At 36.0% G+C, this 62,318-nt stretch overlaps 2 protein-coding genes across 6 annotated transcripts; both read right to left on the bottom strand.

Moving 5' to 3' along the window:
* Positions 1–399: 399 nt before the first annotated feature.
* On the bottom strand, positions 400–31,708 carry LOC128983627 (N-acylneuraminate-9-phosphatase). 4 transcript variants are annotated; one of them, XM_054402988.1, is made up of 5 exons: positions 31,600–31,698; positions 16,346–16,400; positions 13,505–13,676; positions 1,356–1,591; positions 400–1,112 (listed from the first exon to the last, which is right to left on the bottom strand). In XM_054402988.1, the coding sequence occupies exons 3-5, from the start codon at positions 13,545–13,547 to the stop codon at positions 855–857; spliced, it is 537 nt and encodes a 178-aa protein (XP_054258963.1). In that variant the 5' UTR covers positions 13,548–13,676; positions 16,346–16,400; positions 31,600–31,698; the 3' UTR covers positions 400–854. The 4 variants fall into 4 exon arrangements, 2 of the variants coding, with proteins under 2 accessions (XP_054258963.1, XP_054258962.1); XM_054402987.1 differs by lacking the exon at positions 16,346–16,400 and having other exon boundaries at positions 31,600–31,708; XR_008489880.1 differs by lacking the exons at positions 400–1,112; positions 1,356–1,591; positions 31,600–31,698 and adding an exon at positions 25,539–28,438 and having other exon boundaries at positions 13,604–13,676.
* Positions 31,709–44,864: 13,156 nt separating this feature from the next.
* On the bottom strand, positions 44,865–50,568 carry LOC128983628 (U3 small nucleolar RNA-interacting protein 2). 2 transcript variants are annotated; one of them, XM_054402991.1, is made up of 2 exons: positions 49,850–50,568; positions 44,865–45,019 (listed from the first exon to the last, which is right to left on the bottom strand). In XM_054402991.1, exons 1-2 carry the CDS (start codon positions 50,415–50,417, stop codon positions 45,012–45,014), a joined length of 576 nt encoding a protein of 191 aa, XP_054258966.1. In that variant the 5' UTR covers positions 50,418–50,568; the 3' UTR covers positions 44,865–45,011. The 2 variants fall into 2 exon arrangements, with proteins under 2 accessions (XP_054258966.1, XP_054258965.1); XM_054402990.1 differs by having other exon boundaries at positions 48,990–50,564.
* Positions 50,569–62,318: the final 11,750 nt, after the last annotated feature.

Genomic DNA, 62,318 nt, shown 5'->3' on the forward strand with positions numbered 1-62,318 from the left:
ACCATATCTAGTAGCCTACAACTTATTTTATCGCAGGTAAAATGCATAATTGCACAAACCCAGACAGGAAAATTATAGGACTCCTACCCACAAAAGCCTTTTAAGCCAGAAGGAACCAGTACAGAGCCCTTATCAGATTACTTTAGTTTATACCTAGATCTTGTGTCTTGCATCCTCCTAACTAATCTCAAAACTTAGATGAGGAATCCAGGTATTCTTCATCTCACTTTGAACGATGTTGGCTTATAACATTTAATACTTAATACCAATATTACCAAGACCAACTCATCTTTACTAACTGGTAGGATCAAATTTGTAACAAAGAGTAACTCAACTTAGAATATTGTTGTATCTCATGAAACGGAGGATATTTCAACAGGCTAAATAAAAAAGCACAACCTTTTTCATATTAGATTTATTAAATAAATATATAAATACAATTTATATTTCACAATCTAAAAAATACAAACTGCTATATTGACAGAAAATACCTTATATACACAGTAAGGTAAAACAAAAATTAAATTACTTGCCCATAAAAAATAAAAATGTCTCAATACATCTAAATAAAACATGAGGAACTACCTTCAGTACAAGTATAGAATTGAAATATCCAACACTTTTAAAAGTCTAAATTATTGCAGAGCTGTACATTAATTTTAACAAGGAAACAACAAATCAAGTTTTTGTCGAAATATTGTATTACCGTTCAGGTATTACGTACTTTTCAGTAATAGATTGCATTTAAAAGATTTGGGAAAAACATTGCACAACCTCAAATTTTACATGAGTGCTCGAACAACAACTTTGTTCCTACTTCGATGGTAGTAAGAAAAGAAAACCAGTAGCATGGATCAGCTGCCATCACTGCTGTTGCTGTTGATATCATCAATGTCGGGGACTGTGGGTTTGCGCAGAGGGAAGATCCTCGGTAGGTCGAGGACTGAGGGTAAGGTGAAGTCCGGATGGTAATGGAACGGTCGGGGACTCTCAGGTCCTGAGATCCACACAGTAGCAGCTAGCTGAGCCTCCTTGCCTCCCAGCACATCAGTCTCTAGCTTGTCTCCCACCATGATACAGTTGTTGGGTCTCACTCCCAGGATCTCACAAGCCTGGACATATCAATATTTTGTAATTAATTCAATTTTACTTTTCTACTTGATATTAAGACACTTCATTTAAACAAATCCAATACTTAAATGAAGTAGCATGATTCATGATTTGCATCAGTTACCTACACCTACCAGACAGTTAAATAGACACAGTGTCGCATAAAATGAAAATAGAATTGTAACTATTTAGTAGAAAATGGTCTCATAGAAAATGTAGAATGTGAGATTACTGTTGTATTTTACCTGTAAAAATATATTTTTGTTGGGTTTCTCCCAGGGAAGGTCACCAGAGACGAGTAAGCAATCAAAGTAAGAACGGAGCTTAAGACAGTTTATCTTCTCCCACTGAGAACTTGATGTGCCGTTGGTGATCAACGCAAGAGTGTAGTTGCGTCTTAGCTTCTTCAGCAACGCTGTCACATCGGCAGAGAGAGCCAGACATTCATAACGAAGCTTGATCCATGTTAAATATACATCCTCTGAAAACCAATAATATTTCCTAGTAAAAAAACAGTACTATTTATGCTGTCTTATGTACTTATATTTAACGATATGGTGGTTGTTTCATGACAGATCCTGTTTCAATACATGACAATGGTTTAACTATGCAGTAGAAGTTCTCTTATAAAGTACACATAGTATAACCCCTCATATCCGGCCTCGGTTTATACAACCACTTCTTGAAAGCCAAAATTAAAAATTTAACCAATATATACCCCACATCTTAAAGACACGCAGTTGTATTTTAACGCAATTGCATTTTGCACGCTTGTTTACATTTTACTTTGTCCACTACTCAGTTGAGCTTATTTCCTTTGCAGTCAGTACAGTTCAAAACATTATGAATACTAGTAGCTTTGCCAATGGGGCAGGTACACTTAATATTGTGGGAATAAAGTGGGTCTCTAAATCTAAAATGTAATATAACAGTTACACACAGTTATGCAAACTATAGACAAATCTCAAATGTACCTAACTTATTGCTTATTTCAATGAAAATATATTGTGTTTTTCATGAAACTGTATTGCAGAATCATAACTGTATCGTAATGTAAATCTCTATGATGAGAATCAAAAGTTACCGGCAACTCAAGATTAAAATGTGAACAAGCAGAACTGTCACATGAATTTTGATTCCACAATTGCACACAGCTGATCAAACATATTAAATAATACTGCGTGAATTTTAGAACAGGAACGGTATGGATCATAAACATAAATAAATTATGTCACTCGCCCGAATGTACGCAATATTTAACATTACTTAAATGGAACTGTCAAACCCAATGTTAACACTGTTCTATGTTAATGTTATTAGCATAGAATTTGTTCAGTACCGTCGTTTGTTTATGTATATGATCCATAACAAGGATTATTTTCCAGATATTTGTTTGTGTGGAAACAGTAATATAATTACAATATTGTTAGGTTTGGGACTATTGTGATGGCTTTTTGTTTGCAGGACAAACTACTCAGTACTCAATATGTTGTTTGGTTATATGGTTATACTGACTTTTGAGACTGCAACAAGCAGAAGTACATGTTTAGCATCCTATTGTTATATCTCAAGCCTCTTGTGATCTGTGTTTCTTGTGTGCTTTGATGTTGGGAAAAAATAAAGTATTCTCATTTTACTAAACTTGATTATGACATATTTATTTTATACATTGCGGTTAATTTAGTGGTGTTCAGGCCCGTTTATGACCCTGTCAGCGCCCTAGGCACAACTGGTAGTGGCACCCCTTTGCAATATATATAACAGGGTGTCCACCGACCGAGAAATCCGGAAATTATGCATGAGATTTTTTAACAAAGAATTATGCGTGAACCTTTTTATTTCTACCTGGATATTTCAATTTACCGCAATCACACATGCCAACAGTGTCATATACGTGACCGTGGGAGACAATAATATGTAAATAAACGGCCACAGGGCATGATCATGATTTTGCCGAGATATCGCAAGACGATGATGATGATATCTCTCATGCAATATTCTGATCATGATATGTCAACATACGGCCGCGAGGGATGATCAGGATGTTTCTGCAATCAGGGAAGACGATAACTTTCCACACGACCGGGGTAAACAGTGAGAATTTTGTCGCGATCGGGGAAGGCAATGATGATCTTCACATATTGCGAAAGACGTTGATAATGCCCACACGACCACGGGAAAAGATCCGAATTTTGCCTCATTTGCAGAAGACGATGATGATCTCCACAAGACCACGGGTGATAATTACCATTTTGACACAATCGCCGGTTCACACGACCGCGAGGGATTATGAGTATTTTATCGCTATCGCGCAAGACGATTATAATATCCACACGACCGCGGCAAAAGATAAGAATTTTGCCTCATTTGCGGCAAACGATGACAATCTCCTCTCAACCGCGGGATATGATCATATATTGCCGGCGATCATGGAAAACGATAATGTCTACAAGACCGCGGGAAACAGTCAGAATTTAGCCGCAATCACGGGAAACGATTACTTGTCTACATGGCAGCGAGGGATTTTCAGAAGTTTACTGCGATCGCATGCAAATACAACCACCAATTTTTTATTTTCCAAATTTTTAGCGCCCCCCAAAAAAGCCAATTACTTTGCGTCCTAGGCACATGCCTCCCGTGCCTATTCGGTAAATTGGCACTGGTGGTGTTAAGGTACACAGATGCTTCAATTAAGCCTTCTTCCACACCAGCGCGGTGCGGAACCGCCCCGCACCAGACGGAACTGTTTAGACTATTGAATCATGGGATCGTTCCACATCAGTGCGGGCTCGCCTGGACAGAAATAAACATCTGTCCAGGTTGAAAAATCACCCGGACGACCCTAAACTTCCAATGTGGGACCACACCCGATGGCTAGTTTTTAGAAAATTGGCTCTTATGTACGCTTTACATTTGTGTGGGACGGGCTGGTTTCGCTCAGACATAACAGTAGTTTTGACAGTCTGTGTCTATCAGTGGTTGAGTGTGTTTCATTTTGTAGTACTCTTGTATTTTGTACTCTTCACTTTGGTATGTTGTTAATAGGCAAGTTTGTTGTTTTCGATATGGAGGAAAAAATGTATTTCAAACACTTGACTGGTTTGGTCAAGAATTATAATTTGGTTCGGTTTGAAGGCAAGTAATGTGAGTCAATACCCCCACCGCAGCAAACCAGCTTCCATTTGCATAATTAAATTTCTACAAAAAATTTCATTAAACATGCCTGATTTATTTAATATAAAAACATTTAGTTTAACGAGCACTTAAATTATCTCTGTATGGAACGTAAAGAAGTGTTGTTTTAGCTAAAACCTCATAGAGTACAAATATCTATATATTATTACGGATGTTTCATAAAACCCTTTTTCTCAGCTCGTGTGCATCGCAGGGAAAATCTATGCATACTAAGAAAGATATTTTCCTGTAGATGTGCAAAATCTCCCCTCCTATAAATTAAAATAGGATAAAAAATAAGCACAAAAAATTAATTTGAAATTAAAAAAATACCCCCGCTGCGGCAAACCTGCAGATTAAGCCAATTTTCATTTGCCTGATTGGATTTACACTAAAATGTTTCCATAAAAATATCACATTTATTCCCTATTTAAATATAATTAGTTTAACGAGTACTTAAATTTGCTGCAACGGGGAGGGTAAAAGTGGTTTTTTTTTATGTTAATAGTTTAATAATAAATAAATGCATGTGCCAAATTTGATCAAAATATGTTCATAAACAAGCAAACTGCAACAGTTTACTTATTCTCCATAAGAACAACATAGGAATTTTAAGTATACAATTTTTTGGAACTTTCTCCGTAACCGTTAGGCACATAACAACGTTTCAATATACTAAATTATTTGATTTTTTAAGCTCTAGTCTGATCATGCTGGTTCGCGAACTCGTTCGAATAAATGTAGGTTAACACGTTTATACCAAATTTAATCAAAATCGGTTCATTTTTGCTCCAGTTATCTTGCTAACGGACACACATATATATATGAATTCTGAATTCGAATGGATGGTGTTTTTGGCCTCTAGGGACCTCAAAACAAAAAAAATAATCGGTCCCAGGCCCAGGTCTTACCATGAGAGTACTACGGTAATAGCTTATTCCCTATATGGGAAATTCGCTAAATATTCCCTTTATGGAAAATTTGCTAAATATTCCCTATATGGGAAATTTGCTAAAATTACATGGGCCTTATGGGTTGCCATACTGGTGATGAAATTAGAACACAATATAAACAGAAAATCAAAACAAATGGAAGAAATTACAATCACATGTTTTGTTTACAGCATGGGATGAAAATAGAGAAGCCTGTACATTACATATTTTTCACCACACTATGATGTTTTCAGCTGTTTTGCATACGTTAATTGGTGGCTGAAAGTTACATTTTGCTGGCCATGCCAGCTGTCATCGTCAGGTTATCAGCTGCCCGCTTTCTTTCTTAAAACATGAATGCATAATTAATACACAATCAGTATCCATTAGCATTGCAATAGAATATTGTATTATTGTCACCGTTGCCTAGCAACTATTTATTTTATTTTGCTGATTCCTCAAATTATTTCTTCACATAGGCCCTAACCTTAAATTTGTAGTTGTGTTGACTATCAGTGTGCATTTTATTATTGTGGTGAATAGTGGTAATAGGATATAGTGTGGTGAAAAATAGCGTTCGTACCACGGACCGAAATGGTTTTGCAGCTCTCGATTGTCTCGATCCGGTAAAACCTCATGTTCGGCCCTAGGTACGAAATATACTATTTGTTTGAGTTTTCGACCACTGGATGATGACCACTAGTACGCATAAATATACATACTGTATATCAAAATTTAAACTAGCCTACAAAATTAATTTTTCCTACAGTCACCTGACAAAGTTGGCTTCTCTGTACTGTTTATAGTACAGAAAGCTGCTAATTGCTGCATATTTATACTTTGCCGTACGGTTTATACTTTGTCGTACGGTGTATACTTTGCCGCACATCAGGATTCCAACAAAACAACACAAAACAGCGTGGTTCTATTATGCATGTAATCCGTGTACGCTTGGAAATAGGTTGGCAACACTTAAAGATAATAATACTATGAGCAGCTAATTGACTATTATAACTACGATTTAACCTGTCATTTCGTGTTTATAGTTTCGGTATTTCTGAACTTTCTGGACTTTTCTTTTAAATGTTTTTAAAACATTCCTATGATCTTAATAAACAAGAAAATACCTTTAAAGCATTTTTTTAGGCACGGAAACCACTTCAAATTACAAAAACATACGGAACTATATTCTCAAAACGCGGAGGAGTACATTTCTTGCCGAGGAAAAATAGCGGAGTGATACGGACCGCGGGTACTACTTTCTCTAGGGCACCATTTGTGTTGCCAGCTGAACCTAAAAACGTGTTGTATAGTGTTTGAAAGACTAATTATTTATATGCTTTATAGTGACTACACATTACATACATTACATTATTTGTCATGAGAGCCGAAGCCCCCTGACTGCATACCCGGTACCTGTCGTGAGACTTACCCGGGCCCCATGATGTAGGCCGAAGCTTACGCATCAACCTTTTGCACATCATGGGCGGATGACTTAAGGTCATCAGGCTCACCGGCTGCCGAAGCAGACCCTTCGGAAAGAGGGTTGCCCCTCAATCCTAACCAGGGTTTCCGGCTACTTGTTTAAGCGTCACTCCACCTGGGTTCCACTAGGTCGGGACCTAGAGGTCCATGGTAGAGCGCCCCGACGCATTTAGTGCAAGTAACACTCGGGACCTATCTAATCCCTGACAGGCAAGCCCGCCATCAATAGCCAGAAGGAAGGGGACCGTCAGCACGCTGACGGGGGGAACCCCAACCTCCCATTTACACCACTACCCGATCGAGGCCTTACCCAGTTGCTGGGAAACCAGAGATAACCAGAGCGATAGATCCCCAGATACCCCTGGCGGGCTCGGACCCAGCACCCGATCTACTTCGTTTGCCCGTCAGACCCAACATCACTGCCAGGCCATCAGGGTTTCCCAAAAGGAGGCAGGTATAGAAGTGGGACCCACCCGGATGAACCTATCCACCAGAGGAGGCGACACCCTTGACTCAATTGAGGTTATAATAATAATAATAATCTTTATTGTCATTCAGCAACATAAAATTACAATAGACAACGTCAGAAGTCAGGACACAAATGTGACATCATGCTTAAATCTATACATCATCCTATGAAACATTGAACATTTTGTTGCATAAACTGTACATACAGGCCTAAATATTTAAATTTAAAATTCTAAGATTGAATGCTTTACACAAATTTATACAAAACTTAAGTAAATAATGCTTCAAAACTAAACAATTTGTAAATATTCAGGAAATTTATAAAAAGATTTTTGGTCATGCAGGCTGCCTCCTAGTGGCCAATAGTGTTAAGAGTTCAGAGTAATTATTTGTGTTAAAAAAATCGTCTATAGAAAAAAGTCTTTGCTAATTAGCCATCTTGATAATGTTGATTTGAAAAGGTTTATGTTATCAATTTTCAGGTTCCGGGAAGAACCCCCCACACTCAAGATAACCATACCGTCCGTGCTCAGAGACAGGGATTGGTTTGCATAAGTGCCTACAAACCGTTGCCCTCACACTGCGGAAAGTTACGTTGCCCTTGAGTGTCCCCGTGAGCTACGGGTACTTGCCCGTTTTCACCTCCAGGAAAGGTTACTTCCAAAGTCGAGGATTTGCCACACTGAATGCTGGTCGCACACAACAAGCAGGCCGAAGCCCAAAGAACCACAGACACAGGTAGGTTAGAGATTATGATGCACTTCCATCTCTCCTAGAGCTAAACACCCCTCCATCCTGGATAAAGGAATGTCACTGGGACCCAATGCCCAGTCGTCCATGTCTGAGGCCTACTTGAAAATGCCGATACCAACACCGAGCATTTACCTCCCCTTTGGGGGCTAGGTATTTCACCTCCCAGGACGAGGCTACTTCCAAAGTCGAGGATATGCCTCACAAAATGTCAGTCGAACACAACAGGTAGGACGAGCCCGAAGAACTCAGTCACAACCACAAGCTACAGGCAGGTGAAAGATCTATGAACTTAATCAACACTAGCAGAGCTGAACACCCCACCACCCTGAATGGAGGGAATGTCACTGGGTACTCTCACTTTGGGTACAACCCAAAGAGGCTGGCTTGTCCAGTCGTCCATAGCTTGTGGCCTACCTGAAGTGCCGGTTCCAACACCGGGCAATTACCTCCCCTCTGGGAGAGCTAGGGTCCGCGTGGTCGCCCAGGCCACGTACCCACGCAAGCGTGGGCCCCTTGCGGTAACTTTATAGTGACTGTAGGAAAAATATAATGTGTAACTTGAGTGAAAAAGGCCTTTGCTGCACTCGAGATCATTCCTAAACATAAACGTAAACATTGCTCTCGTGTGCAGCAAAGTGCAACTTTTACCACTAGTTACACAAATAACTATTTTCTCCTATGGAGCCATAAACAAATTGTTCCTAAAGTCGGGGTCACGTAAGTTTGCAGTTGAGGGAGGAGCCTATTTACCATTTGGTTTTGAATGAACCAATGATAACCGTGCGGTGTTGCCAAATCTAATAATACTAGCTGATTTGAAAATATTGTTTAGTACAGTAGACTCTCAGTAATCCGGCAGATATAGGACTGTGATATTGCCGGATTAGTGAAAATGCCGGATTACTGGAATATTATCAATAAAAACACTTAAAATGGAATTAAAACACGTTTCCGAAGATCGCGCGATCGGAAACCACTATTGCCGCCATCGGGCATGACTTTTCCATTATCGTGGGAGACGATGATAACGTCTATACGTCCGCGGGATATGTTCGTGATTTTGCCGCGATCGCGCAAGACTACGATGACGTTTCCGTGACCGCGGGAGTAGACAATAATGCTTACACGGCCACGGGAGATGATAAAATTTTTTTCCGCGACTGCGGAAGACAACGATAATGTCTACATGACCACGGGAGGTGTTCATGATTTTTCCGCGATCGCGCATGAAGGCGATGACGTTTCCGTGACCGCGGGAGGCGATGATAACGTATTTACGTCAGCGGGAGATGTTCATGATTTTGCCGCGATCACGCATGAAGGCGATGACGTTTCCGTGACCGCGGGAGGCGATGATAACGTATATACGTCCGCGGGATATGTTCATGATTTTACCGCGATCGTGCATGACGACGATGACGTTTTCATGATCGCAGGAGAGAATTTTGTTGTCTACACCGCCGCGGGAGATAATCAGAATTTTGCTCGCGATCGCGGAAGACCTCCCGTCAAAAGACGCCGGATCACTGGAGTGCCGGAGTGGTGCAGTGCCGGATTAGAGAGGGTCTACTGTATATTTTAATTAGTGTTAAGCGCACTAGCCTTGTCTTGTTAATGGCTGCCACCTACTGCAAACTTACGTGGTCCCGACTATAGTCCTTTATGTCATTGTGCAACCTATGATATAAACCTTTTTTCCTATAGGGAAGAATTAACTACAGTACGGTCCACGAGAGTCTGCAGTTGAGGGAGGAGCCTATTTACCATGTGACTTCGAAGGAGCCATTGAGAACTGTGCGTTGTTGCCAAATGTAATAATACCACAGGGTGTCCACATTATGGAAAGTCAGGGATAGTCATGGAAAAAATTTTGGTCATGGAAAGTCATGGAAATCCCCAATGATGGAAGGAGTTTAGGGGACCATTCAATGCTCTAGTCTGCCTTAACCCAGACTATTGTAGCATTTTTCAGAATTTTTCACAAATGTACGACAATTCAATTTATTACAGTTGTATTAATAGACATGGTTTAGCCCCTGAGCTGAATTGATGACTAATATAATATAAATACCTCGTCACAGCTCTGAAGTTTCTGTATATTACAGCTGTTTCGGCATCAAAATGCCATCCTCAGATACACATACATCCACCTGAATTGGCGTCGTTAAACTGTACACACACACACGAACACGATAAAAACACAATAACACGTAAAACAAGAGACAGGCCTGTCGCGTACATGATTGCTACGATTCTTGTACGATTCCAGCTTCCGTACTCGTAGCAATCATGTACGCGACAGGCCTGTCTCTTGTTTTACGTGTTATTGTGTTTTTATCGTGTTCGTGTGTGTGTGTACAGTTTAACGACGCCAATTCAGGTGGATGTATGTGTTTCTGAGGATGGCATTTTGATGCCGAAACAGCTGTAATATATAGAAACTTCAGAGCTGTGACGAGGTATTTATATTACAGTTGTATTATTTTATGAGTTTTGAGTCCGTATTAGTTCATTGTCTTACCTATTGTACTCTGTTGTTATCTGTTAATACATATTTCAGTATTTCCGGCAAAATAACTTGTCCAGGTGGTATTATTCGTGTGTGCATGTTATATTATAATTTTCGAGTAAAGTTTGTGAGTCATGGAAATCAATGGTAAATGGTCATGGATAGTCATTGAAAGTCATGAAAGTTAATGACAAATTTTCTGTGAACACCCTGTACCAGTTGATTTGAAAATATTGTTTAGTATATTTTAATTAGTGTCGAAAATTAGTGAACGTGTGATGTTGTAAAGTCTCATTAGTCTAGTCTTGCTATTGGCGGCCGCCAACTGCAGACTCTCGAGGCCCATAGTGTAAAACTGTGTAAGCATACCATAGTTCGTTATGCTGTAGTAAAGGAAGCAATATGGTGATTGGTGTATTTAGAATAAAAATCTGATACGTCATGGACATTCGACAAAGGTTTAAGATCTTCCATCCATTACCCTGCAGCTTAAAAAAATAGCTTTAAAAAATACAGTAGAACCTCAATCGGGGTCATGGGGAGGGGGGAGGGAGACCACGGATAAGTGAAACCACGGATAAGTGAAACCACGGATAATCCCAACATGACAAAAAAAGCATAAAACTGTATAAATGACCATCAATTTGATAATTTGCATATTACATAATCAAAATACAGTACAATTAGTAGGCCATTATGCAAGTTCATGATAATATGTTAAGTCATTAACCTTGGTTCAGTAATAAAAACTGTAGCGTATAATATCACAGGTTACTCAAACTTTTACTCAAACAAAAAAATTACTAGACACTACGGCATAAATCAGGTAAAGAACAGATTAGTAGGAATTCTTTAGTCGTAAAAAAAGATAAAGATAACAATGACATAAAAAAATGGTTTATTCTTTCTTTTAGCGAATTTCCCTATAGGGAAGTAGCTATTACCGTAGGTGGCACGGTAAGACCTAGACCCGGGACCGATTTACTTTTTCATTTTGATGTTCCCAGAGGCCAAAAACACCATTCGTTCAAATTTTTATATATGTATATATATATATACGTCCGTGAACGCGATAACTTGAGTAATTTTTGTCCGATTTTGATGAAATTTGGTTTAAAGGTGTAAAGCGGGATAAACTTGAATGAGTTCGCTAACCAGCATGATCGGACCATGGGAACGGGGCTTTACGGTGGGTTTTATGGGGTAAAAATTGGTTTTTCTCACTTTTGACCCTCAAAACACAAAATTTCCCAATTTCTCTTTAGACCTTTATAAAGAGCATAAAAAAACAATTAATTTAGTATATAAAAGTATTTTTGTTCGGTTAATAGTAGTGGAGAAAATTAAAAAAATTGTAAATTTAAAATTCCAATGTTATTCTTATTGAGATATTGTCAAATGTTGTAGTTTGCTTGTTTATGGATATATTTTGTATTTTTATCAAGTTATTTATTTTGTACTAAGCTATCAATATTTTACAAAAAAACACACTTTATTAGTTTCCTTGTAGCAGCAAACCTAGGTACTGGTTAAACCTAATGTTATTAAAATATATTTAATTGAAAATCAATTAAGACAAATGGAAATTCGCTTAGTCGGCAGGTTTGCTGCGGCGGGGGTATTTGTCCTTCTTTTCTTTCTTGGGTTTCTCTTCATACACACATTCAACAAGTTGTCATGGCTTACTAGAATCAAATCACCCAATCATGAACTGTTGTGACATAGCAAGCGCACAGCTGGGAGCAGAGGATTGTCAATGCAAGCGGATAGCTTGACCTTGAAGCTATCGATCTATTTCTTTGCCTTGCTTCCATTTTATTTTTGTCAAATGATCTGTGATGTTTCAAAAGTAATAATGTGGTAGTAATAAAGTAATAAATAATTGGCAGAATAGTTAAATATGCATTGCATTCCAACACATTAGTCTAAAGAAACATATTTTATAAAACTTTCTTGGACAATGAGAATATTTAACCTAATTTTAGGGGGATTAAAATCTATCATGACTTTACTGCTTTACAGTGCATATTTTTTGACTGCTACCCTTGTAGTGTAGGTTGGGCGTTTGTGTATTGTTAGTTGTAATGTGTTAGTTAAGATTTTTTCACCTGAGGACGGGATCAGATTCCAGATCTTGAAACGTTGTATATTGGTTTTTACCATCGTGATGGAAAATGTCTACAATAAACCTTTGAACAACATTAACTCACCATCACCAACAATGAACTTCAAACAAAGAATATATGTCTAACCTACATATAATATTTTCATGAGTGCATCGGCAACACTTTTACACCATCTTAGGTAGCCTAAATAAGTGTTCACAGTCTTGAGTTAACAAAAACGGACTGTTATCATTTATCATGTTAAGTTGTACAGTTGAATTTCATTTCTAAATTAAATGGATGATTAAACAACTATTTTAAGGCATTTTCAAGAAACCAACATTGTCTGTATAGCGGCTAGTCTTCAATATTTTAAATTATTGAAAGACTGATATTTTTCAGGGAAGTTTCACATTAAGACCTTTCATTCAAGTATGAAGTTGATAGGTGTGCTGCTTACAGGTTTCTCAAAAGTATGTGATCCTTATTAGCTTTTTATACAGATGAAGGATTCAGACTAGGTTACTGGTAATGAAGTATCTAAGTGATCAGAGACTATACTTAAACACCACGTTAATTATTAAATCCTTTTTATAATAGGTTGGTTTATCAATCCAAATTGTTATCCGGTCAGGTCAGGAGCTTGGTGCGTGGTGGTCGGATATGAGAGTTCTACTGTATACAAGTGACATCAAGCAGTCTAAGGTCAGTCAAATAAGCTAAGAAATTTTATTTTTACATAACAACTCTTAAAACGTTATCCTAGTCAAAGAGATTTTTTTCTGGAGGTTGAACCAAGCTTGAAGAACTGAGCTAAGTTCACAGAAAGACACTCTCATTGCATGTCTCTTTACAATCTAATAATTATTTATAATTTTTGTTGAATCATATCTGTTCAAGCAGTGATAGCAGAACCATTTTTGTGATCACATTTATGTTAGAAATACTACAACGGAAAGCAAACTTACCAGCTTTACAAGAATATTCATTCAGCGCTTGAGACCAAAGCATAACACGCCACTCAGCAATGTCATAGTCGGGATTGTGAGGACACAAGACAAAGCTTTGGAGAAACTTGGCTGTTGCCAATTCAGCTTCATTTTGTGGTAGATGATATTTCGATACCAACAACGAGCAAAGCTGTAAATAAAGTAATAATTCAGAAAAATGTATTTTAATGTCAAGTACTCAGAAATTCAAATCTACTCAAATTTCCATCCTGAAATAGTTTTAGATAAATATAGGCCTATGTCAGATGTAGCACATACATAATATACAATCTAACTAAATGTAAAGATAAGTAGCCTAATTTGAACTATCTGTATCTTCTTCCAATAAACTCAGTCATTGAACATTAAAAGCTTTGATAGAATTCATTTTTAGCCTATACTAATAACTAGTTGTGTCTCCAATGGACATAATCAGACTACAGTACAAGTTGTTCATTAACTCTTTTAACTCCAATGTTTGAATGTTTGAAATTGAATCTTATAAGAATACTTGCATCTATCAATACAAGCATAACTCATTAGATCATTAGAAACTGAAAACTGCATTGACATAATTATATATGCTAAACATTGTACAGGTCTAAAATCAAGATACTATGACATTTGATTTACTATAGTGGAATAGATTACAGAATAGGACCGGAACCAGTTCGGGTCGGGTGGGGTGAGGGCAAGCGGTATCCAATAAGCTTTCAGAAAACTGTCCACTGTTGCCAAGTTGTGCCACGCGCTTAGTCTTTGCCCGACAGCCGACCTGTGTGTTTCGAGCATATCCTCTTGTTTGGTCAAGAAATTGCCTTAAAGTGTGTTTATAATTCGAAACAGGCCAGTAACAAAGCTACAAAAGGCATCTCACTCCATTCTACACTCATCCTTCACTCATATTTGGGTTAAAATACGATCATAGGTGGTGTCCCAATCTCAAATGAATAATTAATATGGTAGATTGTATCCTCTTCATTTCCATGTTAATTTTGTTTCATGTATCAAACAATAAGCTGAGCAATATTTTAGAAGATTTTTAGAACTGCTATACAAATTGTTTGGTCATATAAATTTACTGTTAAATTTATTAATTTTATGTTTATATATTTTTCAAAAACTGCTTCTGGTAGCTGTTTGAGCCATTTTAAAGACAATTGTGTAGCAAATAATCAAACCATAATAATGTATGGGATGAATGTTGTGTTCCATACGATATAAAAATATAACAATACTAACCAATACCACCAAGAACAAATAAATTATTAATTTGTAGTGTTGAACTGAACTACCCTACAAGTGGGACGATAGAGGGTGCCGGGCTCTAGGTGAAAGTCAGCTCACCGGCCAAGAACGACATGGCAACGTCGCATCCCCTACCTCTTCAAAGGCCAGTCCTATTCTGTAATCTATTCCACTATAGCAAGGCTAGAACAGTTAACCCCCTAGGCCTAATCAATGGACATGCAGTTTTAAGGCTTGGTCCACCCAACTATAAGACTGCATCACAGATTGAGGGCTTGGAAGTCCATGTATCTGATGAGATATTTTGGGAAGTTTTTCCTATCCTTGCGGTGTGTACTAATCTATCTGAAAAGTGATTTGTTTTTTTTTTATGCATCACAATCAAACCTAAATAATCATAAAATTGTGGTTCAACCAAGAAAAAAAAACCCGAAATCATGGATAATCATTGATTTTCCAAGAAGGATTAAGTTTGTAAGATTAATATTTCTAGCTAAGTATAGTAAGCAAGCAGTCTATATAAGTAAGCAGTATACAAGTTTCCTGAAAATAAATAATTAGTTAGTAGGTTTATCAAAGTAAACTACAAAAATCATAACTTATAGGTCTTATAATATGGTAAGTTCAGGTGCATCTTTGCAGAAAAAATTAACACATTTTATTGTAAGCTGTGATGAAATTAACTGTTTATGTCGTCCAAACAATTACACAGTCCTAATCATATAATACACAACTTTTTGGGAGTGATAATTACATTAATTTAAAAGTTATGTTAAAATCCTTAGAAGTGGGTAAGACTGGGAGCGATGAGTTATAATGGAATTCATCATCATGCATGACCCAATCTCCAAACGACTTTGTGGAAACGAGTGAAGATATATTAAGAGCAAATCTGGCTTACTTCCCAATGGCTAAATATACCTTACTGTGGAAAGACCCAAACCAAATCAGTGTGTGGCAATATCTCGTCGGTCAGATTTAAGGTTCTATAACTGAGAAGATAACAACCCATGAACCAAGCATATGGGTTAACCAAACATGCTGCAGAGTATAAAGGGATAACTGTAATGTTAAACAAACACATCACCAAATATATGAATTTACAATAGAACCTTTTCCCAGTGGTCCTCAAACTTTTTGGCCTTACACGACATGCCATTTCACATCACCAACCAGTGTCAAAGCATTTAGGTAAAAGGTTTTTTTTATAGTGACCCCTTCCTTCGCAAGGATAGCAATATACAACTTAGGCTTTTTAACATTATATCATCAAATGAAATTACCACATTCACTACAAAGTCTCACAAGGCACCTCATACAGATGAGTGCAACGTGTTAAAAAATCACACTTAAAATAATTCAGAAATCACACTGTTAGATAATCAGTAGCAGTACAGAGTAAAATAGTTTGAGAACCACTGCCCTACGCTTTAGGTGTTGGCCTACTGTAATACAAATATCTAATCGCAACATGTCTCACAGGCGTTATTTTTTTAAGAATTTGTACAAAATTGGGAAAAAGTCATCACACAACTTTCCTAATTTAGCACTTTGCACTACTAACTACTTGACCTGGTAGGAGGCGATGATGCGAATGCATGTCTGGGCCAACCAGGGAGTAAGGTAGCTGAAAGACAAATACACAATTAAACATATCCTAAACACCAAACATGCTTAAAAACAAAATAAAATACAAATCAGAAATTACCATGTTAATAAGTCAATTAGTTAATCTGTGCATGAAAAAATAAATTACTATTGCCAAAATGTAAAACATGCATTAACAATACTTCATGTGGCTGTGACTTGCTGCGGTGGGGGTATTTAGGTACTTATAATTCAGTTTGTAACATTATTCTAAAAATAAAAGTTGTTAAAACATTAAACTTCATTATTTGACATGGTTCAAAAGTATTTCAAAAGTATGGCCTAGTACTGTTTTGAATGTAAAAGATGGGAAAAACCCATTTTTATCCCATAAAACCCTGTTCCTATCATATTGGTTTGAAAACTCTATAGAATAAACATTGGTTTACATTGTACAAATTTTCATCTACTCGAGTTATTGGGCTAACGGACACTTATCTCAACATCGTTGAAGGACTCGTCCTTGAAAACTAAATATGAACAGAGAAAAAAAACTAATGTTGAGTAATTTACGTAATTGAGTATTTCGAGTAATTTAGCGTACATTTTTTATTTGATCTTAAATATAAAAAACTTTATGTGATTCAAGGTGTGGACATGCCACTCCCTAGATGTATGACTAACCGTGCCCCTCGAGCAGAGCCGGTGATGTCACTGAAGTCCTCGAGCCGCTACTCACAACTAATGTAGCCTATCACACAATGCTATAGGATGTTGTGTTGCGGTGTTTGTACTACGCTGTAGTTAAATGTGTTGATTTTACCATAGGGTACTTAGTTTTTTTAAATGTGTATTTAAGTTTTTTGTATTGAAAGTTCTTCTTAATATCCTATAGGCTATTAAAACAAGGGATTCCTCCTCCCCCCCCCCCCCCACTGTATGATAAATTCATGATTCTTCATTTTAAGAAAATACAATAATTTTTGGAGGAGGGAATGTTGAAGGCATTTAATTTTTATTTTGGTTTCAGTTTTCTTGGTGTCATAACAGCTGCAAAGAAATTCAGCAATTGGATTTAAGGATGACATAGGCCAATGTAGTGGTAATGTATTTGCACTACCGGTATTTGTCTTTCAATTTAATCAATGGTAAGTCTATTCGTTCAGAATGAGTATGACTGATTCGTTACGTTATATAGGTACCGGTACTAATAATAAACATGTCTAGATTTACAATCACAACAGCTACTAATCATTAGCATTAAATCATTAGCGGTTAAATTTCTTTTTGGACTTATAGTTCAATTTGATTTTTTTTTTTTTTCTAAGCCGGCTAAAATTTGTTTCAGTGCAATATAGTCCTAATTTGGTTTTAACAGCTGGTTTTACATTCAGTAGCCTATATGTAATTCAGTAAAGATTACAATGGATTTGTAATTTATTTACTGTATGCTATTTTGTACCTTTAAATTGATATAGGCCTACATAGCTTTTCCCAATAGGGGAAATTCGCAAAATTAAAATAAATATCTAATTATATTATATAGCTGATTGTTTTTAGTTTTAATTGTAGGTAATGATGCACTACCGAACTAACTGTCAGAGTAGCAACTAGTATTAGATTAATCCTTAGTTTAAACTAGCTGTTATTCACGGGCTTCACCCCGTTTCACTTCATAAACATTAATCAAATCAAATCATTTATTATCATGGACATTTACATGCATTGAAATTGTCAGTGGAGCAGAACATAACATTTCAATGTTCATTGTATATAATAATAATAACAATAATAAAACTATTGATTCCAGGTTAAGCTAAATAGACCAGGCCTTGGTTGGGGTTGAGTATGCAAAATTATTCGGACGCACTTTCTCTTTTGATTGTTGTTAAGGACACTTTGGACAGTAAGAAAACGCATGTTGCCACGATCGGCGTTGGTCGAGTACCAATATGGCTGCCATCCAATATGGCGGACCACCTGACTTGACCTTGATCTAGAAAAATGCAAATAACTCCATCGTTTTTCAACCGATTTTGATAATTCTTTTATAGTTGAAAAGAAGAAGAAATTTGCTTTAAGAGTCTCCATTACACTTATAGTGATATCCCGTTTAAAAAAGTGATAAATTAGATTTTAGTATAGATTTTACTTTTAAAACGGATTAAATATACATTGAGGTGATTATATTTGAGTTTTTACTGACGAAATATGTCCGAACTCAACCTGTAGCTGCTTGGGTAACAAAAACGTCTATCAGATACTATCCTCAATGGTTTTACAAACTTAATGATTTGTTGTACTGAAAATTTTAAAAAACATTCCATTAGAACGTGTTGGAAAATGCTCATCTTGTCCGACCGGTGAAGATGGCTCCGAGTCATATAGCTGGGGCTTCACTGACACCAGTACATCCCATCCTTGTGAGATCCTTGTCAGTCCCAAAAGCCTCCACAGATATCCTAGGATGTAATTGTTTATCCAAGTGTATATCTACAATGTAAACGCGCAAGAAGAATCGAAAGACTTGCACCAAACTGTGCTACCGTTCTCGACAATGTTTGACCCTTTTAAATGGTTCATTCAATTTGTTCATATCTACTTTTAAATATTGCAATTAACAATTTATTTTCTCTTAGATGGCCTTTTTCTCATATTTCTTGTTCTCTTCCAAGGACAGAAGTTTTGGCAGCTGATTTTGAACCTAGGTCCTACACAATCGTATGAAGTATATAATGAGTGTTTCAATCCATTTGGCATCAGAAGAAAAGCCTTTATGGACGTTTAAATAATAATTTCAAACCAACAAACAAGGCAGATATACGGAAACAGAGTTTTTTGGCGGCCATATTGTGTGCCATCTTGGAAAATATTACCTCAAGGGTGGTTGTGATTACGTTTTGAGTATTGTGTTCGGCATTCCAATAAAACCCCTATGCAGACGGTTAAATTATTATTTTGGGCCAACTAATAATAGAGATATGCGAAAACAGAGTTTTAGGACGCCATCTTAGGTGTCATCTTGGAACATATTCCCCTAAAAGTTTATGTAAGTAAATTTGGAGTATTGCAATATGTTTGCAATCCGATAAAACCCCTATGCAGATGTTAAAACTATTATTTTAGGCCAACTAAGAAGAGAGTTTTAGGACGCCATCTTGGAACATATGCTCTTAAAAGTTGATGTAAGTAGATTTTGAGTATTGCAATGTGTTTGGCACCTGAGAAAACCTCTATTCAGATGTTTAAACCAATATTTTAGGCCAAATAACAAGAGTAATGGGGCAAACAGGGTCTGGCCGCCATCTTGGATACCGCATTTCCGGTTCCAATTTCGCTTTGGCAACACGCAGATTTGTACTCAGCAGGGTCGAATTACCCTAAAAAATCTGTTTACCCAATCGTTACATAAAGTTTTTCTTGCATTGCTCTTTTTTAAAAACGTACCTTCTCCAATTGTGTTTCGTTGTAAATTAATAACATTAATAATATATAGATTATTAAATTACAAATTATTAGATTTTGGTTATTAAATGATAAAGGATAATTATGTTTTTGTTACCCAAGCAGCTGCAGGTTGAGTTCGGACATATTTCGTCAGTAAAAACTCAAATATAATTACCTCAATGTATATTTTATCCGTTTTAAACGTAAAATCTTTATTAAAATCTAACTTATCACTTTTTTAAACGGGATATCGCTATAAGTGTAATGGAGACTCTTAAAGCAAATTTCTTCTTCTTTTCAGCTATAAAAGAATGATCAAAATCGGTCGAAAAACGATGGAGTTATTTGCATTTTTCTCGATCAAGGTCAAGTCAGGGGGTCCGCCATATTGGATGGCAGCCATATTGGTACTCGACCAACGCCGATTGTGGCAACATGCGTTTTCTTACTGTCCAAAGTGTCCTTAACAACAATCAAAAGAGAAAGTGCGTCCGAATAATATTGCATACTCAACCCCAACCCCGGCCTGGTCTAAAGCTGAAATAATCAAAACAGAATACAGTAATATAAACAAATAATCACACCTGATTTTTATAAGGTAAGTAATTGAAAGCACAACATACAAATAAGTACAGCTGAGGTATTTTAACATTAGGTATATGGAAAGTTCCCTTTGGAAAGCAATTATGACCTTAAAGGGCAATTTATGAAATAGGCCTAATGAATAGTTTTGCGCAAGGTTTCTCGCCATGACGAACATGTTAAGTTAATGGTTTATGGGGGTGGGACTTGTAGTTTTCTCAAAAGTTCGTGGGTACTTTGGGCTTTATAGATTACTGCCACGAATACTAGAAAAATACCTGTATGGATCATAAACATAAACAAATTACGTTGTTGGCCCGAATCCTGTACTAAAGCATTGAACATATGTTTTGGCAGTTCCATTTAAGCAATGTTAAATAATGTTTATTTTCAGGCCAAAAATATCATTTGTTTATGTTTATGATCCATACCGGTATTTTTCTAGTATTCGTGATTACTGCCTATGTCTGAAAATATTGTTGTGACACTAAAATAGACCTAGGCCTACTCTATTTCTGTGGATAGTTAAAACCACAAATGTATTTGAATGCAACTTAAATATTTAGGCTATGCATATCTTAGCAAATAAACATTTAGCATAGTTTACATCTTTAAAAAAAACAAAGTAGCCTATAACATGTTTAGTTTTATATCTAGATTTAACTTAATAAACTAGAGTTAATTTTGCTAATGCATGCACATTTATTAGATGAGACATAGCATTTTAAGTTTACCCGTTATTTTTAGACAAATAGTAAAATATTTTTGCCCATCAAAAAACCCATCACCAATGATTAACTTAAAAGTTATTTAAAATAAAACACATCCTAATACTAAAAGAAAAAGGTAATTAATTAAGTTATTTGATATATCTACAATGCGATATCGTGTAATTTTTAGATGTCTACTTACAGTATTTTTCACGCTGAATCCAAAAATGCAATAAGTTTTGTTGGGTTATTCACCTATTTGTGGTTTGGACGAGTCCAAGTTCTAGTGGCGACTAACACTGAAAGGGGTGGAAGGTTTGTGGAGTGGAAACAGCTGTCAGTTGTATACATTTGATACTAGACAGACAAAACCACACACACCGCTATGAGAGCAAAATCAGAGTTACAATATGCAATAACTCGATTTTTAAAAGAAAATGGACTTTGGTGCCGTTTAGAAAATACAATAAATCAACTACGATACATAAAATATTAATCATCTACATAAATTATAAAAAAAAAAGAATTTATTCACGTAAAGTATCTGTAATATAAGCTAGGCCACTGCCAACATGATCGTCCTCATTTCAATCCTCAACGTCTGTTAATGAACGTGCCATAGTCCATAATCCCATAGTACATAATCCCATTGTGCCTAAAAGTGAAAACATGCCACAGTGCATAATTTCATGTATCAGCAGCTAATAAATGATGTTACATAATATAATATAATCTAACCTAACCCAACCCAACCTTAATATTAATTTTTAAATCACATTTTATGTCAGAAAAGCTATGTGAGGAAGATAGGTCGGACTTTATCCGGATACGTGACTGTAGTAAGTCCTTTGAAGTGAGGTTAGATTAGGTAAGTTAAAGGTTAGGTTATAATGAATGACTCATTAATTTATGCAACTTCCAGGCTGTTTTTGCACAATTGAAATAGTGGGTGAAACACAATGAAATAGGCTAACAATATTTCAGGTTCATTATAACCTAACCTTTACCTTCCTAATCTAACCTCACTTCAAAACACATAATACAGTCACGAATCCGCATAAAACCCGACCTACCTTCCTCACATGCCTAAATAAGAACTGATTATTTGGTTTCAAAACGAATTGATTTCTTTCCGCATTAAGTCGAGTATAAACAGCTGTTTGCTCTCCTCACTCAGTCCACATACGGACCCGTCCAGACCACGCCATATCTCCATCAGTATAGCCATAGATAAAACATACTCCCTTAGTAGATTTCTCATCCTTATGGAACAGCTGAAGACAATTTTATTGTTAGTTCTGTACGGTTTATGTAGAGGTCGTGTTTTGTTTACAATTTGTTTCCCGTTGTTACAGCCATTTAAAACCTCGTTTAACCAAGTAATACGATCTAATCATAAACAATAACTTGTCCCCTAGTTATATAACCAAACAGTAAAGCACAAATCAAGAAATTAACCCTAAAATAATAGAAACAAAGTTTCGTCGACACTAGCGCCCAGTGTCACCGTACATGAACTAGACACAAAAAACGTGCTTCCAAATTTACAATGTATAGCTCAATGAAACTTAGATTCGTAATTTTAACCTTCGTTTTACGGCCACTTATGAATCTCTCTGACATAAACTGATTGCATTTTTGGATTCAGCGTGAAAAATACTGTACCGTAAGTAGACATCTAATACCCCCGCCGCAGCAAACCCTCAGACTAATTTCAACTTGTCTGATTACATATTTACTCAAATATTTCCATAAATAAGAAATATTTATTCCCAATTTAAATAACATTAGATTTAACGAGTGCTTAGGTTTGCTGCTACCGGGAAGGTAAACAGTGTTTTTTGACCAAACGTCAATAGTATAGGATGAAATAAATAAATTTGCCAAATTTGATCAAAATACATCCATAAACAAGTCAACTACAACAGTTTTCATTTTCTCCATAAGAATAACATGGGAATTTTAAATTTGCCCTTTTATGATTTTTTTACGTAACCCTTAGGCATACAACAATGCTTCAATATACTAAATTATTTCTTTTTTAAGCTCTACAAAATGGTTGAAAAATAAATTCCAAAATTTTATGTTTTTAGGGTCTAAAATGGGAAAAAACCCAATTTTTACCCCATAAACCCCCGTTCCCATGGTCCGATCATGCTGGTTCGCGAACTCGTTAGAATAAATGTAGGTTTACACGTTCATACCAAATTTCATGAAAATCGGATAATTTTTGTTCGAGTTATCATGCTAACGGACACACATATATATATATATTATATGTGTATATACGTTATGGACTCCGAAACCGCTTGACAGATTATAATGAAACTTTCAGGCATTATTAAGCATCTTTCAAGGATGGTTCGAGTGAAGTTTGGTGCAGATCTGTCAAAAGGGCTCTGCCCCAGAGGGTTTTAAGTGGCCCAATGTCAGACTTTTTGATCTACAATGTTTACAAATAAATATAGCCTAATTTAAAAGCAGATGTTTACTTTCACCAACTGTTTTGTAGGTTTGAATAATTACAACATTCTGTATTAGCATTAGTCATGATTTGAAATAGTGCCACAGTGTTTCTACAGAGTGCAGCACAGAAAACTATTTTACTTTTGAATAAGTCCAAATGTATTAACCCCAATCGCAGCACACCTGTGCACTTAACAACGTTTAATTTCTCCAATGTTAAATATTAAAACATAAAAACCTTTATCAAAGTACCTATTATAAACAATAAAAGGGATGACTTTTTAAAACTTATGACAACAGCTAATTTGCAACCAAAAGGTGAGTGAGCGTAGCAAACGAATATCAATCTGGAGGCGAGTTAGCGTAGCGAACGAGCTAACCTGAAAACAAGTGAGCGCAGCGAACGAGCTCCAACCTAAAGGTGAGTGAGCGTAGCGAACGAACTTCAACCGGGACGTGATTGAGCCATGCGAATACTTATGAAGTTAAACGGGGCAAAGCCCGTGGGTACAGCTAGTTCCCTATATGGGAAATTCGCTAAAAACTACACGATATCGCGTTGTAGATATATAAAATATTTGCCAATAATAAAACTTTAAAAAAAATAATTGCAAGACAGCTTTTACTAGCCTAACTTAAGTTAACTTTTTATAAAAAAATTGTAATTAAATAAACTTAAATCACGCCAGCCTAAATCATGTGTAAAAGTGTCTCGAGTTTAAGTGTCCCAATAATGTCATGACCGGCGGTCGCCACCGGGTAGGCTATAGGCTACTTACAGTTAAGGTAAATGCACCAGTAGCTGACAGTGCACCAGAAGCTGACAGTTTGAGTTTCTTAACAAATGTTATAATGTGGTCTCTTAAAAATATTTACACATGATTGCATTGTTAGAAGAACATATGTTTATTCTTGATTTGTTTACAAACAAATCAGCGAAATTTAGCCCATACTCGCTTAATGGTGGTGGTTTGAAAGCGACCCTGTCTGTACACATCACATTTAGTCGATTCCCTTAATGGAATTGTTAAGAAAGTAAGTTTGGTTTTTTGTCATTTCGCTAAATTTCTAAAATAGTATTAATGATTAGGCTCATTATTTTTATCAATTAGGGCCTATACCTTTGTTGACAATTTCATGATAAAATTGGGGTGTTAATTTATAAGCCAAATTATCTTAAAAAATGTATATTTTTTTAAATATATAAAATATATATTTTTTTAATGAATATATTTTTTATTTTAAAATATGTAAAATAAAATTTCTTAACAACGTTTTACATGATTTTATAATTTAATTATTAAGTTAGATTTTATTCGTCTTATAAATTAAAACCCTTAGGTTTAGCAGCTAGTACATTTATAGTTCCAGTGTCAGCTACTGGGACAACTGACAGTCAGCTAACTTACTGGTACAAGCACTTTTTCACTGTCAGCCACTCGAACACGTACAAAGGTTGAATTAAGTTTAAAAATGTTATAAAATATATTTTAAAAACCCTTTTTGTATGACAAATTTGAAAACTACATTAAATTTAGAATCACATAAAATCCGTAATATCTCTTTAGTTCCTATTTATTCAAAACCACGGATTATTAAGTGAGTAATGAGTATAGTTTCTTATACTGTCAGCTACTGGTGCGTTTACCTTATGTAATCACCGCACACCCACACTCATTCTGGCCTGACTCCATACATCTTAAGATTCACTCCCATTAACTTACTTTCCAGGGGGCTATCATCATATTTGAAGAAAAAAAAATTAGGTAGCAGTTTGGTTCAGTTGGCATTGGCCTATGGTGGACAGGCATTTAGCAAAGAAACATTGGAGGGTTTTGAATTTAAACATGATGAGTTTGGTGAAGGTCAAACCCCCTGATAACAATTGGATGTAGGCCTAAGTTAAATAAAATCCTAGGCCTAGCAAAGTTTTCAAGTAGCCTAATTAATTGCATCTCATACCTACTGCTTACCTTTTGTACAATGAAGAGGGAGAATACACGACAGTCTGTATATTTTAGATTGCACTAATAGTTTTTAGTTTTTTTTTTTTTTTCATTTTAATTATTAACACGAGGAGTTATAAACAAATGTTACTCAACACAGAACACTGATCTTAAAACCACTTCTTGGTAATATTATTCTACTTGTGTTTTTAGTAAGCAATTTTTCTACACAATTGATTAGTTGTTTTATAGCGGTTTTTTAGTTTGTAAAATAATTTTCAAGTGGTAGGATAGTAATGTTTTTGTTTAGACTTCATTCAAAAATTGAAAGTTGACTTCTTTTATTAATGATGGTTTGGAAATATCTAGTAATAACTGGACCTTGAGCACTGGGAATTTTAATCCCCAAACAATTTCTTTCCAAGTTCCATCAATCTATGGTTGCGACAAACAGTCAATGCATCCCGTTTCTTGAGCACTTGGGTGACACTGTTATTTGCTTCGACAAGATTGCATAAGAAGTCCTCAAATGCAGATTTGGTGTTTGCTGGTAAAGATCCTGATCGCACTTTAAGAAGATTGTCGATTATTCCCTCTGCCCAGCCGCTTTCAATAGCAAACTCAGAAATCCATGGTATAAGGGCAAGAACGGCACTAAGAGTTTGCATTCCTAGGAACCACAACTCCATCAGTTCAATCCAACTTTTCTTATATTCTATTGAAACTACAAGAGCATGTGGATCATTGCATTCATCTATAACATACGCATCCCATAAAAAGCGTATAGTAGCTTGAATGTATCGACAAATAGAGAAGTCGTTTTTCTTCACCCGTTTTGATTGTTGTTTTAGTAGCAATAGACCTAAAACAGCCATGTTTCCATATAGCACTAGATTTTCTTGGGTGTTCTTTAACTCTGGTAAATTGTTGAAGGTGAATTTCATCAGCAGTTCAAACAAAGGACTCTCTTCAACCATTTTAGGTTCTAAAACGGTTATGTTCATAAATATATTACATGTACTTATCATAGCCGCTCTTGAATCCTTCATGTCTTCCAATAATTTTGGTGGGAGGGGTGGGTCAGGTTCTGTACGAACTTTTTTTCGCTCCGATTTGGGCACAGGAGGTTTTTTATAATGTGCAATTGACCAGTGGAATGTTAAACATTCTAGCAAAACTTCATCTTGTTTGACTCTCAACAAAATTTGACGGCTTTTCTCTTCAACTGTTAGATGGCAAAGGGCTGGCAACATAACCCTTAAGATATCAACTTGGCTTAAAGGATCAATTTCAACATCCATGGTAGACTCTCCCTTAGCATTCATAGCTTTTTCTGCAAAGTACCGAGCTCTAGAGGCATAAAAAGTCTCATTGGCTAAGGTCAACATAAAAGGCAACAAATCATAGATTGCATTTCTCATTGCAGATGTTTCTTGGGCCAACCAGGCTGATAAAACTCGTACCATAGCACAAATGAAAACCTTTTCTTGAACCAGCATAGTATCCTTTACTTTTGGATAATCTTTCGAAACTTTGTTTAAGAGATTTATTACTGCTGCAAATGCTCCTTTCAATGCTGTATAAATTTGTTGTTTCTCTTTCTGTTCCAGATCCAGAGTATCATTTGCTATGAATGCTATGAATACCTCCAGCATTGAGAAGCAAGCTGTGATTAAATCGGCATTAGCCATTGCTTGTTTTAAATTCTTATCCTCTAGCTGCATACGAACTTCAACAGAACATAATTGAATCAAGAGCAAAAAGAATATTTTTGGCTTGTCGTCATCAGTTAGACACCATTCTGCACCTAAAACTTCTAGCATTGCTGAAGCCAACTTTAAAGCTGGGTCTCGCTGAGATTTGCCAATTTTACTTTTTAAAATATCACTCAAGCCTTTATGAATAGATCCTGGCCATATTTCATCACCGGCAGTAGATGCAACACTGCTCTGAGGACAGCTACGAAGAAGTCCCAAAAGAATGGTGCATAGTTCGAATTTTCTTTCACTGTTATCCGTTTCAAAATCCAAAGCAATTTTTTGAACAAGTCCATGAAATGGTTTAGGATTGTTAGAATCCCAAGCTAGAGGTCCAAACCTCTCAGCTAACATTACCAATATATTCAGCGCCTCATCCGTCTGAAAACTCTGTTGCGAATAGATTTCTGAAAGTTTTGAAATGGCTCCTATATCAAGTAAAGCTTTTTGTCCAGCTGGGTAGGAGGCAATGCTTTGCAAACACTGGTAAGTTTCATTTATGACGATTAAATTGTCTTCATAGTCATCCTCGTCAGCTTGCTGTACAATTTCAAGAAAAACTGGAATATTTGCCAACATTTCTGGGTGTGTTGCAACTGCTTCATCAGAGCAAAAACTTGAAACAACTGATATTGCGACAGATTTATAAACTACTGGTGGGCAATCGGCTGCTACTTCATTGCTCAACAATAATCTTTTCAAAAACTTGAATCCAATTGCCTCAAACAGTAGCTTTTTGCACTCTGAATTCAATTGGTCGCCTTTAGTTAGTTTGGTAACCATAAACAAAGCGGCAAATTTTTCTGTATCATTTGTAACGGCAGATAGTATTGCCAAACATTTTGTTACAGGTTCTGGAATTCCTGCCATGATATAATTAGGCCTAAGTAAGAACAAGTATTTTTGCTAGTAAAGTAGGTCTAACATAGGTAGGCCTATGGCATTTATTATTGTCTGGCTAAGAAACTGGGTTCAGGATTCAGTAGGAAACAATAACACTAGGCATACTCAGCAGGATACTGGTTCAAAACTAAGCTTATCACTTCACCTTTAGTTAACTACATACACAATTAAGTCCACACTCATCCACAAAGCATCACAAGTCAACTGACTTGACTATTTCGTCGAGGCAGTGATAGCCAAGTCTAAATTTAGAACCGCCTCTTCTAGAGTTACTAGTAAACTTTAAGGCCCGTTTTGCCAGAAGCGTCTGGTGCGTCTGACGCTCAGCGATGATCGCTAGAGCGATAATCGCTCAGCGTCTATCGCACGGGCCTATTTTGCCAGAAGCGTCTGTTCCTTGCGATTATTTGATCAGTAGGTGGTTTACTTTGGTGGCAAAAGGAGTGTTTTTGAAAATGACCAGTAAAAAGCAAATAGTAAAGTATTTGTTAGCTGAGGAATTAGACGATGATGAATATTAGAAATGTTTTGCAAACCTAGGGAAGAAGGGCGTACTATGTTTTTAACCTCTTCAGGGAGTAAGGCTCATATGGGTACATTAACTTTATTTCAATTTTTTTGTATTATTCTCAAACACCCACATTTGTACAGTGGTTACTATTGGTTACATTAACTTCTCAAAAGTTGGTAGCACTGGTTCCTTTCCTTCCTACATGTTTCTAAGGCAAGGAAATATTCAGTTGAAAGGGGCACTGTGTGAGGTTATGTGTGAATCAGTGAATTTGTGAACTTTGATGTCTTCTGAAACCCATTTATAATGTACATATACACTTAATAATTTTTGTTTATGATATTTTATGCTTTCACCTTTCAAATAATATTTAGTTTACTACATTATCTTTTAAAACGAAACCAGAAATTTGATTTTAATATCTGTACTCATTTGCGTACAAATCTCAAATGTCTTTGAATCTCAAAAAACGTCCCTGAAGAGGTTTAAAGAGGTCTGAAGAGGGATATTTTAAATTAACTAGTGTCCCTGTTGCTCGAATTCGAGCAATTGCTAAGCATTACAGGCGTTAAATCAAAACAAATAACAGTAATAATTTCTGTTGACTTTAAAAAATTCGACTCAAAGATTATGGAAATACTCAAAGATGAACATAACAGATTGATATAATCAACATTTTTTGTAAATATCTTATAATTTTTCAAAAACTGATCTTGTTTTTTAGTGTTTTCTACAAATAGCCTTACTCATAGCCGTATTGGTTGTCCATATAATAACGATTATAAATAAAAATACCCCCGCCGCAGCAAACCTGCCAACTAAGCGAATTTCCATTCGTCTGAATTGATTTTCAGTTAAATATATTTTAATAACATTAGGTTTAACGAGTACCTAGGTTTGCTGCTACAAGGAAACTAATAAAGTGTGTTTTTGAGTAAAATATTGATAGCTTAGTACAAAATAAATAAATTGAGTTTGATCAAAATATATCCATAAACAAGCAAACTACAACATTTGACAATATTCTCCATAAAAATAACATGGGAATTTTAACTTTACAATTTTTTAAATTTTCTCCGTTACTAATAATCGAAAAAAAATACTTTTATATACTAAATTATTTGTTTTTTTAAGCTCTTTAAAAAGGTCTAAAGATAAATCGGGAAATTTTGTGTTTTGAGGGTCAAAAGTGAGAAAAACCAATTTTTACCCCATAAAACCCCCCGTAAAGCCCCGTTCCCATGGTCCGATCGTGCTGGTTCGCGAACTCATTCAAGTTTATCCCGCTTTACACCTTTAAACCAAATTTCATCAAAATCGGACAAAAATTACTCAAGTTATCGCGTTCACGGACGTATATATATATATATATATATAAGTCTATATATATATATATATATATATATATATACATATAAAAAAATTTGAACGAATGGTGTTTTTGGCCTCTGGGGACATCAAAATGAAAAAGTAAATCGGTCCCGAGTCTAGGTCTTACCGTGCCACCTACGGTAATAGCTACTTCCCTATAGGGAAATTCGCTAAAAAAAAAAAAAAACATTATTAGGCCTATATTTCTTCTCATCGGTGGTATTCTATGACTTTCCTATGTTACCATAGTTTGCAAATCGGCTCTTTCAATGATTACTAAGAAATGCAGCACAGTGTTAATTTAGTTTTCTTTTTAATACATCAATTTATCGAGGCTCTCTTGCTTTTTCCCATTGTAATATTTACACCAACCTAAATTCAAATATTAAATATTTCATTTCAACCGAGTCAGTAAATTTTTGTAGCAAACTGTTAAAATTAACAAACTTATTAATTGTTTACAATTAACATACGTTCTTCTTCTCACTCATTATTTCTGACAACAGCTGGAGTTTCATAACAATTTGTGTTTTCCATGTTAATCTTATGGAGAAATACGAAACTTTAAAGGGCCCAAGGGCCTCACTCTCTAATTATTTCCCAAAAAAGAAAGTTTCCTGCACAACTTCACGTTACGCTCTTTCCGATGACACCAAAATATGTCAATCGGTTCAGTAGTTTCGGAGGAGTAATTGTCACAAAAACCCCGCTTGCGTATTAAATAAGTATAGATATTTGAAAATCAATTAACAATTGACTTAACAGTCGTGTGCTGTTTCAATCAAAAATGGTTCAAAATGGCTTCAATCGGGTTTTCATCTTATTCACTACCTATTGAATCCCCACTTTGTTTGTGACACAACTTATTTAGGAAACAAAAGTTAAGTCAACAACTAAACACGTGCTTATTCCAGTAATAATCGCTAGCGACTGCGTCTCCGTCTGCTCCAGGAGCAGTGGTCCGCGTCAGACGCTTGCGTCTCAGTTACAGACGCTGGCGGCTGTAGCGATAGACGCTTCTGGCAAAATAGACCAACCTAAAACAATGCAAAGCAGTGGGCAGCGATTGACGCGGAGCGATAGACGCTGAGCGTCAGACGCGCGAGACGCTTCTGGCAAAACGGGCCTTTACAAAGCCAGAACCGTTTTGTTGAGGTTAGAGCTTCAAAACGTCTATTTCAGTTTCCGAGTGTGACATTCAAGGATTGGATTGGAATTGGGCTACGACGGCTACACTCACAACTCACACAAACGCAAACGCTACAGGCAATGAGGCAAGAGGAAGAGCCGAGCCAGTTCAGTCCCAGGACTCATTACATTCACATACGGAATACGGAATTGGAAATTTGGAACTTGGGAAGGGAGTGTATTGGGTAGACAGAGAGAGAGAGTAAATACACACACTGCCACTGCGCAAACGCGGAAGTCGAAAACCTTTGCGTTCGATTATTCCGGGTTACGTCAGAGGCCTACTTCCTAGATATTTTTAAAATATAAGAATATTGTTTAACAGTATGAATTCACTTTTACTAGAAAATAGCCTTACCTTAGAGCAAGCTTCTTTATCTCCTTTTCTAGTACTGATTAGAGTATTATCTAAATCGAAAAATATTGTTGAGACAGCTGACTGACACTTCCATTTAAGAGGCGCCATCTTGCATAGAGGATTTAGGAGGGATTGTGTGTGAATATTGTGATACAAAGAAGATATTACAAGTAATAACATTAGTCCAAGTACTTACAGCCATTGATTAAACATACTGTACAATAAGTTAGTTGTGCAATACAATAAGCTACCAGCGGGTTTCAAAAATACTATGTGTAGCTCTACTTAAAGCAACATATACAGTAGTTGCACATGACTGAAAACTGGTCTAGGTAAGAACAGTGCTACTCTTTAAAGCGATTGCCCTTGTGCTTTATTGATTGTCATTGCATATGACTTAGCTAACGGAAATTGGAATCTTTCCATTTTAAATGGTAAGTTTGCTTCCGACGGGCACATTTTTATCCTCGGAATCAAAATGCCCCCCTCACTTGTTCCAGTCAGGACTTTACATTCTATTGAATTGTTAACCATTTTGGTCACTTGGAGCCTTGTTTAATTAATGAGGCCCTTTGGTGTATTGATATTCCTCATCGATAAAACCACTGCCCCTTTTTTTATCTAAGTGTCTTGGCAATACACTGACCTCTATTATTGTTTAAAAACTCTGTTGAGCATTCTAGATGAGCGTTTAAATTATCTGCAACCAAACTATCAATGCTTTCGTACACCTTGAGCTCACCTGGCAATTGTTGAAACTTGTTGTTGATCAAATCTTGCAGTCGCTGTTTTTTGGAGCTCAATAGATTTGTCTTTCATTTTACCATTTTGTATACTTTCAACGACGTTTAGGTAGGTGAAATCAAGGCATCCAACCAACTCCAAGCAATCTTGCTGTCAAAATAGGGAATCCATCAGCTTCCTATAAGCTTTATTCTATTATTGGACTCTTTTCTGCTCATGCAAGTATTGCGTCATAAAGGTTCATATATAGCCCTGCTCGAAGTTTTGACTGTTTCCTATGAATGAAACCTTCAATTCTGGTAAAATATCAACTATATATTGAAGTGTAACCTTGCCACCATAGCAGAATACTATAAAGCCTAACAGATAGCCTGTGGGCCGCGAACTGCAGTTTTGTAACAGTGTTCCTGTGTGTAGTTGCCCGATTCACATTTTGTGGCATTCCTCGATACCAACCCTCATCTCCATGAGGTAAAAGCAAGGGATGGGCTACTATGAATCAAGACCTGAACAGTGTGTAGCCAAATTTTCTGGGGTCCCATTTTTAGGATACACAACAAATAATGATTTTTTTGTATAGCAACAAACATGAAGTAGAGGATTTGTTTTATTTTTATTTATAAATGAATTGTCTGGTAGATCAGCTATTTCATGTCAAATTGATGAATTTCGAAGATTGGTGATTTTAAATATTACAGTACAGTTTTGTAAATCATGGTAACTTATTCTAAACAAAATTTTACTATTCCCAGTATTAAAATAAAGTAGTTTGATCCATTGTGAGTACACTTTAAGGTACCCAAAACATGATTAAACTTTAATATACGTACATTAACAGTCATAATACACCCCAATTTCTTATGTAGTAGACTTTGAGTATTTTCAACTAAAAACATATGTTTTTATAAATAAAGATTATCTTCCATGTTGTCCTTATGGAGAAAAACTGACTTTAAGCACAGAAAACATATTACTGTACTATAACCCAGAATGCCAACCGCGTGGTAAAAACCATTAAGTGTTTTGAGAGAGCTTTGCCTGTCAATCGTAGGCAGCACCATCAGCGTTGCCATGCACTCAGCATAGCAACGCTGGTGGCGCTGCCTACGATTGACAGGCAAAGCTCTCTCAAAACACTTAATGCTTTTTACCATGCGGTTGGCATTCTGGGTTATAGTAGTATGTTTTCTGTGCTTTAGGCTACGGCCACACGGGCGTTTTTTCACGCAAGAACGCAGCGTGAAAAAACGCGAGAAATATGGGCAGCATTAAATGTAATGAGGTATGCCACACGGAGTGTGTTTTCACGCAGATAAGGCGCGTCTGCAAAATCAGCCGCCGCGGGCCCGCAGAAGAATGGACTGGGGTGCACTTTTGAAGCTTGTTTTCACGCTCTGTCCCTGGCCACACGGGCGGGAGCAACACGCAGCTTTGATCAAGTCGTCCTAGCAAGTTAAATAAAGATAATGTATCTAATTTTTTCCAGGATAGCGTAAAATATTTTTGGGTCTAGCCAATTACACAGTAGGATGTTAAACATAGGTCGACCTTACTGGACCACTTAATAATTTGTTACTAAAAGGAAAGGCGTTTGGTTGGACTAAAAAATGTAAAATGGCATTTATGTAGTAGAATATACAAAGATCTGATGAAAATCTTGTCATAAAAATATTTGTATTATATTTATTTTTTCATACTAAATGTAAATAATTAAATGAAAGGTTAACAAAATTAAATAATTTTAATGTACCAACATTAATATACCATTCATATTTCTTGTTCACTAGTCAGAAACAAGGATACTATTTCGGTCATTAGGAAGATATACAAAATAATTACGTGAATTCGTCAATCAACTGCTGGTTCAGAGTGCATTTTCCCGTTCCTGGACTTCAACTAGCATGAAAATAAGCTACATTTTACTGCGTGAAAAAAACGCACGTGTGACATACAACAGCGAGAATTCAAGCAGCGTGAAAATAAGCTACATTTTACCGCGTGAAAAACGCCCGTGTGGCCGTAGCCTTAAGGGCCTCTGACACCCTAACCAATGACTTCATCAAAATTCTAATAGCCAATACAATGACAGGGTACATTTTCTTAACTGGGCTACGCTAATATCGATTGAAACTAACAATTCGATTAGTAAACTTTCAATCGATTTTTTCATCGTCAGTAAGTTTGGTTAGTTATGTTAGATTATGACAGTTTCATTTTTAAGATGTAGGTAGTTAAAAATATTGATTACTAAGAGATATTCTCAATCGATATTAGCGTAGTCCAGTTACCCCGATGAACCCGATGACATTTAAAAAGAATTTGTCAAAGTTTTCAATAGAAATAGACAATTTTATTCATCGTTCAGTAATTACAAAATTACAATGGATTTCGTCAAACAGAATATATAAAATAAACGCTAATTTTTTAAATCTAGATCATGTTTATGAATTTAACATTTAAAAAATTATCCATATCGTACATTAGATTGATTTTGCATCAATTAAACAGTTTGTTAGAATACATTTAAAGACAAAGAGCTAAAATCAACAGGAAACTTATTAAATATTTTAAGACCCAAATAGGTATGGTAATTCTGAGTTCTTGACAGCCTTACCCTATAAAATCTCTTTCGGGTAGAGTAAAATATTTTGACCTTTGGACTAATGATCAAAATCGGGTGGTTTTGGAAATAATTAATATAAAATATAATATTAATCGAAATACTATAATCGATCTATACATAATCTGTAATAGCGGCAAAATTGTAAGCGTCTTCTTTGGTCACAGTAAAATCGTGGACATCTGCCGCGATCACGATGATATCGCGAACATCTTCTATGTTTACTGCAAAATAGTGAACATCATGCGCTATCACGGCGAAATAATGCGTGTCTCATATGGTTGCGGAAAACAGTGAGCATGTAGCGCGATCGCGGAGACATCATCGCCGATAACAGTGGAATCATGAACGTCTCCTTTAGCCTCGGAGAAACAGTTAGCATCTTACGAGAGTGTGGAGACGTCATCTTCGTTTCCTCCGATCGCGGCTGAATCATGAACGACCCAAGTGGCTGCGGAGGGATAGTTAACATCTTGCGCAATCACGGAGACATGCATCATCCTCTCCTCCGGCTTTTAATTTTTATGTCCCTCAAAACATAAGTGTTGTGCGCTTAATAACAGCGGAAAAAATTCCAAAAAACTGTTAATTTAGAATTCCTATGTTATTCTTATGGACAGTAATTAAACTGTTGTAGTTTTCTTGTTTAAGGATAAATTTTATTCAAACTTGGCAAATTACTTAACAAAATCTTAACATTTTACAAAAAAAGGTTTCCTTCCATGTAGCAGCAAACCTAGGTACTCATTAAATATAGTGTTATTCAAATAGGCACAAAGAAGTAAGGTACAGAGGAAACTTGCTAATGGGATGACCGTGTGAATTCAGCTCTGGTATGTCATGCCGGAAACATACTTTGTGACGAGCAGGTAAGAACCCGAGCACTATGCGAGAATTCATATCGCCCAGGGCACTGATTCTTCTTCCACCATAAGCGTTGCGGTACATGATGGCAAAGGGAGCCGTGTTGGACTTAGCACTAGAGAATAAAAGCTCTGTGAAATAGGGAATAAATAAAGTTGAAGTAAATGTTTTAGTGAAAATCCAATCAGAAAAATAACTTCATGATCAGCATTGTATGTGAAATTAACTTATACTGTTTAGGCCCTACTCACATAAGACCACTTACCATATTTTATATGTATTTACCATCTTCTGAGTAAACAGTATAAGTGTAAATATATTATTATAAGTATTATTTGACGTATTTTATGTGCTTTCAGGTAATCAGAAAAATGGAAATTCACTTAGTTTGCAGGTTTGGTGAGGCGGGGATATTTTCAAGTATTTTTAAGGTATATCAGACAACACTCAAATTAAACGTTCCAAACACAGATCTGTACCGGTAGTCTATGTGGACGGGATAATAACTACTGCTCCAATGATTAAATGTCATCTTCAGAGGCAAAAAAAGTTGGGCTTTGTAATAAGAGATGCATTGGCTTGTATATTCTCTCCTGAATCAAACCATGAAGTTATAGGTGTGCAGGAGAAGGTAGCCAAGCGGTTTAATAACTATACCCCCTCTATAGCTGTGTGGTAGAAGCACATATGGCGAGTTCATCACACGTTATCGGCATAATAAATGTGTGGGCTTTGCTCATAGTATTTCATTTCTGCAGACTTGCATGACTCAGGCAACATGACGGCTGGAGTAGCTGTTGTGTTCAGAACTTGTTTTGGGAGACCTAAACCATCCCTGTGTCTTACCCGTCACTTAGCTCTGCAAAATAACCACAATGGCGCAGCTGTATACAGCCTCATCACCAAGGCACAGTATTTTGTTAAACCGTACAAGAATGACTACAATACCATGTTTCGAGATCTGACAATAAGTTTTAAGAGGAAGAAGCTGAAACATCTTATTTGCTCTCCTGTCGGATGCATTCATGATAAAATAGACCTGGACCACTTCACAGACAATATAATTATGTTCCAGAAGATTACCAAAGCTAAGGTTACTATTGTGTCACACTGCTACAGTTCTTCCCAAATACTAAAGAATAGGATGTCACATGAAGACTTCATAGGTAGGATAAGAGACCTCATCCATCAAAAGCTAAATCAGTCTCCAGCACCACAATCACAACTAGACTCCGTAGCCATGGATCTAGCTTCAACAACTGTCCCAAGTCCAACTCCTGAAAATATCGTCCACACAACTCCAGCAACCACTGCAGCAAAAGGAACATTGGCCAACGTTCAGACCCGATGAAAAGCCAGTTTGAAGAAGTTTCAGTGGTGTCCGGTGACCTCAAATATAGTGGGGCGCTAAAGCAGAGTTGTGATGTTAGTGCCGTGAGTGTTGGATTAAATGTAGGCCTACAAAATAGTTTAAGTTTTACTCAGTCACCTAAATCAACTTTAAACTCAAGGGTCCAAAAGTCTACTCCAATAAAATAATAGCCAAGCAAAATGTAACTATAATTTTCCACCAGAATAGACAGCATCTAGCCTCAAGAATTAACTCCCTTCAGGCAATTTTAAATGAAATAGAACCTCACACAGTAATTTTATCAGAACATGATATGAAAGACGAGGAAATTAAAAGATTAAATATAGATTATTATAACACAAAATCTCATTTTTCAATGGGGGGGGGAAAGTCTAAGGGCGGGGTCATTATTCTAGCAAAAGAGGGGTTTGAGTTGCAGAAGGTGACTGTGCCAGATTCTTTATCTAATTCATTGCTAGAAGAAATGCAGTTTGAATTTTGTGCTTGCACTTGGAAGGTTAATAAACAAAAATTTATCATCATAGGTCTTTACAGATCACCTATACTTGAATAGATACAACTTCCGTATCGGCGTGGTGGGGCGATCTGACGTTCGAGTAAGAGGGAGAACTGCCAGGTTGGCTACCAGACCAATAAGAGCGAGGAGAGCCTGACGCGGTTTCCATAGCAACAGGCGCTGTTGCCATATCGCACCGCATCTCCACGCCCGCACGCACATGTGCAGTTCCTTCAGTGTTATAATAGATGACAGTGACTACTTCGAGTAAAACAGTATACTGTCCGCGACAGTTCAGAAGTCAGAAGTCCCCTAAGCTCCAAAACAAACATTTTGATGTTGGAATAGTACATTCCATATATATAAGGCAAAAAGCTAATACCTATTAATACTTTATGGTGACAGTTTAGTTTAAAAGTGATAGTAATATTTATACATGTTTAAAGATTTAAGGCGTAGTGATATTACCGCGCAAAAAAAGAGAAAATTACAAAATAAATGTTTATGTTTAAAAAACAAAAATGGTGTTTAACAAATTTTAAAATAAAACCAATTCATCTTTTTATGATTTTTTCTATTATTTTTCCATTCCAAATATACTAGGAATTTTAGTGCTTTATACATATTATTTCACGAAATTTTGAGTTTTATCCGTAAGTTTTTCTTTTAAAAAGGGAAATATGTCCTTTACCTGTTTGCCCAACTCAGCTACAGTTTTTACATAGGCAAGCAATGTACAAATCAAAACAGAACACTGTGGGCGATGACACAAGACTGCACAGAATCAAATGACGCGACCACCCACTCATCAAAACAAAGATGATATGAATGATGTTTATAACAGATGTTTACGGATATATATACAGTATATGCCGTGGGCCAGAGGGTATATCTGAAAATATCAACAGATAAGACGAAATTAAAGCACACAGCGTAACGTTGAGTTGCGTGCGTTCGCGTTGTTGACAAGTACCTGGCGCGCATACTCTGTGATGAAGTTGAAGTGGCCGTCCGCGACAACGCGGCAACACCGCAACAGCAGTCTCCCCACTGCTCGCTACCCCTCCATACCTCTCCGATTCGGAAGTTGTATCTATTCAACTATAATTCTGATGCAGCTATTTTTACAGATAGATTAGGGGTTTTACTTGATTACTTCAGCAATAAATGTGATAAATTAATTGTTGCTGGTGATTTAAATTATTGATGTTTTGAAAAATGACAGTAAACATAGATTATTAAAAGAAACACTTAAATGACATAATATAAGGTACCTCATTGATTTCCCAACCAGAGTAATGGAAAGTTCAAAAACATGTATTGATAACTTTTTAGTAAAAAATATAAAAACCTCCAGTATAAAGGTAGAAGGTCTGACACATTTCTGTCAGATCATGATGGTCAATTATTAAAACTTAAGTTCAATCACTCTATAAAAAACACCAATCAATCCATCAAACAAGAAATGCGCAAATTTTCTCCTGAAAATATAATTCTTTTCTTAAACTTACTTTCAAAGGAAACATGGACTGATGTTTATGATGCTAATGTTGAGTCAAAATACGATGCATTTTACAGCATACTAAATTATTATTTTAATCTAGCTTTCCCTAAATTGTTAATCACAAAAAAGAAAAAAAAAAGAATTGGGTAACTTCAGAATTGGAAGATAAACGTAGGTACATCATAAATTTATCAAAAGAATACCGTAGAAAAACAAACAAAAATTTAAAATTGCTTTTGGATCAGGAAAAGAAAAAATATAAATGTGAGCTTCGGCAAGCTAAAAATAATTATTTCAACAAAAAAATTTCTAGAGCTACTAATATTATTGACTTTATATAAAGTCAATGCTAATATTCAAAAAACAGTTTGGAATATTATAAACTCTGATGTTGGAGAAAACGAGAGGAAGACTTTCAATAACATAACTTTAAAAGATGATTCTGGAATTGTTTCAGATCCAAACAAAATTGTTGAAATATTTAACCCTTTCAGTGCTAGGCCAATAATTCATATTTTGTAAGACATTTTTGTTTGTCTTTTAATTCCATTACCTGTTGTTGAATTTTAACTGTCATGTTGTCACTATTTTATTAATTTGGCTAATTTTGAATAATAACACAATAAGAAAATTTTATATAAGAAAGATAAATCCCGGTATTTGTAGTAAAAATTAAATAAAACTTAGTTTTTGTTATAACTTTCCTGGTTTTTCTATACATTTTTATGTTCTGATAGCATTATTTGAAACCAAAATCTCCTAAAATAAAAAGACATATAGTTTACAATGTAATATTGAATTTAGCCTTGATTTAGTTGGACGAGGTTATCGTAATATAGCCATTTTAGGGAAACTAATGTTTTGCAGCAAAGTCTCAGGAACACATTTATGATCACTGTTGTGTTTAAACTAAAAGATTTCATCTAAATAGTCCGTGACTAACTGGTGCTGCTACCTAGTAACCCATTGAACAACCATCTGTAGCGCTATCTGTTCGCAATCGGTGGTGTCAGCTTAAATACCGGTTTTTGACTCCTCAGTCTTCAAGCACAGATAGCCGAGAAGGCTTGGGCGTGTGTCACTTGGCCAGTGGCATTCGTCTGCTCGGGTTCGAATCCCGTCCTGTGTGGCAAATAATTGGTGACCTGTGTGTTTGTAGCGATATACTACAACCACTGGGGCATAGTGAGGTGTTCATAATCCTTGGTTTAGACATACACCTCAAAATCATCGGATTGGGCGAATCTTTTAGCTAAGTGGTTGTTAATGTTAGTGTATCCTATGAACATGCAGGTCACCAATGGCCGTTTTGCTATTTTTTTTTAATAACCTTCCTCTCTATATCCCTTAGAGAATTTTTAAAACAACGATATATCGTTTCATAGCACTGAAAGGGTTAATCACCATTTTGCCAACACTGTTAGAGATTTAAGTAGTAAGGACAGTCCTGTTAATGTAAATTTTAATGCTAATTTTTGTGATACAACTAGTATGTGTATAAAGCCAAAATTTGAACTTAATCCAATTGATATAGGGAGGTGGGAAAAAATCATGAATTCTTTGAAAAATAAATATTCTAGTGGGTATTATGAAATCCCTATAACAGTAATTAAGGCTGTAAAAGGGAGCATTAGTAAAATTCTATGCCACTTAATAAATTTCCTTTTGTGCCTGGAATTTTTCCTAGGAAATTAAAACAAGCTAAAATAATACCTTTACATAAGAAAAATAACTTGACAAATGTATCTAACTACCGACCAATATCTGTGCTCCCTGCTATCTCTAAGATATATGAAAAAGCAGTATACATTCAATTTTCCAAATTTTTAGAACAATTTAATCTTTTAGATGATAATCAGCATGGATTTCGGAATGGAAGATCGGTTGTGAGTGCTGCTGTATCTTTTATTGAAACTGTAACTGAGTCGGTTGATAAGGGAAAATGTACAACTGGTATTTTTATGGACTTATCTATAGCATTCGACAGTGTTAGGCATTCTACTCTACTTGAAAAACTTCAAAGACTAGGAGTAGCAAAACGATCTCTTAATTGGTTTATGTCATATCTCACTGAAAGATCTCATTACGTAGAAATAACTCACTTGACAAATTACAATAGAATTATTAAATCATGCTCAACTTATAAGCCAATAGTTTTCGGTGTGCCACAAGGCTCAATATTAGGGCCCCTGCTTTATTTGTGCTATCTATGAGGAATGAAAGATTCTTTAATAAATGCTAAAAATTCAACTGTATGTCTGTATGCTGATGACTCATATTTGGTCATATCATCCAACTCAATAGAGCAAACAGAAATGTTCGCTTATGTTGAATTGGAGAGTATCGGGAATTTTCTTAATAACCATAACTTGATGATGAATTTACAAAAAACTAAATTTATAAATTTTAAGACAAAACAAAAAGACAGAACGAGCCAACAACATTAAGCTATAACTTACAAAATATTGATGAAGAAATTAGTACCAACTTTTTGGGTTTAACACTAGATCAGCACTTGAATTGGGATAAACATGTCCACAAAATTTTAAGTAAAATTAATTCCGGAATTCATGCTTTATCAAGTATGTCTTTTTACTGTCATTTAAAAACTTTAAAAAATATATATTTTGTACGTATGCATTCACATATCTCGTTTGGCATAGCACTCTACGGCTCAACAAAAATATGTAATCTAGATAGCATTTTAAAGGAGCAAAAAAGAGCGGTTAGAATCATGCTTAGCTGCAGCGTGATGAGTCAGCTAAAGAACATTTTAAGGACCTAAAAATCTTTACTGTTTACGGGCAGTATACATATGAATCAATAATAATTGCAAAAAAACAAGAATTATATTCGGAACCAAAAGAAAAATGCCATTCTTATAATTTAAGAAATAAGAACGAAAATGTACAACCACACAGGACTAATTTTTTTGAAAAGAAACCATCTTATGCAGGTAATAGATTTTTAAAATATATTCCAAAAAAATATAAATACCCCCGCCGCAGCAAACCTGCAGACTAAGCGAATTTCCATTTGACTGATTGGATTTATACTGAAATGTCTACTTAAAAATATAACATTTATTCTTGATTTAAATAGAATTAGTTTAACAAGTACTTAGGTTTGCTGCATCAGGGAGGGTAAAATTTTTTTTTTTTGTAAAATGTGAATAGGTAGTGAGAAATAAAAACATTTTCCAAATTTGATCAAAATATGTTCACAAACAAGCAAACTACAACAGTTTACTTATTCTCCATAAGAATAACATGGGAATTTTAAATTTACAATTTTTTGGAATTTTCTCCGTAACTATTAGGCGCATAATAACGCTTCAGTATACTAAATTATTTGTTTTTTTAAGCTCTACAAAATGGTTTGGAAAGAAATTGCTAAATTTTTTGTGTCAAAAATAGGAAAAACCTATTTTTACCCCATAAAACCCCGTAAACCCCCGTTCCCATGGTCCGATCATGCTGGATCGCGAACTCGTTCAAATAAACGTACGTTTACACGTTTGTATCAAATTTCATCCAAATCGGATCATTTTTGCTCGAGTTATCGTGTTGACGGACACATATATATATAAATATATATATATGAACTAGCTGTAACCCGCGGGCTTTGCCCCGTTTAACTTCTTAATTTTCAAGATTATCTCGTTCGCATGGCTCAATCACGTCCTGGTTGAAGTTTGTTCGCTACGCTCACTCACCTTTAGGTTGGAGCTCGTTCGCTACGCTCACTCACCTTTAGGTTGGAGCTCGTTCGCTACGCTCACTCAGCTTTAGGTTGGAGCTCGTTCGCTGCGCTCACTTGCCTTCAGGTTAGCTCGTTCGCTACGCTAACTCGCCTCCAGGTTGAAGTTCGTTCGCTACTCTCACTCACCTTTTGGTTGCAAATTAGCTGTTGTCATAAATGTAAAAGAAATAATAGTGCTGCACCCTGTTGGTAATTTTTGTAACTTTAATGCTATTGAACATCACAGAACAGAACCAACTTGTTTAATTGAAACAGCTGTTAAGATTCAATAATTTCATTTCTCATAAGGTTAACATGGGAAACTCCAGAGCCACTGGGGCGGAGCCCGAAAGGATTTTTGAAATAAGAATATGCCTATATGTTAATCGGGAATGTGAGCTATCATCATGCCACATTTCAGCCCAATCCGACCAGTATGTTTCGCGTTCACTTGTCACAAACATACATCCATACATCCATACATCCAAACTTTCTCATTTATAATATTAGTAGGATTTGAACGGATGGTGTTTTTGGCCTCTAGGGACCTCAAAACGAAAAAAAAATCGGTCCCGCGTCCAGGTCTTACCATGAGTACTACGGTAATAGCTTATTCCCTATATGGGAAATTCGCTAAAAAGAAACAGATCCAAACAAATTTAAAAAATATTGAAAGAGTTTTTAATAAATTTTGCAATTTTTTCTTTTGAAGATTTTTTTACCTCCCTCAGTCAGCGATAGTTGAAATTATCTAACTAGATTTGTAAAATGTATTTGTTGTTTTTATAACCATTCCTCATGTTTTGCTGTTTTTTATCTTGTTGAACTATTTTGACACTATTTATTGTAATTATTTTGATACTATTTATCGTACAATGTACATAAAAACGAATAAAGATATTTCAATTGAATTGAATTAATTGTAGGCCCTACGTAATATTAAAACAAAACGTGTAAGTGATAATTTTCCACTAAATTAACAGATTTTATAGTTTTAGACTTTTTGGAAAAAAGGTTAAGCAAATACTTCATGTTTGCTAGGTTCTTGGAGTGTGTGAATACAAAGCCTCATGTATGTTTCATTATTTGATTGGTGGAATCATCAGGAGCACAGATAAGTGGTGAAAAGTACATTGGGCTTTGTATTAACCATAAATTTTGCATTATTAATTAGTTTTGGGACTGGGAGCACTACACAAATTCGAAAAAGGTGTTTGTGATTTTTTGTAAAACTAGAGTTCCTTGGGGTTGGATGGATAAACATAGAATTTTCAACACATAAGCTTGAATTTGAAATATTAAAAAAATAGTATACCATACACTGGGTTTGTGGTTTAGAATAAATACAGAAATATTAATGAGTAGTTAGAGAAATTCTGAGACAAGGTGTCAATCTATCTAGTCTCCCCACCACAGGGATTTTCACAGCCAGCGACCAGTTTCCGACACCCTGGGCGTTGACACATAGGGTACCCATGCCTGTAGAATATTGTAATATTTTTACTGATTACCATTACCTAGGAGAGTATTTATGCCCTTAAAAACCAATCTTACATCTTGGCAACATTTTTACTTCACAATAAATTAAAATTTAACCCTAAAGTTATAAATTGTCAAGTAATTGGATACGTAGGCTTGTTTTTTTTTATTTCACCATTTGTTTTACCAGCTGCTGACCCAATTAAATAAAGGTGAGTAGTTGTTTATTCCATTAGTAACTTGTAAAATTAGTTGGTGAGTTTACCCAAGGCCCCACTAGAAAAACAAGCCATGCTGCAGGATCCATGACGTCACACTAGTGGATAGATTTCATTGATAAATTCATTGCCATCGCCATTCCCATATGTTTTAGGTAAACAAACAAGCTGGCTGTTGTTAACCTCAAATAGTTAAGAACATAGTGAGAAAAACAAAAAAGTAGCAGTAACATTGGTGGTACTTTTATTGGTCATTAAAAAAGTATATATACAACCATTTTTACTGTAGAAAATATAAAATTAATTACAAACCTACATAAATGAAAGTAAGATACAATTCTTTTCTTGCTTTGTCAGTCCTCTTCAATCCACCTTTAATCACCTGAAAACACAGATATAAGTTGACTACTGTAGCTTACCGTATAACATTTATAAACATCTGATAATACAATTTTATTATTCTATAGTAATCCAGTAACCTTGTGCATTTTATCTTGCATGAAATGGGGTAGTAGGTTTCTTTTTTTGTGTTGTATGTGATAGTACCGAGATGCTAAATCCAAATTTTCTACCTCCACGACCTTCCGGATCACAGAAAAAAAATTAGTAATTTAATTTACTTTTAAAATGATAGTGATTGTTTTTCATGAAATATATGTTCAGCACTTGTACTCTTTTTTCAGCCTATCCACGTTAAACACTACAGTAATAGGTATGGGAGACCCATAGTTATAATGCAAAAACTGTTTGTCTCTATGCAAGGAACAATACCACAAAAGCGGTGCAGGATGTTTGGGGGAATTCCAATATAATCATAAGGGTAGGCGGCCTGCTTTTTAAACTTTTTGTCGCAATTTCATACCGTCTAGTAAAGCATTGATGGAAGATTTGATGAGCTTTGAAGAGCCTTATCTCGCAAGCTGTTTGGCTTAAAACCAATTTGGTCTTAAGTTGTAGGTAATTAAATGTACTTTAAAAATAGTTATGGTTGTTGCAGTGAAAAAGAGATGCTTCAGGGTAAAAATTGGTCAAACTTCAAAAAGGTTTGAAATTTGGCAATTTTAATCATTATTTGCAGAACTCAATCTTGGAAACTATTAGGACTGTAATAACTATTGTCATTTTGGTCTTATATTATATTATAGGTAGCCTAATTTAATCTACTTTTAAAATGATTGTGGTTGTTTTTCATGAAAAAGTTATGCTTCAGGGTAAAAATCGGACAAAAAAATTACCATTAAAAATCTAAATTTTGAAAAAATGAAAAAAAAAACTGGAGATACCATGGATTAGTACCTCTATGCCAAATTTAATCAAAATCGGATTACAGGCGTGGTCTGTAGCTCTGTACACATCCACACACACACACACACCTAGACATCACTTCAAAAACCACTTTTTGGGTTCAGGGGGGACCCAAAACGGATAACTTATATCCACTCAAAACTCAAATTAGGTAGAAAATTCTGACGAAAACAATACTTTATCCATATACTATGTATAGGGGGAGAAAGTAAAAACTATTAAAAATCAAATACAGACCGAAAATAGATTGATTTAGAAAAAAGCTTAAACAAAGTATTTTGCTATCAGGTCCTACCAAATCCTGTATTCCTGCCATAATCTCCCAGGGGTGCGATGGGAAGACCTACCAACGACTTGTCCTCCCCATGAAATAAATCTACCGAAATTTTGACATCACGGCCGATCCTCTTTCCATGTGGAGTGGGGAGAGGGGTCACTTCGTCCTGAAATTCTTTTCGTCTACAGTTTTTATGTTGTTCAACCCTACTAAATTAGCGATATATTTTTAATCAGACCTGTACTGGTACACAGGAGGCTTTTATGAATGGGCAGACATGGCATATGCCCAGGGGCGCCTCCCAACCACTGCCTGCCCGCACTAAGTTAGGAAAAAATTGAGTTTCGATCAATACTATCAAAACTATAGTATATTTACTATGTATAAAACGTTTGATATGAAATACAGTCTAAAAAATGTTACGTAGTAACATATCATCATGTTCAAATATTGATTCTCTTTAGGCTATACAATATTTTGTGTCGTCTCAAGTCATTGAAAATCACCTCAAATAAACATGCATTAGACTCAGCAAAAAAATACAGAAATAAATAAAAACTCTACATTTAAATATAGCATATCACTATAGTCGGGGAGCGAGCTGGTCTAGTGATTAGAGCACGGGACGTCAGTCCCTGAGGTTCCGGGTTCAAATCCCACGAAATAACCAAAGGATTTTGTCTAAGTGTTATTGCCGCAAACCTTAGGTATAGCCTGAAGTAATGTGAAAAACAATTCCAGGCTCGTGCCTGGGACAAAAAAATTGTTTTTTTTTTAATCTAGGCCATTATAAAACTTGATAAGTTGATGTTATAATCGTTAATTTCATGCACATTTTACAGTTTAGTATATTTGACATCAGGTTTCAATTAATTGACCAAGCTGATATACACATCGTACAGTTTTGTGCTATGCCTACAGAAAATGTTACTGAAACCAATGAATTCCACTGATATAGGCTATATAGATATTAAAAATTTGGTTTTTCTTTTCCGAGTCGGTCGGCTCTTCTGCATGACCAATTTTCATAATTGTGGTCTTAAATTAATGGTATGCACGCACAGATTTGCCATCAAGCATCACCATTCACTTATCCACTCACTTGACCAAAAAACATAAATTTTATTTTTTCAGATTTTTACTTCTATTTAAGATGTATTTCACCAGTGCTATTTACATTACCGCGTACGTTTTGGTCTAAGAACTTTCAGTGAAATAGAATCTTTCATTTTAATTATTGATCATTAAGATCGGATGTACCTTTAGCACAATGCTGAATCACAAATCAAAAATAATAATAAATTTTTTAGGACTTATCCACAATCAAATGATCCGCAACTCCATTTTTATTTTAGTTATTTTATGTCTTGATCTTAAAATACTCCTAAAAATAAAGGCTTTGATTTAAGATATTGATCGTTTGAATCGGTTAAGTTCAAGATTACTGTATTAGGCCTATAAGCTACTCAAATCAAGAAACATATTTTATTACCATTATTTATTGTGAACTTTATTTTGACCCAGGCAATGCCGGGTTTGCTGCTAGTCTACTCACGTACCTACATTAATATGTAGGGTAGACGTAAAAAAGAAAAAAAAGTTTTAAGAAACTGCACATACACATTCTGAATAGGCCTACTCTAAAATGTGGCAAAAAATTTGGTAGGGGTTGTCACTAGTTTATCAATTAATGTTTTTTAGAAGAAGCCATCCAAATAGCGAACGTTTTATTAATGGGACAATCAAAACATGTCTATTTCGACTTCTATTTTTACGCCGCAGATATAATAAATATAAGAAACAATCTTCTGTTGTAATCAGCCATTGTGCTATGCTGCCAAGTGCAAAATGAGGTGGGTTCTCAACCGACGGCCAGAATCGTCCAGTTGCCGTTGACGTAGTGTGAAATGCCTTACCGATTTGTCGTGTGGGTGTCGGCGCCGTATCTGTGTTGTAACGAAGCCGTGTCGTGCAGTGTGAAAACAGCCAATTGGTGGACAATATTTAGTTTTACAATCATTTTTAACCATTTTATTTCTTTCCTGTTAAAGGGAACATTTATTATTATCGACGGTTTTTTTCTCGATATATCGATATTAACGAATTGAAACCTATCACCTGACAACTACGATACCTAAATAAATATTGTTCAGTATCAACAAACAGTAATTAAAAAAAAATATTGAAATGAAACTGTTCTAAACTAACCTAACAAAACTAACCAAACTTGCTGTAACATTTAACAATTCTGTTTAATATTCTCCACTTGCCTTTTCTGTTATCTAACAGAATTTTTAAATGACACAGCAAGTTTGGTTGGTTATGTTAGGTCAGTTTGGAACAGTTCATTTCTTAATCCATATAATAGTATATTTTTAGCCTAAACAACATCAGCTGTCAATTTGTAATGAATCGTAAAGAAAAATAAAAATATCGATACATCGAGAAAAAAATCCAGATAGAATGTTCCCTTTAACAGGAAAGTACCGAGTTAAAAACCCATAGGCCTACAAAACGTGACTATTATAGTCGCTGCCACTGCAGACACAAAACGCCGGTACTGTACCGTGACTATTAAGTTTATAGTCGCACTGCCACTTAAGGGTTAACAGGTTAACTTACAGTAGTTTAGTCATTGTAGTTCCGTCAACTTTTTTAAGTTTAAGTTAATTTGTTTTTAATTGGTAGGCCTAGGCCTACTTAACATTAGGTTTAGGCTACCAATGTTAAGTATCTTTGAAATAATCTTTGAAATTCAAATTTATGTTACCTTAGATGCTTTGCTCCGTTTCACAAGACAAATATTAGCCTATCTTGACTTTAGAAGAATAACAACAACTGAATTTTTAGCTGTGCTTTCTTTATACCATCTTCCCAATCGATGTTCCTGACCTACACCTAAGACTAAATATTTTCCTCCACCGGCAAATGTAATGCTGTTAATGAACCCTATTACAGGGAAAGAAAAAAGTGAAAGAACACTTCTGAAATTTTCTTCACACTTCCAAAATCGAAGATGACCATCATTGGCCCCAGAAACAATCAAATCAGAATTCGGGAGGCATGATATACTTGATATCCAATTTGGCTGATTATTTGAATCATCCAGTCCATGTGCTTCAGGAATGATACAAAGGGGTTTCTTTTTTAGGATTCCCCATAGACACACTTGACCATCTTCTCCACATGATAGAAAATGTTGTTGGTCAAGTCTTCTCACTCTATCAATACTTTTTAAGTGGCCGTTGAAAATAAGTTGAGATTCTTCTTGGACTTTCCACACTCTCAATGTATTATCGGTTCCACCAGATGTTATAGCTCTATCTTTTGATAATACATCTATATCAGTGACACCACACTGATGCCCAAATAGTGTCTCCACAAAAGACATCTCATCCAAATTCCAGATTCTTACAGAACGATCCTTAGAACAGCTGTACAAGTTATTTGTTTCTGAACAAAACGCTAACCCAGTAACACGGCTGCGATGCCCTGTGAATGAATGTCTATGTACCAAAGTACATGTATCCCAAATTCTTATAATGGTACTTTCATCACTTGAAGCAAGATATTTGCCATTGTACGACACAGCTAAACTAAGGATTGAAGAATTATGAGAAAACTGCTTACGATTTTCATCTTTCTCCAAGTGTTTGCTCAATATTACTCCAACTTTTCTTCTCTCGCTCAAATCCCACTTGACAATGTTTGCATCTTTAGAAGCACTGAAAATATGTGTGCTATCATAGGAAGTGGCAATACAAGTAATTGATAGTTTGTGTTCTTTGCAACGTAAGACAAATATGTCACTATCTTCTGGTTTCAAAAGCTTATCAGCTACTTTTTTCGTTAACTTCCCAGCTTGGTCTAAGAGGTCTTCCCTTAATCTATTGGTAACACCCCTCCGAACATCTCCAGTCTCTAACCTCTCCTTTTCTTCTCTTTCGATTTCTTCCAAGTACTTTTTTGCCAATAATACCTTCTTTTCTTGCGCACTAACTAAGTTTTCATCGGATTCTACATCAGAATTACGTTTGAGGTCCTCTTCATCACTTGATATTTCATCACTATCTATTTCCTTGCCATTTGATTTATCTTGAGCGTTTACCTTGTTTTTCTTGGAGACAGAATTTTTTGAATCAAAAGATTTTCGTTTAGAATTTTGCTTGGACTTACGAATGAAAAAGTTCGAAGACATGTTCAATATTTACTTGATGTAATCAAGATAATATAAGAAACTACGATCTAACCTCAAAACATCATGGTTGGGGTTTGAGGTTAGGGTTGACTAATTCGAATTCACAGTCACACACAGCTTGATAGAGCTACCACCATTGACTTTGGCTTTAATGGCTTTGGCTTTGGCCGTTTGCGTAATGCGTTCAGTGTTGCCAACCGACCTCTTTGGTTTTCCCCGCATGGAACGACGGAAATCCTCGATTTTCCTCGCAAGGATTCTAAAATTACTCGCAAAATCCTCGATAGCATCTAAAGATTAAAATAATTTGAAATTTCCCCATATTTACATGATAATATACGTTTCCACCTATTCTTTTTTTAATAGAGGTGCAAATAACCAAACAAAGATGCATTAACCTATCGTACTTTAAAAATTAGGGGCTCTGGTCATGGTGGAAGGAAAAAACATTTTTTCATTCCACCATGGGCTCTGGTAAATAGTATGAGTGAATATTGGTCTAGCCTAGCCATAGACCAATCAACACAATGGAATATATTTAGGCCTATCTATGATTTAACGCATGTATTATAATCAATGGTAAAAGTATGTTTTCCATCCCTGAGCCCCTGAGCCCTGACCCTTTTGTCAAATCTGAACAAAGTAGTTAATATTGGTTAATTTGTGGGTGTGCTGATGTCGACGTCAAAATTCTTTAATAAATCATAAACTTTTTTTGTATTATAATTTAGGTAAGCTCGTAATCACGCATTATAGGTGGCCGTGGCCGGGTCGTGTCTTAATACTATACAAATAAGAAAAACCCCTGTGTTTATACGGTACCTGAAAAAATACATTATACATTACATAATACTTATAATAATAATAATATTTGTTATTAACTTTGAAAATTAACAAATTCTAAATTATTGAGACGGGGTCGCCATTTAGGTACGTATTTTTACCCAAATTTGAGTGAAAGATGAGTGTAGAATGGTGTGAGGTGATCTGTGTAACTTTGTACTGACTAATATTTCATCAGCCAGGATAATTGATTTAAAGTCCAATCATCATGAACAGCTGAGTAATAAATCATAATTTGTTAGGTTCTACTACGTAGGCCTAAGTGAAAGGAAATTTGAACTGAAGGCAACCAACAAACAACAAGTTTCTGTACAGGTGAAAATGCTAAAAAGGTGTGGTAGTTTATTGTTAAACACATATCGGCCCCAGTAATATCCTCAATAGTTCAATTCGAATTCACATTTACTTCATAATTACAGGCTTATAGCACACAGCTCAGCTGAGCTGACAGCGACAGCTGGAGCTGAGCATAGCATTACTTCTATTCACCTCACTTCAGTCCAGTTTCCAGTTCGGCAGTTAGTTCTAAGTTCACCCTCATTTCATTGTCTTCTTCTTCATCTACTTGTTCGTTCTTAGATCTTGATTGGTTGATTCATTGATAATTGACTTTTTCCAGTTGCGGACGCTGTTCATTCAATGCTTAGATTCAGAGGGATTTTCAATATATTTTTAAAGAGACCTAGGCACTGAGAATACTCGATTATCAGAAAAATCCTTGGTGCTTTACCTGAAAATCCTCGAAAATACTCGCAAAATCTGAATCCTCGCATAAATCCTCGCAGGGTCTGGAAATCCTCGAAAAACGAGGATTTTCCCCGCAATTGGCAACACTGAATGCGTTTGGCCTACTAGACGAGACGGCTAGACGGCCTAGACGAAGACGACACTAGCTAGTAGGAGGAGGGGAGGAGGGCACAGACTTTCAGCCAACGAGAGCGAGACAACCAGCAGCACGACGTGTTTCCACTCTTCCACTCCAGTCCAGACCGCACAATTTTTATTTTAGCTGCAGTTTTTTATACGGACAAAATGAGAGTTGAAAATGAGATATTATACAAAACAATTTTTAATTATTACTAAGAATTATTTTGATTTTTTTTTACTTTACAATCTGTTCTATAATATGTTGAACAATAAGTAAATGCCATTTAATACAACGAATTAACTTTTGAGCATTAAAAATAGCTATGTTAAGCACTGTCAACAACAATTTTTTCAATAAAACACTTAACAAAAATCTGAAGGGCAGGTCCAGAATTGATGGCCTCTTAAGTCTGTAAATTGTATCCGTGTTGTTTAGTAAGTTCAATGCTAAATGATTTTGATGAGATTCTAATTTCGTAATATATCGTTCACTTAAGGTCATGATTTCGTCCTTTAACTGTAGGCATCTTAAGGTCTTGATGTAGTGTGTTATTCGTGACATACCAAGGTGCATTTGTTATCTTCCTCAGCATTGTCGATTTGGTAACTTTCATGGTGGAAGGAAAACGTTTTCCTTCCACCATGGGTTTCTTTGGATAATTTCTATATTAGAAGTACTCGCCAAGTCGCCGAGCCCCATAGTTGCACTCCATATGTCCATTATTGGTTTCAATATCGTTTTATATAGCAATAATTTATTTTCTAGACTTTTCGGAATTTTGATTTTCTTCCGATGAGCCAAAATTTAACTGATTAGATTTTAAATTTAGTTGTTGCCGTTTTCTCCAAATGTGAGTTTTCCAAGTTAATTTCCTATCTAAATGGATACCTAAGTATATTTAACCTCAGTTACTTCGGGAAGTTGGGTGTTTTTTATTGTGACAGGAGGACAAAAATTTTGATTAGGAGTTAAGAAATGTGGACTGATTTAGTTTCATTAATTTTTAACCTCCGTGTTTTAAACCAATCAGTAGGCCTAATTATGTTCAGATTTTGCTGTAAATTTAGAGAAGCTTGAAATGGATCACGATGAACAAACAAACTTGCAGTATCATCCGCAAATGTAGAAATTTCTACCAACTCATTTTCTGGAAGGTCTGATGTGTGTAGAGAATATACAAAAACGGCCCGAGGACACTTCCTTTAAGAATCCCAGATTCAATTGGATGTAAGTCAGTGAGGACATCTTGATATTTAATTTGGAAATTCCTGTTTTGAAGGTAGGATTTTAAAATGGTAAAAATTGAATGTAATAAAAACATTTTCACTTTATATAACAAGCCAACATGCCACACTTTATCGAATGCCTGGCTAACATCCAAGAAGGCAGCTGAGCAAATTTTTTTATTTTCCATACATTCACGTCAACAACTTAGTGAACCTGTTCTATGGTACTGTGTTTCTGTCTGAAACCAAACTAGCTGATGTGCAGGAATCAAATCTTCGCCAATTAGGTCTTGTAACTCGTATCCTTTTCAGAAGAAGTTTTTTAAATAGACTTTACTGGTAAAAAAACTTATAGGTCGGTATATGAGCTTACCTGGTCAAGAGGCTTCCCAGGTTTCGGAATGACTATCAATTGTGCTCTTTTGAAATGATCTGGTAGAAATTCAAGCTTTGACATTGTATTAGTGAGTCGGTGGCTCAGTCGGTAGCGTCATGGACTTCGGGCCCAAGGCAGTAGTGTCGTGGGTTCGGATCTGGTCACTGCCGATAACATTTTATCAGTACAGTTCACCTTTGTACTGTACCGGCTCACTCCTTGCTTTGCTGTAAACGATCCACGCACGGGCGCTTAGTCTATGTGGACGGGCAAATGCAAGGTTAAAAGAGGCCGCCAACCTCTTAAAAAAAAAATTAAATAGTCAAAAACATTATTCCTTTTCGTACAACTTGACTTCCCATTGCAGAAGTTCAAACCATCAGAACTAAAATCAATAATCACCAAGAATCTCCATTCTGACAAGGCTCCTGGTTACGACCTCAATACTGGTAAAATACTTAAATACCCACGCCACAGCAAACCTACAGACTAATCGAATTTTCATTTACCTTGCTGGATTACTAAAATATTCCCTTAAAATTGTCAGATTTATTTTTTATTTAAATAACATTAATTTTAATGAGTACTTAGGTTTGCTGCTACAGGGAATTTATTGAGGTATGTTTTTTTATTGAAATATTGATAGCTTAGATTGCAAGATGCAAGACAAACATGCAGAAATGGGGTCTCACCAGACGAAGAAAACATCTTGTGCGCGTGTGGAGCTGGCTGTTCAGGATCCTGGCCATCTGCTGATCTGCCCACGCCTAGACCAGTCTTGCATATTAGATGATCTTTTACATGCGAATGACAAAAGCCATATCGGTAGCTAATTTTTGGAAAAGCGAAGACTGATTTCCGGACACGGAAAGTAAGTAAGTAAGTAAGCTTAGTATGAAATAAATAAAATGGAAAAAATTTGATTAAAATATATCTAAACAAGCAAACTACAACAGTTTTTATTTTATTTTATTTATTCTCCATAAGAATAACATGGGAATTTTAAATTTACATTTTTTTGAATTATCTCTGTAACCGTTAGGCTTACAACAATGCTCCAAATATACAAAATTATTTCTTTTTTTAAGCTCTACAATATGGTTTGAAAGGAAATTGTGAATTTTTGTGTTTTTAGGGTAAACAATGGGAAAACCAATTTTAACCCATAAAACCCCCCATAAACCTATGTTCCCATCCCATAGACCGATCCTGCTGTTTCGCGAACTCGTTCGAATAAAAGTAGTTTTACACTTTTTACCAAATTTCATCAAAATCGGATCACTTTTGCTCGAGTTATCGCGCTAACGGACACAATCATATATATATATATAAATATATTTATTTATGTATATATATACATATATAAATATATATATATGAATTTGAACGGATGGTGTTTTTGGCCTCTGGGGACCTCAAAACGAAAAAGTAAATCGGTCCCGGGTCTAGGTCTTACCATAGACTAAGCAACACAAGGATGACAAATCTACTAAGGGAGTATGATATATGGTATGATTTATCTATGGTCTTACCATGAGACCTACGGTAATAGCTTATTCCCTATATGGGAAATTCGCCAAAAGAAAAAATATAAAACTAATTTTTTAGTATAAAATTAAACTGTCATAAGCTAACCAAACTTGCTGATGATGTAGATTTGCTGCAACAGGGAGGGTAAACAAATTTTTTGTATGTTTATAGTTTAGTAAGAAATTAACGTATTTTCCAAATTTAATCAAAATATGTTCATAAACAAGCAAACTACAACAGTTGACTTATTCTCCACAAGAATTATCGTGGGGATTTTAAATTAAAATTTTTTTGGAGATTCTCCGTAACCATTAGGCGCACAATAATGCCTCAATATACTAAATTATTTGTTTTTTAAGCTCTAGAAAATAGTTTGGAAAGAAATTGCTAAACTTTATGTTTTTCGGGTCAAAAATGGGAAAAGCCATTTTTTACCCCATAAAACCCCCAATAAACCACCGCTCCCTCCCATAGTTTAATCATAGATAAAAACATACTCCCTTATAGTAGATTTCTCATCCTAATGGAACAGCTGAAGACAATTTTATTGTTAGTTCTGTTCGGTTTATGTAGAGGTCGTGTTTTGTTTACAATTTGTTTCCCGTTAATACAGTCATTTAAAACCTCGTTTAACCAAATAATACGATCTAATCATAAACAATAAATTGTCCCCTAGTTATTTAACCAAACAGCAAAGCACAAATCAAGAAATTAACCCTAAAATAATAGAAACAAAGTTTCGTCGACACTAGCGCCTAGTGATGCGTACATGAACTAGACACGAAAAACGAGCTTCAAAATTTAAAATGGGATGAGAAGTCTACTTGTGTTGGTTAGTCTATGGTTTAATCATGCTCCATGCTGGTTGCTGGTTCGTGCATTTCAATTTCACTCGTCCGTCAGTCTCCTCACTCAGTCCTTTCACTTTCAGTCGTCGTGTGCGTGTGTCCCGTGTGTCGTGTGTCCAGTCCAGTCCACTGTTTCGTCGTCCACATGGTTATGGTTGTTGAATGAGTTTGTTGAATGGTTGAATTTTTGATAGGTTTAGGTTGTGATTGATTGATATAGATATAATGGGAATTGAAATTAAATTTTTCAGTTGTGTGGTGTATATTCCTTTATGTTACTAATTACTAATTTTCAGGCCTGTTACGAATTATGATAAGTACTACTACTACTTATCAAGAAGACTCAAGATCAGACAGATCCTAACCTATACAAATCAAGATAGGAGCCGAGGAGTCTATGAAGCTCGTTTTAATACATAGGCCTAATAAGGATCTAATCTGTGGTAAACTGTACATGTACTAGATTCACTGGACAATAAACTCTTTCCTTACAGATGACTGTAAAAACTGATGTCAATTTTAGAATCAGTGGCCCATGCCTGTCTTTGCTTCTTCGAGACTGTGAATGTAGCATATCAGACCAGGCAAGTAAACGGTAGCCTAACTTAGCCTGTATGCCTACTTAACTTCAAATTCAAATTCAAATTTTTTATTTGGCCATTAAACATTACATAATAGGCTATGTCTATACATAATTCGATAAAATAAAAATAACACAGAGGATACGCGTCCGGTAACCAGACATGGATTAGGCGTCCGGTAGTGACGTCACCGGGTTGTGGGGTCCCGGAACGCCAATACCACAACGATACGATGTTCGGTCAGCGTTGTTCGTGGTGTAGTGGATAGAGTGCTCGGCTGATATCCTAGAGGTCCCTGGTTCGAAACCTATCAACAAAACTATCGGTTTCTGTAACTTTTTGTCACAGATTTTGCTTTGAATGTAATTTCTTCTTAACTGTACATCTTTTGTTAGAATTGTTGGCATTTATAATTTTATGTTATGAAGAGAATTGAACCTTCATTTGATTTTTTAATTATCAGCAAGTTTGGTTGGTTAGGTTAGGTTATGACAGTAACTGCCGGACGCCTAATCCACGTCCGGTTACCGGACGCGTATCCTCTGCGTAAAAATAAACCATCATCAGAGATTGGTTAACAATAAAATCAAACCATGCTTTCTTAAAAATAGAAGATTTAATTAACTTAGGTCTGGACCGAGGCCTTAGGCCTAACTTAGCCTAAGGTAAGCACACGGGACTTACTATTTTCTTGACCCAGGTCAACAAATTCAATACTTTGGCAAAATAGGATGTAACTTACCGTAAACTAAAGTGCAGCAGCAAAATAACTTGTAACCGGACGTGAATAAGGCATCCGGCAGTAACATTATAGGGTTGTGGAGGCAATTGAGAATATAGCACAGTGGTGGGGGCCTGGAATGCCATTACCACAACGATACGATGTACAGCCATCGGTGTTCGTGGTGTAGTGGTTAGGGTGCTCGGCTGATATGCAAAAGGTCCCTGGTTCAAATCCCATCGGTAGGCCTATCTTTAATTTTTTATCAGATTTTGCTTTGAATGCCATTTCTTCTTAACTACCTATAGGACTTCAAAGAGTAGCTCAAGAATAAGCTTAGAAAGAAGTTTGGCGCTGTTCCGTTCAGTAGTTAGGGTAGATTGAATTGTTGATCAGTAGCCTAGTTGACACTTTAAGGATGGAATTGCAATCATAACTTAAAATTCTCAAATCAATACTGTATTATCAATGGTATTTTAAAAACCTGCTGGAGGACCCATGCTGTTCCGCAGCGTTAAAATAAATATAATATCCAAGAAATAATCAAATTTTTGATTTTTGATTGAGTAATAACTTGTTTATAATTGGTTTTCCTTTATAATAATTAGGAGTAAAATGACTACACAGTATGGTTTCTAAAGTCCATAGTGGAAGTGATGTTTATTTACAACAAATTAATAAACATAGCAATCACATGGCATATAATTAACACATGACAGCTGCTTCTAACTTAGTACCTAGAAGGCAATGAGGAACAAGATTACAAATAAATTCCAACACCCCTCCTTAATCTTGATCCTTCATGGGGGTAAGATCAAGGTCGGTCATGAAACCATCGTGGTTGATTTTGCCAAGTGATTTTGTCAAAATGTCCGCTACCATCATGGAAGTTGGAACGTAATTCAGCACAACTAGTTTTCTCTTGATTATGTCTCTGACAAATAACTGTTTACGAATCATATGTTTGGTCTTGTCATTCACGGGTTTCTTCTGCAAAATCTTCATTGCTGGCATGTTGTCACAATGCAAATTTACATGCTCAAGAAATATTCCCAGCTCTTCCAACAAGCGCTTCAGAAACATTGCTTGCTTGCATGCCTGAACCATTGCTACAAACTCTGACTCTGTTGAGGAATCAGATGCATCTCTGTTTCTTACTTCCCCAAGACACAGGTCCTCCACACAGTTTAAAAACATATCCAGTAAAACTTTTCCCATCAAAGCTGTTTCCATGACTGGCATCAAGAAAACTATGTAGATGTTCTTCATCAGCTTGCTCCTCCACAGCATGCTTCCACAAATTCTTATTCGGATCTTCTATTGCCTCTTGATAACTACTTGGCTCTAGATCCTCACAGGTAACCATGTAGGTAACAAAATCAGGAAACATTTTAGGTTTCCTTACTCTTAGAGGGTACCTACTCCCAACATTAATTTCAACACCTTCCTCATCATTTCCCGAATCCCCTTCAGTGGATCCTCCAGTTCCAACATCGTCATCATCTCGCTCAATGTTGATATTATCGAGAATGAAGCTCTCCTCTTCTGCCTCAGGATTCCTGCAGGGTTCATCGAGTTTGGCGGTCTGGATGCTTACTATGGTCTCGACTGGTTGTATAGTTTCATCACCATTATTTTCTTCACGCCCATTATAAAATAAGTTTCAAAAAACTTGACATCTCTAGAATAAATCAATCTACGGGGAGACTTAGGATCGACCAATCTGTAACCTTTGACATCCTCACTGTAACCTACAAAAATGTGAGGAACACTCTTATCGTCCAATTTGGTCCTTCTCTACTTAGGCACATGCCACCCTAGCCTATGCGTACGTAGCCTATGCACCCGAAAACTCTAAGGTGACTGAGGTCCACTTTCGATCCAGTCCATTTCTCCTGTGGCGTGACTCCAAAAACAGCTTTTGTAGGACTTCGGTTCTTAAGATAAACAGCTGCCTCCACAGCATACTGCCAGTAACCCTTGCTCAAATTTGAGGCACTTAGCATGCTTCTAGCCTTTTCAATAATAGTTCTATTTGCACGCTCTGCTACCCCATTCTGCTCAGGACTGTATCGAGTAGTGACCTGGTGCCTTATTCCATATCTATTGCACACTCCTTCTAGTCTCGCATTCATGTACTCCCTGCCTTCATCTGACCTAATAGTTTTTGTAGTCTGGTTGGTCTGATTTTCTACTAAAGTCTTAAACTTAAGAAAACAATCGGCTACTTCATCCTTTGATTTCAAGAAATAACCTAAGGTCATTCTGGTGAAGTCATCAATAAATATTAGCATGAAGCGATTACCTTGAAGAGACTGAACATTCATAGGCCCACAGACATCCATATGGATTAACTCTAGTTTTGCCTCAGCTCTCTTACTTGGAGTGGTTGGGAAAGATTCTCTCGAGTGTTTCCCCTCTACACAGGGAATGCAAGATTCTGGCCTCTGACTAGGAAAATCAACACCCAAAGCCATCCCCTTTTTCAAAATACCCATGCTAACATGATTCAAGTGACCCAACCTTCTGTGCCATAAATTATGAAGGTCCACACTAACTGACTGGTCAACTTGAGTAGACATAGCCAAATTGTCATAATTTGGATCAATGTTGCATTTACTCTCTGTATCCAACCGATACAGTCAGTTTACATTTGTTCCAGTTCCACAGATTTCACCTCTTACTGAAAACCCATCTTTTAAGTAAATATTACACCCTTTGTCATCAAAAACTAAAACTTGCCCTTTACTAGTTATTTTGCTCACAGATAGCAAATTTGAAGACAAATCTGGTACATACCTATGTCACATTCGATATCACTCTCTCACCAAAGCTTTTAAGGTTCACAGAAACTTTCCCAGAACCCGCAGAGTAAATTTTGGTATTATTAGCGACAGTGACCTCTTTAACTCCCTCATTCGAGTTAAATGTTTGAAAACTTTCTTTACTTTTAGAAAGATTGTCAGAACAACACGAGTCTAAGTACCAGCTTTCAGGTTCTACCTTTACATTCAGAGCAGTTATCCAACTTACATTTTTATTTTTGTTTTTACTGTCTGAGTTACCAATTTTGGAAATTGACCCAATCTTTGAGCTATTACTAATATTAGCTTGATTATTTTCAGGACAATCCCTTATCATATGGCCTGCCTTTCTACATTTGTAACAAGTAGGAATAAAAGGCTTCCTCGTCTTTGAGCTATTATTAGAGTTAGCTTGACTATTATTTGATTTTGATAGAAAAGGCTTCCCAGTACTGTTTTTAAAAGTTGAAAAAACTACAGAGGACTCAGTGGTATCCTTTTCAGCCATGCTATTTAATTTTTCTAGTACTTTACTATATTCTACTTTATCTGTACTCTCGACTGCCATCCTAAATGCCCTGTAAGACTCAGGCAAACCTCTTAGAAGTAGACACGCCTTCATTTCATCCTCTATGGGTTTCTCTATGTCAGCAAGTTGAGCATTGAGGTCAAGAAATTTAGAAATATACTCACTCATGTTGTTGCATACTTCCAACTTCAAATCTAAAAGCTGGTCCAGCAGAAATATTCTCCTGTTTGTGCTCTTGACTTCATACTGCTTTGCTAAAATGTCCCATGCTTCCTTCGCTGATGTGGCCGTCCTGATATGTAGTTTTGGAGCTGCCTCCAGGTGCATGGCAATCTTGGTGAGTGCCCTCTCATCTTTGTCTGGATCCACAGTTAGCGGTGTCGTCTCTGTTGTTAGTCCTTCGTGGTTCAATGCAATTCCACAATCCCTCATACTTTGGAGCCATTTTCATATCAAATTTCCAACTGGCATAGTTGGCTGACCCTTTCAACTTAGAAATTCCAGAGGCTGATGTGGAGTATATAACTTTGTCTCCCATCATAGTATTTAATAAGTGTTCATTCAATGAAATTTACTATAACTAGTGGCTTGTAGGGACATAAGTCCCTAAAAAGCTCAAATGTAAAACAACTTTTTGCAATACCGGTATTTAAACAAACTCAAAATAACATTATCTATGTGTCAGAATAGGCATCCCTACACCATATCTTTTGTGTTCTTCCAACACAAACCACAGTTTGAACAAAAACCAGTTTGTTGTTCTTCTTTGTTTGCTTTTGTTGATGTCATTTTCAATAAATAATTTGAATCACTCCAGTGGTTTAACATGAAAAGGCAGCAAACATATCATTGTTTGTGAATAAATACTGGTTTACTAAGGTAGCTTTGGTCTTGTGGTTAATGAGGATAAATAAAAGCTTCCCTGTTTGGAATTTTAAAAATTCATTGGAGGTTCGCCTTCAGATGAATTGAAGACGCCTGCAATTTCATCTGCAGTAGGCTTATTATACCTACGACGATCCATATTTATCCTGTCTACAAACCTAAGTTCTAATTCACTGTCACCTTGTACAACCATTTCTTCCGAAGCTCTTTTGTAAATTTGTGCAAATGGATTTTCTAATAGAATTTCAGCTAGTTTTGACAATATTTCAGGTTTTAAGTCACTATTTTCTCGACGCCTTCTTGACGAATTTCTGTTGCTGTTGATGTGTCAATAATGTACAATTGGCCATACACGGGGTCTTCATCATGTTGAGGCAGCAAGTCTGAGATTGAACGATAAATCTGTCCTTGAATTTTGAAACAGTATGGTCCTTTTCCTGGAATATCTTTCTTACTGTCTGAAAAATAAGCAAAAGCCATCGCACTGTTGCATTGTCGAATGAATTTATACAGTTGTGGGCTCTCTTCAAACAAACTTTTAAGTTCTACATTAGTTTTTGACTGAGGAAGGTTAGGCCTAATAAGTCCGTTATGGCAACATGTCATAAAATGATTATTCGTTAGTTCTTCTCTAAAATGAAGAGCACTACATTGAATGCACTCTTGGTCCAATAATCCTGCATCATGGAT

The sequence above is a fragment of the Macrosteles quadrilineatus genome, unplaced genomic scaffold, assembly GCF_028750875.1.
Source record: "Macrosteles quadrilineatus isolate MER2022 unplaced genomic scaffold, UCM_ALF_1.0 Scaffold_1__1_contigs__length_201487025, whole genome shotgun sequence".
Classification (NCBI taxonomy): domain Eukaryota; kingdom Metazoa; phylum Arthropoda; class Insecta; order Hemiptera; family Cicadellidae; genus Macrosteles; species Macrosteles quadrilineatus.

Excerpts from the sequence above, each read along its gene's own strand:
- LOC128983627 (XM_054402987.1), bottom strand. The coding sequence starts at position 31,707 with ATGGCGCCTCTTAAATGGAAGTGTCAGTCAGCTGTCTCAACAATATTT. Across the intron at positions 13,677-31,599 it reads ATAAAGAAGCTTGCTCTAAG|CTTTGCTCGTTGTTGGTATC; the intron begins GTAAGGCTATTT and ends CTTTATTTACAG. Across the intron at positions 1,113-1,355 it reads ACAAAAATATATTTTTACAG|GCTTGTGAGATCCTGGGAGT; the intron begins GTAAAATACAAC and ends TGATATGTCCAG.
- LOC128983628 (XM_054402990.1), bottom strand. The coding sequence starts at position 50,417 with ATGTCTTCGAACTTTTTCATTCGTAAGTCCAAGCAAAATTCTAAACGA.